The sequence below is a fragment of the Humulus lupulus genome, chromosome 2, assembly GCF_963169125.1.
Source record: "Humulus lupulus chromosome 2, drHumLupu1.1, whole genome shotgun sequence".
Classification (NCBI taxonomy): Eukaryota; Viridiplantae; Streptophyta; class Magnoliopsida; order Rosales; family Cannabaceae; genus Humulus; species Humulus lupulus.
The window spans coordinates 217,820,719-217,892,807 of record NC_084794.1 but is presented as its reverse complement, the minus strand read 5'-3'; positions in this window follow the sequence as shown (position 1 = coordinate 217,892,807).

Genomic DNA, 72,089 nt, shown 5'->3' with positions numbered 1-72,089 from the left:
GTTTGTAACTGTTGTGGGTAACAAGTTTTAAGATAGAAAGTGAGAGAATTGAAATAGAAGTGTAAAGACTTAAGTGCCCTTGAAAGTTTAGTTAGGAAGGATTATTAGGAAGGGGTAAATTGGTCTTTTGGCAAGGGGATTATGAAACTTTCAGCTGAGATATAGGGGGTACGGTTTGGGCATTTGGGGTCACTTGATGCTTTGATAGAAATTGAAGAGAAGAAAGAGAAGGAGAAAGAAGAGCTAAGGCAAGTAAAAAGAAAAGAAGAAGAAGGGTAGAAGGGCTGAAGTGGGAGCTTAGGAGGAGATCAAGGAAGCTTGTTGGGTGGATTCTTCACTTGAGGTATGGATTTTATACACACTTAAGTTTGGTTTCTGTGTTGATTTGAGGAATTTAATGCTTGAGTTAAGCTTTTCATGGGTTTTGGTTTGAGTTGCTGAAATTAGAGATCAAAGGTGTGGATCTTGGGTGTGTTGATGTTTTGATCTTGATTCTAGTGTCTATAGGTTGTTAGATTGTTCATGTGAAGTTTGGAATTGAGTTTTGGGGTTGAGATATGTGTTTGGGCTGGTTTGGAGGTATTTTGGATGAAGGAATTGAAGGAGAGAAACCCAGAAATTTTGGGTTCGTAAGGGCGCGCCGCGGCCCTGTTCTTGGGCGCCGCGGCGCGAGGCTGGTTACAGTCAGGGAGCTTTCTAACTTCTCTGGGCGTCGCGGCCCTTGAGGGTAGCGCCGCGGCTACGCCTTTTTCAGGACTTGAAATTTTACAAATTTGAGCTTTTGCTCCGGGGGTTCGGGGGATGTTTCCAATGATTTGTTTTAGGAATTTGGGAGTCCCGAGAGTGCGGGATTGGTCCCGGGAAGTGGTTTTGGGTTTGGTTAGTATTAAAAGTTTTTTTTGTGTGTTGTGACTAGGATTTCGGAGAGGCTCGTGCTAGGGGACCGTGCTCGTGACCGTGGTGCATCGGAAAGCTCGGGATACAGGTAAGAAAACCGTAACACCCGAGAATAGGGCATGGGCCCACTGTGTGATTGCAGGGCACGGCCCTAGATTGTATTGTGTGCAAATTTGTAATCTTAGATGAACTATTGTATGCTTGAATGGTTATTTCATAATGTATTATATGTGTGAATATAATAGAATGAACGGTTAAGGCCGAGAGCGGCGAAGGCCGGGTACGACAGTAGGGCCGGAAGTAACGCTCAGCACATGGGATGCTATAGCCAGGGTGGGACCCAAGGGATACATGAGTTATCCTACGGTGAGGGCCGAGACCCCAAGCTTTGGTAAGGCCTCTGGGGCGGCATGGCCGTGCTTGTTTAATCTGATGGTTTTCCTATATATCTGTGAATTATGCCAGCTATATTATTTGCATATGTTATGTGCTATTTGGGTTTTCTTGCTGGGCTTTGGCTCACGGGTGCTCTGTGTGGCAGGTAAAAGCAAGGAGTCAGTCAACCGGCCATGAGTATGGAGAGCGTGGGGGCGACGCGTACATGTTCGGCCTGCCCGACTGCTTTGGTTGGGGGCATTTTGTAAATGGTTGTATTAATCCATTCTTTTGATAGTTAACCTGGTGTAAATCTATTTTTGAGTTGTAAATATTTTGTAAACCTTATTTTGGGATCCCAGATGTTTTATACTTAACGCTTTCAATGAAGTTAAACATTTTTAAAAGAGTACAGCCTTAAACTTTGATTTATTCACACTTTTGGTTTTAGAAACCACCTAGAGTCAGTCAAAAGCACGATTTCTATCTTAAACTCACTAAGTAGCGGCCCTAAGGTAGTAGGGCGTTACAACACTCGTCACTGAAGATAGGTTCACTCGGGGAATGGTCACTATTTCTGTAGTTATGTGCTTAACTGCTTAAATAGAATGTAAATGCTTTACATGCACATTGTATTAGGGAGCATGAGATTCTGATAGAGCCTAGCTCTTGACTATATGATTATATGCTCCGTGAATATATATATATATATATATATGAATGTGATCATATGATTACCTGCTCCATGAATATATAATTGTAATATTTGCATGCTGGAATTGGAGGCATTGTGTGATTGTTGGAAGAGCAGGGATCATGATTGCTGTATGAATGCCATGGGCATGTTTTTAGCATTGCAAGTGGTTAATGAATGTGGTGTGGTGAGATTTATCCCGTGGGGAAAGCTCTTGATATGCTCATCATGATTAATGGGTCAAGTTATTGACTGCAGATTCAATTAGCAGGGATATATTCAAGGCAAATAATGAGGCCTGGTGGTGGTTATACATAGGCTGGGAGTTATATAGCCAGGGTATCAGTTTTTCATCTGCTCCTATGAATTTCCAGCAGATGTTTACAGATTTGCAATCGAGATTGCAGAGGCAGGAGGAAGAGATTAGGTGTTTGAAGCAACAACAGAATCTGTTAGGGAGCACCTCTTCCTTTGTTGTGCCAGGAATGGCACCAGCTTTGGCTTAGCCTAGGGTTGAGAGCGGATGGGAATTTCTTAGTGGAAGATTCCGGGAATATTACCCTCCAGTCTTTGAGGGAGGCCTATATCCATTCGGAGCTGAGCAATGGATGGGCATGATCAGTTCCATTCTTGATAGTATGGGGCTGCTAGGTCACGATAGGGTGGCTTGTGCAACATTTGTTTTGCGGGATGATGCCGGATGTGGTGGGAAGTAGTATCCCAGACACGATATACAGCTGTGATGGACAGGAAAGAATTTAGGCAGCTATTTAATGAAAGATATTACTGTGATGCAGCTAAGACTGCTAAGATGAATGAGTTTCTGAATCTCGTTCAAGGAAAGGCAACAGTAACCGAGTATGTTAGCAGATTTGAAGGGTTGGCCAAATTTGCTTTAGACATGGTACCCACAGATGTAGCTTGGAAGGAAAAGTTTGTTCAGGGATTGAATCCTGGAATAGCTCAGGGCATTAGAGTTGCCCCAGTGCATGAAGTCTCTTCCTATGCTTAGGTGGTAGAGAATGATCTTGTTGTTGAGAGCATAAAAGATGGGAAGAAGGGTGCTAGAGAGCACGGAGCTCAGATAGTGGTATCTCCACTTATTAGAGCAAGCAGAAATGAAGGTTGGAAGACTCGTCCAGTATGCACTAGGTTCAAGAGGCGTCATCTGGGAGAATGCCGCACAAGGGCATGTTTTGCATGTGGCATGGTTGGGCATTTCAAGAAGGATTGCTTAAGGTTAAGAGATCATGAGAAAAAGGGGATAGACAGCTCGATTCCAACTCGAGTGTTTATTCCGAGGCAGTCTGAGACTGAGATTAGTTCCTCGAGGGTGGCAGGTCAGCTTTTGGTTCTGATCTTTATTTTGTGCTGACTGATTTGGTACCATGTTGTCCTTTATTTGTTGTATATAGAGAGGCATAAAGTTGATATATAGGTCATATGGTTATGTTATGATGAAAAGTGATACTGTATTGGTAATTTAAGAGATCAGGTGAATTATTGTGGAAGGACTCATTAGTGACTTTGATAAAGCTGGTTATGATTGGCTTTGGTTTGATCCAGGATATGGATTGGTTAAGTAATTATGGAGCAATCTTAAATGGCAAGGAAAGGTGTAGTATCTCTTGGGTTTGAGAGTGAAAAGCCTTGTGGAAGTTGGCACTGTGCATGGATTTGATATGTTTATGACATCTGTAGTGAGAGCTAGAGTTTATGGCAAAGATATGCATGAAACTCTTAGCTAGTGTGGTGGATACCACTTAGATTGGGCCAGCGGGGTCAAGACAGATTGGATTGGTTTGTGCGTTCTGAATGTGTTTCCAGGGGTTGTGTCAGGGTTCCTTTATGTGAAGAGATAGAATGATGATTGAGTTAATGCCAGGAATGGAAACAAGATTTAGGGCATTGTTTTGAATGGCTCAGCAGAGTTGTAAGAATTAAAGGACTCGGTTATTGAGTAAGGTGGAATTCTTTAAGGTGGATCTTAGATCTGGTTACTACCAGTTAGAGATTAGGGAAAAGAATATGCAAAAGTCTGCTGTTATAACAGATAAGGGAACTAGGAGTGCTGCGTTATGTTTGAGGATCTGTTTAATGCCAAGTGTTTATGAACCAAATGAACAAAGCATTCAAAGGTTTATTTGAATGGGAATTGTGATCGTCTTGGATGATGGTATTGTGATGTTTTCTCTGCGAAAATTTGCCAAGGTCAAGGAACGCCTCAAGGGCAAGAGTTTCCTTGGGTGGTAAGGATATTGCAGGTGCCTTGGGAATTAATTATGAGTCCTCTTGCAGATCAGAATTAGGTTGGAGTTGGTTATGGCACCTCAGTAACAGGGAAAAGTGATTGCCTATGCAACGTGTTGGTTAAAGGATTTGACCAGAACTAGGGTAGAGTTTCTGGTGGGCCAGGTGGCCAGATTTATGTTTGAGATTATTATCTTAAGGATGATCAAAAAGGAAAGATGATTAAGTGAACCACAGATAGGGAAATATTGAGGAGAATGTCTTAGCTATATTAGCTAAGAGTTGTGCAGTGGCAGGTATGAATTTATTGAGGTATAAGGATCGGATTTGGGATCCGATGGACACTGAAATTAATTGGGAGATTCTGGATGAATCTCGTGTTATTCTTCTATTCTCTTCATTCAGGCATCATGGAAATGTTACAAGGTATGAAAGCTTTATAGTGATGGCCTGAGATGGAGAGGGATGTAATGGGATGTGTGGTAAAGTTCTTAGCCTGTTAGCAAGTCAGATCAGAGTGTCAGGAATCGGTGAGGCCATGGTAGCCTTTGAGTATTTTGTAATGGAAATAAGAGAGTGTCACGATGGGTTTCGTGGTGGGATTGTCAAGTTAGTGGGCCAGTATGAGTTGGCATTGAGTCATGATGGACCAGTAGTCCAAGTGAGTTCACTTCTACCAGTAAGAATGAGTAAATAACGCAGTTGATCAGTATTCAGATCTCTTTGTGAGAAAGGAATAGAGCGCCTTCATGAAACTCAAGGTTTATCTTATCAGATGAAGACTCTAGTGCGTTTTGGAAGGGTTAAGAAGGCAATGAGTATATAGATGGAATTCAGTACAGTTTATTACTCTCAGACTGATGGTAAATAAGAGAGAGAGAGCTATCCAATTATTATTGGAAGAACATCTTATAAGAAGAATGAGTTAATATATATATGGATCCTGAGCTGGTTCAGGGGGCTATTGAGAGTACTAGAGGTTAGAGCTTGGATGCTCACTTCACAGAATAAATGGAAAAGTTTTACTGAATTGAAAAGTAGGAACGTGGAGTTCCAAGTAGAAGAATGTGTCAATCTGAAAGTATCATTATGGAAAGGGGTGAGGAGTTAAGGGCAAGTTAAGCCCTAGATTATCTTGGCAGTTGAGTCCTGGATAGGACTAGTTAGGATGACTTTGGATCAGCCTTATCTTTGGCACTGTCAGTTGTATACAGTGTGTTATGTATTTCCATGTAGTGGACATGGGTTAAGAGGAACTCATGAGTTGAGTTATAAGGATCTGAAGGTTAAGGTTAAGTATTCCGGTAAGGAATAGCCAGTTCAGATTGTAACAGAAGTAATAAGGTTCTGAGGAACAGGGTGTACCTTGGGTTAAGGTATGTTGCAGGAATAGTGAGGCTGAGGGAGTGACCTGGGGAAATTGGAATCAGTTGTGCGGAATTCTTATTCCGGACTATTCAGATAAATTTCGAGGAAAAAATTTCTGTAAGGAGGGCATAGTTGTAATGCCCCGAATTTCCTAATAAGGGTTAGAACCTTGATTAGGAGGCTGGGAGGGCCATAATTGATTTATTAGGTTATTTAGTGATCATATGCATGTTTATATGAATTATATTATTATATGGTGATAAATGCATGCATATGGGTGTATTTATAATTATATGGGCATTTTGGTAATTTGGCCCATTGAGGGCATAATTGTGTATTTTCGTGCATGTGGATGAGTTATGAATGGTATCACATTATATGTGGATTTGTTCGAGCTTTTCGGCATAAGATTATCATGAAATGCAAGTGTTCGGTCTGGTCATAACAGGTTTAAGTTCGGGGCTCGGGGTGAGTCTCGGGGTGATTTTAATGATTAGAGCATTGTCGGGAATTAAAGGGTAATGGGATATGGATTATTGGTATGTGAGAATATTGAGAATAGCGAGAATTGGAGGGTGTTAATTATAATTAACAAAATAGGTGCGAAAGGATAGTTTTGCCCTTGGCGGCTATTAAGGCTTTATTTTAGACTTGAGGGCATTTAGGTCTTTTCACCCCTTAAGGATGTATATCAGCCATTAAGGCTGTAGAAAGAAGAGGAAAACAAAGTCTCCTTTCCCTTTCTCTCCCGATGGTTTTCTCCTCCATTTCTCCTTGAATTTTCAAGCTCTTTTTGAGGAACCAAGCCAAGGAACTAGGCTGTGACAAGCTAGGGTTATGCTCCACCATTGAAGAGGGTGTGTTGCTGATATTGAGGTGAGTTTTTATCCATTAGAACTCTTGCTTTTGCTCTATTTTCCAAGTTAAGTTTCAGTTGGTTTTTGAGTTGGAAAGTTGGGAATTTATTGGAATTTTGGCTAGGGTTCTTGGGGTTGATGCTTGGGACATGTGAGGATGGTATTTGGGTTCATTTGGGACTTAATTTGATGTTTGGAAGCTTTTGGTTTGGGTTAGAAATGGTGGAATCGAAGGAAGAATTTTATGGGCAGTTGCTGGCTGAAGGTAGCGCTACAGCGCTACCTACAGGGGAGGTTAGGGCGGTTTGGCTCTGTGTTGAGCGCTAGGAGGGTAGCGCTATCTATTTCTTCAAAACCCCATTTTGAATGTTTTTAAAGGTTTTTGGCTCGGGGTTTCAATCCTTAAGGCCCGGGATCAAATCTACTCACCGTGTGGGTACATTTCGGGGTCCCGAGAGTGGGGTTTAGAACAAGACCCTATTATTGTTGATTTTCATTAATGGAGGTTATATTGGTTATGACTAGGTGACCGCTAAAGGATTAAAGGATCGATCGTTCTCAAGGGTCGTTCTTGTTTTAATTCTCGCTCGAACCGGAGGTAAGAAAACTGCACCTTGTGTATATGTGACATGCATGGTTATTCTTGATGCATGTTGGATGTTTAAATGTAATGCACGAGAAACATGTGATTAGGACATGCTATGTATATTGAATATGATATTGTTCAGAGCTTGAGCCTCTGTGTTTATGCATGATCCTAATTGTGCTAGTAATTGTTAAGTAATCATGATGAATGCCCTGTATTCGGATATTGGATATATGATATATGTTTGGTGGCATTGCTTACTTGTATATGGCACTAACTAGTCAAGGTTGGCACTGGTCGCGTACTACGGACCTAATAGCCAAAAATGGCATAAGCGTCCTGAACGCCGGGCTGAATGAAGATTAGATCTAATCGATATCATCATTGAATGACTCTAAGGCATTAATGCTGGAACGACCCTAAGGTCGATGAAACTTATAAGCGCTTGTCTAGTCTAAGACTAGTTACTCATGGCCAGGGCCAAAGGCCTAGGTGACTGTTTGTCACATGGCTAGGGAGCAGTATTCCATGGTTATGACTCTATGGTCATGAGGAAGGTTATGTTGGTGACTAGTCATCATACACCTATCCTATTTAAGCTAGTGAAAGGATCACTTATCTACTCGATAGGTTTATGCTGATGACTATTTCACCAGATACCTGTCTTGTTTATGCTAGTGAAAGGATCACTTATTTATAAAGGAAACGGAACCCACCCTAGTGACTGAACCACTGTCACTTGTCTATTTTGGGCTAAAATCCCTAGATGATTATTATGATCATTGGTTGATGTGTTATACTCAACATTCCGTGAACTCATTTGCTTGCTTCATTAGGGCTTTATCTGCTAGGTGTGTGCCTTATGATTTGATGACATGTTATTACTATTCATGAGCATATTAAGTTTTTTTGCTGGGCTTCGACTCACGGGTGCTATGTGGTGCAGGTAAAGGCAAAAGAAAGCTGGACCATCCTTGAGCTGGAGAGCTTAGGTGACGATGTGTACATATGCAGCTGCTCGACCGTCACGACCGAGGGTTGAAAGAGGAACTAGGGTTAAACCCTGTTTTGCCGCTTAGATCGCCTGTTGTAAATATTTTCTTGTAATAGACTCTGAAATTATATTCTTGGGATCCTAATGTAGACAGTAAACGTTCTAATGAAACGTTACATCTTAACCAAAAATTTTAATCCCTAAACCTCTAATCATACTTAGTTACACGATTTTGGCCAAATGACTCGATTAGCGAGTTTAGCACTGTTTATAAGGCACACTGTAACAGTCCCTGGAGTTTGGGGCGTTACAAATATGCTGACATATGCGACTAGATCTGCCGTAGGACTGAGACCAACATTCAAGGAAGGCTACAAGATAGATATATCTAAGATATTTGACTCTCTTTATATGTAAATATCATTATTTCTTTTTTTATTTAAATATACTTGTAGCACAAGTTTAGGATAGCCCATAAGCCCATATGTACATACTTAAGCCTATAAATAGAGCTCAATGGATTCATTTAAGAGATACACAATAATTTGTATCCAAAGAGATCAAGTGCTTTTATACACGATCTTTGTATTCCACTTTGGCGCTTGTGAAACTTAGTGAACCCTAGTTCGCTAATCATAGGTTTCAGAGTTTACATTAATAATATTACTAAGTGGACGTAGGTTATTACCAATCTCTGAGGCCGAACCACTATAAGATGTGTGTCTTTTTAGTTGTTGCATTCAACTCTATCATTTTGATCGTTTTTTGTGACTTTGTGTTGTGACAAATTCAAGGGTCAACACTACCTATTAAGGTCAAAATTCCAACAATAAGACGCGAGGCATACGACTAGACCTCAAACCAATCCCAGCTCGAAGAAACTCTAGACCCCCTTATAAATCGATCCTGCCTAGCAACATCAGTAGGCACAAGATCCAGTGCAAACTTCGCAAGCCTATCAAACTTTAGGGCATATTCAGTAACAGTCATATTGCCCTGCACAAGACTCATGAACTCATTAACCTTTGCTGCTCTAACAGTAACATTGTAGTACTTTTGACTAAACAAAAATTTCTGAAACCTTCCAACTCAAAGTAGTAACATCCCTGGTCTGCGACGCCACTTCCCACAAGATGCAGGCATCCTCTCTCAACATATAGGTGGCACAGGCCACCCTATCATGCCCCTCAATCCTCATGAAATCCAGAATTATAGTGATCATAGTTAGCCATTGCTCGGCTTTCAGTGGATCCGGTCCACCCTAAAAAATTAGGGGTTGCTGCTTCCTGAACCGCTCATATAACGGTTCCCATCTGTTACCAACCTCCCCTGACTACATAAATAGTACCACTACAGGTGGTACAATAGGGGCAGCACTCCCTGATGGAGCCTGCTGTCGTAGGATGTGAATATGTTCATCTTGACTCTGTAATCGAGCCTGCATATCTGCCATTAACTACTGCTAGTTCTCGGGGATTGGCGGAAGATTCTGGCCCTGATCATCACTCCCGGTCCCAGACCTAGTGTCGACTAGTCGTGTAGATTTTCTTGGACGCATAGCTATCCTAGTCAATCTACAAATAACGACTCGGCAGTCAGACCATGATGACAGGGTAAAAAATTCTCCAAGATTCATCAATAGAGCATAACCAACCACAACCAACCAACATATAAGCATCCATTCTCATGCACTGGCTGCTAATAAGCATGCCTCCAATCTCATTACACAATAACAATAAAACAGGCATTCACCCATGCACAATATACAATTAGTCATCCATATATTCATTTACATGCACGGCGATGCTAATAAACATGCCCCAATATTTTCACACAACAGTCAAGGGCCAGGCCCTATCAGTATCTTATGCTTCCTAATAATCCAATAAATAACAACATTCATAGCTCATTTCAGGCACATAAGCACATAATCACATATACACATTACCGAACCCTGATTTGAGCTTGTCTCAAGTAGTGAATGTACATGTCTAGCATGTCTTCAGGAATCCTTAAACCTAGGACGCTCTGATACCAAGTTGTAACGCCATGGATAGCCAAGACCGCTACACTGTGTACTTGTAAAGGTGTAAGGCTTGCTAATCAAGTCATTAACTTGAAAATGTGTCACTAAACATGTATGAACTAGGGTTAAAAAGGTTTTGGTCTTAAAAGACTCATTTTATATAATTAAACTGTTATATACATGGGATCCCAAAAGAAACAGAGTTGAAAGTTGATTTACAGACTTCCAAAAGTATATAAACAAAAGTAAGCCATACTAAGGCAAAATAGACAATCTCTGGGTTTCGCGTCCCTGCCTAAACCTCAACCGTGGCAGCCGAGCAGTTGGTCATGTACATTCCGCCTGCAGAGCTCTCCAATCAAGGCTGATCCAGCTTTCCCTTGCCTTTACCTGCACCACGTAGCACCCGTGAGCCAAGGCCCAGCAAGAAAAACATGAGATGCAACACAATCGATAATATCAGACAATAAAATTCACTAAGCATAAACTTTCATCAAATAATCCACACTAGTACCACTCAACATATATTCAGAGTCAAAGATGCAATCAAACACTTATAACGTTCATTTTACATAATAATCAGGGCCGACAACTTGGGCCGCACCCTCTGTTTACCCCACTGACTATGGCTCGCTTAAACCGATCTCAATGCATAATAAGCTGTCCTCGGCAACTAGTGGCCGAGCCGCGCCCTGTGCGCTAGTGAAACCCTTGGCACCCTTAGGTCGTTGGCTCACTAAATGTCTTGGATGGCATAATACCATCTTTTCAAGCATTTACAATAGGGAACCCTTAGTCCCGCCACATATATTCAACCAGGTGCAGTTTTCTTACCTTTAATCTTTGTGGTTTTAGATTATGAGCAACGCTCCTCAAGCATGATCCGTTCCCGAGCCTAAGCTTTTATCACCTAGTCACAACCAAAGTATAAGGTTCCATTAATATCCAAATATAGGTTTTCAGGTTTAAAACTAACTTCCGGGAAATCGAATCCCACCAAGCATGGTGGCGAAAACGATCCCGAGCATTCTAGACCACATTCCCTTGCCTAAAATCCCTAAAAGTTTAAGTGCACAACTAAGGGTTGCAGCCCTTGAAGCTTAGACGCGGCCCTAGCCTCAAAAAAGAGCCAAGGACCACCCCTGAAAAAGGACACGCACCGCGACCCTTGCCTTGGGCGCCGCAGCGCTCACCTTTGGCCGAGCCCTCTTGGCTCATCTCCATTCTAGGGCCGCAGCGCTCTAGAACAGAGCCGCGGTCCATCCCTTCGAGCCCAGAAAACCTACCATTTTCAACATCCAAACCTCATCCAAAGCCATCTCAAAGCTTTCCATTTCAACACCCAACAACCCCAACACTTTCAGAGCAAGCTAAGCCACACATTTCAACAGAAAATTCAACTTAAAACTCATAGAAACCACACACTTAATTCATGAAACTTAAGAGCATAAACACCCAAAGCTAACCAGCCAAAAACCCAAACTCAAACCACCAATTGAAATCCTTCCTCTAACCAAAACCCAGCTGATTCCCACTGTTCATCCAACTCAAGTTCCACCCTAATTATCAATTGGACAATAACCTGAACAACTAGCTGAAAATTCAAGGTTAAACTTCAGAAAACACATGGTTTAAATCCTTACCTTAATCTTGATTTGATTCCCCTGATAAGTCTTGAACTAAGCCTCAAAAATCCAGCTCAATCTCCCAGCAATTCCCCAGATTTCCTTTGTTTTCTTTTGAGTTTTCACTTAGTTTCCCTTTTGTTTTCCTTGAGAGAGAGGAAAGAAGAACGGAGAGAGAACGTCTAGGTCGGTTTATTTTTTCTACGGGTTTCCTCAAGCTTGTTTTATTCGTTAAGTTAATCCCAAGGCTCGGGGTGCCGGAACCGTCCTCGAGGGCAAAACGGTAAAATCCCCAAATATTCCCGCCTAGACTTCCTAACCTCAAATATATCTCCATATATTTATTTTCACGACCCGATAGTCTAAATAGTTTCCCGATACCTAAAATACCCCTGACTTATCCAAAGTCAGCTGTTAGGCCCTGTTGTGACTTTTCCCCGCTAACTAGCTCTAGGATCGCCTCGAGTCGTGCTCTGCAGATCTACCCACATAATAATGTGGTTCTCACAATTACCATATACACATATCACATTAAAGCCAATATAATCACACAAGCATCATTAATCATATAATCATGCATTTAAATCAATATATTCATGCAAACCATATTTATTCCAATTATGCCCTCCCGGCACGCTAATCAAGGCCCTTAAGCCTCGTTAGCGAATTTGGGGTCGTTACAAAGCCCAACTTAAGAACGTTGCATACCAGCAAAGGGCTTTAAGATACTTCAACAAGAGGGTTCGAGATAGAAAATTTGAATTGTAAGATTTGGTGCTCAGACGCGTTTTTTGGCCACACATGACCCCTCTGCAGGCATGCTCGGGCCTAATTGGGAAGGACCATACCACATTGAATCAATCATTCGATCTGGTATTTATAAACTAGCGAGATTGAATGGATAATTGGTACTATGAGCTTGGAATGGTGAACATCTATGACCTTATTATCAGTAATGTAGGAATGATGTTTATTCATTTGTAACCCAGCGTGTACTTAATTTTTGCTTTTTATTAATAAAGCACTAATTTTTATTCAAATTTTGTGTATTTTTATTGTTGTACTTTTTGCATGTTCTAAAAATTCAATAACCTAAGATTACAATCATAGGATATTAAGGGGGCATAAGTGATATACAATAATACCACAACTCGAAAGCATAGCATCAATAAAAATGAAATATCATTAGTCAAAGTGTGTGGATTATTAACCAGGCACAAATTAAACAAGTGAGTGTATGGATTACTAACCAGGCACGAATTAAACAAGTGTATGGATTATTAACCAAACTCAAACTAAATGAGTCTGGAATGAGCTAGTAAATTCTAATCGACATAATCGAATGAACTATGTATGAATACATGGAAGTTTGAACTCAAGCACAACAAGTATTTGTATGGATGAACAAATATGGAAGTGAATACTTTATGGGCATGCTCGAAATATTTCGAGGCTAGAAATGTGAAGTATGCGATAAAGAAAAAAAAACGGTAAAGATAGATGGTGTGCATAAAGATTTTGATAAATAAATTTAAGCATAAAATATAAACTACCATTAAAATATAAAAAAACTCAAACCTTGGGTTTTAATTGTCTTTTCCCAAAGGGCATAAAAAAATAAAAATAAAATGGGTCGCAGCCCATAAGATGGTCTTCAAGGATCAACAGCCCCATCAACCGCGATCCCGACTTGTTCAGAGGCCTTCGCCACCTCTTCAGCATCAAGCTTGGCCTCTTCCTCCTCCAGTCAAGCCTGCCACTTGGTGATAAACTCGGGCTCCCTGTCAGATATAAAGCTAGTATTAAGATCAAGATTGTTGGCTCGAATTTGACACATCACCATGTCTACGACACAATATTTTTTGGTTTAAACTCCTCAAGAAGACGAGCCTTCTCACTCTTGATGAACTTGAAAGTCGTCTTCTTTTCCTCTTCCAACTTGGCATTTAGCTCCTAGACTCTTTTGACCTCAGACTGTCTGACGTCCACCTCCTTCTAGGTCACCTCCAGCTTAGGGTCCAGCTCCTAGACCCTCTTAATCTCTGCATCTTTAGCTTCCACCTCCCTTCGAGCCACTTCCAGCTCCAGCCGGGCCTTTTTAAGATCGTCTTCGGCCCTAAGATGTGCATCTCTAGCCTCTTGGGCATGCACCTTGCTTGATGTGACCTTGCGGTTTAGGATAAAATTGTGCTGAACAAAGGATAAGAAGGTCTGCAGTTAAAAATTGATGTTAGAAGCGAGTAAATAAAAAATTGGCACAGAAACAGGAAGCCTACCATTTTTGAGAAAATAACTTACCAAAGAGAGCAACTCTCCACTCTTGTCAAAAAGATTGTTGTCATCCTGGCAGGTGGTTAGGAAGTCCCACTGGGGAGCCCTGAGGTTGCCAAGGCAATGACCCATGCGAGTCAATGCGTCAGAACCCAACTGCACCCCGGAGGTACCAACAACATTTTGAACCACGAACTCAGGCACATAGGTTGAGACCATTAGATGGCGGTCTCAGATAAGAGACTGAGTAAGCTGAGCTATCTTTGGTTGACCCACAGGAGAGAGTTCCACGGTTTCGAGGATGGAAGTGGGGTTAGTGACTTGGCCCAGGTCGGATGGCTTCGAGGCCGATTGAGTCCGGTTGAGCTTCTTGGAGAGCTTAGAAGGGTGACCTCCCTTTTGAGACACACAGTGGCATTTGTTTGTTCTCTAGGCAACTGGCTTGTTGAGGAGGTTTTCCAATTCAGAATTCATCACGTCAGAAAAAGAAAAAAGAATATCAATTATGTTTAGAAAAGAAAAACTACACAAGTATAACATTGAAAGTGACTAAATGTTAGGAACCTAACTGGAGGACTCATTTGACCTCGAGCTAGGGGACCAAAAAATTCTCCTATCTTCTGACGAGGCTATTGGAGTCCCCTCCCTAAAAGTAGGTTACATCCTTGAAAGGTCCCTATAGTCGTTGGTCCCATACTGAACGACTATCCTATCCCAAACTTCGTTTATATTGTACTTCATTTGGTACTTCGCCAACCAACTATCGAACCAACGTACCTTAAGGTCTACCCCTGACCAAACCATAAAATTGTTCTGGGGATTGTTAAATAAAACTATGGTAGTGGGTTCTTGTCTAAGTAAAGTGGGAGACAATTTGGACAGGTTAAGCATAACTTTACCTCCTCAGATGAGCTCATTGAGACCTTGTCTTGTTCTTCGTTACCCGAGCACGAAGGTTCGACGGGCCGAGGCACAAGGTCGTGTGAGCTCGAACCCACATGTTTACCTCTGGTGGGGAGCTTGGGCATTGGCACTGAGACTTCTTCCCACCTCATATATTTTGCGGATCCCGAGTCATCTGTAAACTCGCCTTCACCAAGGAGGCCACAAAGTTGGAGCTTGTCCTCGTGAAAAATGTACTTGAGAGATCGCCGACCATAGGGGAGCTTGAGGATTGCTTCCTTGTGGTCCTTCATGGCCTCTGTAGGTTGTGGGCAATGATAATTGACTATGAGAAAAGATTAGATGAGCATTTCGAGCTCGAAATAATAATAATAATAAAAAAGAAATCAAAGAACCATGACAGGATACTTATGAATTCATTGAAATGAATAAAAATGGGAGGGAGCGATATCGTTTGTCCAGAAGAACATGGTCTTGAAGTTGGGAGGATGGTTGGATACATCCTTGAACAACCGCCTCTCCTTTGGATTGCTTGACAGGTAGTAAAAAATGTCTCCACCATGAGCTTGGGAGGGGTTGCTCTTAAGGCAGAAGAGGAATAGAATCTCCCGTGCCGAAGGCGCATCCCACTTCATCTCGTGGTATAAGGATCTAAGAGCAGTCAAGACCCTATATGAGTTGGTTTGGAACTGGAACTAGAACAGAGCGATGCCAGCATAGTCCATGAAGCTCTAGAATTAGTCCCTTAGGGGCAGTAAGGACCCAGCTCACATGTGCTCGCGACTCCAGGCTGCAAGCTTGCCATTCCTCTCAAGATCGTCTTCGCCTGGAGTGAAGCAGCTCCTCTCATCGGAGTTGGCGGGCCGATACATCAGCTTGCTAGATAGCTTTAACCCATGGCAGGATAAAAACTCTGATATCTACCTGGTCGAGGTAATGGAACTTTGGTAATGCTCATCCTCGAAGAAACTGTCCTCCGAGACTGGAATGGAAAAAGGCTTAGAAGTGGCGCTGGTTCGAAAAATTCTCCATGAAGTTGAATGAGAGTGCACCGGGGGAGTGGGCTACAGTGACTTTAAGCTTAGGATTCAGTGGAATTGGCTGGATCTCGGGGTCTAGATCGGGATACACAGCAACCCGATGCTTTTTTCTTTTTCCCTCTTCGACCTCATCGATCTGGCGTAAAAAATGAGCTCGAATGTCCTCTCTTTCGAGTTGTTCCTTGTGCTCATGGATTAGCCGTTGGTTCTGTGTAAATGGAGATTCAGGACAAGGAGAGGGTGGATATTAAGGGACGACAAGCTCAGGCCCCCACTGATTCTTTGAAGACTGTGACATCTAAGAAAAACAAAAGGTGAGGACCCATTATAAAAAAAAGTGGAAAAGATTAAGATCTTGATAACTCAAGTTTGCAAGCTCGAGATAACGGTATTGCTTTAATCGATTCTGAAGGCTCAAAATAGCGAGATTAACCAAAATTCCAACACCAAAGTATTGAAAAGTTCAGGGCATCGAGAGTGAACCCACGTGAGAGTGGGACAGTTAGTATCGGTTTGGAGTATCCCGAGTTTCTAGGGAAAAAAGGATAGTTACCCAGAAAAGGAGATACTATTGGGATTCATGCGTTAATACCCTGATCGAAAACCCTTTTTTTCTTAAGTTACACGAAACCTATATTCTAAAACCTCATAACATAAAAGGTCCCATTTTTATCAGTTTTTACCAGAATTGTTTTCCTAAAATGTATTTCCAATCTATGCAAGTCTACTCAACAAGAAGATATCTATTGTAAAAGGAATTTCAAGAATCTGGTAGAAACTAGAAAAAAAAAATGTTTGTACATACAGAGGAAACGTAAACAGAAAAAAAAATTATGAGAGGTAAAGACTAGAAAACTTACACAAGGTTGTTTGTGGAAACGTGGAGATCGTCGACTAAAGAAGGGGAAGCAAGAATGATCTCACGGAGCCGAATGTGGTGAGGTTTCTCTGCTTCTTCGGTTTGGAAAACATGCAAAGGGAGGTGCTCTGGGTCGTGTTTTTGTTTCTGAAAGCTAAAATGCAAAAGTGAATTAAATGGTGAAGAAGAAAGGGTATATATAGGCAAAAAGAATGGTAAAATTCGAATGGATTTGGACCGTTGCATGATGAATTGGAAAAATCTGACGTATCCTATTCAATCTTGAAAATGGAGGCAAAAAAGGGAATAGGAGAGGACATGCGTAGTTAGAGGGGTATTCAAGTACTCTTGATAAGCAATCCCCCAGTGATACGTGTCCACACTCGAGTGTGGTAGATGGGCACGTTTTCCAAAAGTGAAGTTCAAAATTTTCCTTCTCAGAGGATTCGAACCAACACTTTTGAGGGGGCAAAATGTTACACCCAAATTTTGAGAATAAAATAAATAGCCTCGAAATGTAGGCTCAAAAAAATCAAGCTCGGATCTAAAAATTCTAGCAATACACTTATACGAATTGTCAAGTGGCTCTGGATCTGTTATTAGCACTCAAACATGAGTTGCAACTTTCGAGCCTGAGTTACAGGCTCGAAGACACCAACCTTCTCCGAGGAACATACTCGACCAAATTACTAGATGAGGAGGAGGTTATAACTGGAGTGATGAGCTCGGAGCTTGGCCAGTCTCGAAAGCACGTCAACACAACGATCGAGCTCAGTGACGCACTTTGCATGCAGAAAGACTATTAGGAAATCCCTATTTCATAGGGATTCATTATTATCATATATTAAATCTCTATTGTCATGGGATATTATGTAATTAATACATTTATATATTTATTTGATTGATTGTAACTTTCCTAAATCAGAGGAAGATATTCTCACAACCAGGTCTATAAATAACCTGGAGTATTTCATTTGTATACATGCACAAATTGTACTAGAGAATACTCGGCCAAATTTCTTTCATCCAAAGCTTTGAGAGAGTAGTGATAATAACAGTGACTCATGAACTATGCAGATTTTAACTATTGAACCACGTAAAAAACTTCCGAATCCTTCTACTTTTTATATATTCTTGTTTAGTGCTCTTCATTTTTAAGTTGACGAAAAACGACGTCAACAGGTGGTGAACCACCTAACACTATCGCACTTTCTAAGGACGTGGTTGTATACCATACACCCAGATGCCTCTGAGAAAAGAGCACACTTGCGTGCTAGGCAAGTTTGATCCAGTCCACTTACACATTTTAGAGCTCTCCTTGCTATAATCATTGTATTTTACTTTGTACTGATCAATTTCTACGTACTAAGTTCAAATTAGTGAGACTTAATTTCCCCAAGCTGCTTATAAATAGGGTTCGGAGCTCATTATAAAAGCAAGCTAACTTGTATATGCAAAAACACCATCAAATTACACCCTTAAAGAGAACTTGAGCTCTTGTAATTTCTTAAGTTAATAACATTGACTTGTAAACTAGGTCTCATTAATGACTAATCCACGTAAAATTTCTTGGTTGTTCCTTAATTAATATTTTTTAATCTCGAATGTTGAATAAAATGTACAACAGTATAATTTGTGTGTTCTAATATTTTTTAGTTTTTTTTAAATAAAAAATACCCGTCATCTATGACTATTTGAAATTATAGTCTATTTATTTTCATTTTTTAATATACTAGTCGGATTGCACATGTATAATGCTTGAGCCATACAAGTAAGTTATTAAGATGTACAAATCCAACAGCAAAACATAATATCAAAGTCATATGTTTTAGCAATTGAGTTGGTAGAATTTATTGATCCCACTCTATAGATCCAACAAAATACACTTTTATATCATATGGTCATTAGTTTTACCAATTGATTTCACTCTAAATAATTGATTTTGCCGAAAAATCACTAAGCATTGAAGCTTATTTTTTTAACGTTAAGAATAAATGCAATTAAAGAAAATATCACTTATAAGCCCCTTACAGCACGCGTTTGTTTTGTCAGAATCGGACTGGGATTGGTATAAATAATCTGAAACTCATGTTTGCTGATGAAATTAAATTGGATTAATAATCAAAGAGACCTAAACAGGCTCCCTTTTTGTAGGATAAGTAATCAAACCCAAATAGGTGGGATAGTCGTGAGAGTAATAGGTATTGCTTCTCCTAAACAAAATAGTCTCGACATAAAATTCGTCTCCTAAACCCTTCTTTGAGCTGCCATCGTTGTCGGTCGTGTGCATTTATCATCACTGTCCATCTACCTCTATCATTGTCGTTCAGCTATTTCCATTGTCTCTAGTAATCTCTCGCCATCTTTGCCAGCCATCTCTCCTTGTCGATCTTCTTCATTTCTTTGGTATTGTTCACTATCTTCTCCCAATATAGGCTTATGTTTTCAGTTTGATATTCTTCATATTTGTATTGCATAGAGTTTTATGGGTTTAAAGATTTTATGAATAAATTTATGAAATAATTAGCTCTAGTTTTTATGATGATTTGTATGGCTCCTCTGTTTTGAAATAATAGAGTTTTAGTTTTACTGTCTAGATAATTTATATGACTACAACCATAGTCGAATAGTAAGATACCATAGTCGAAATACTAGATCTTTTTATTGTTAGATTAAAATAAAATGTATGCATATGAACAATTTTATACATGTAGGCGGAATAGATATATAGATTGAACATATACGAAGAGAGGATCGAATATTGTATACCTCCAGCCATTGCAATTGATAACCTAGATCTAGTTTTAAATCTACAAAAGAAAAAGAAAAGAATTAGAACGAGTACTCGGGCTTCCAAGCTCTCACTAACTCTTTTTAGATGGAGTTACTGAAAGTCAGAGTGAACAGTGAGCTTGAGAACCAGTACTCTATATTTATAGAGTGAGACCTACCATCAGAGTCTCTGCCACAGATTGAGATATTCTCTCAATCAGTTGGGACATGCAAAATCGGGTAACAAACAAAATCAGGTAACAAATAATGTTGACCATTAATTAGAAAATTTTGTCAATAAATAAAATATTGACTTTCATATATTAAATCAATTAGTTGTAACAAATTAATTTATATACCATATAAATAAATATTCTAACATTCTCCCACTTGGTCAGCATTTAAATTAATGTATTACTTTAGCCTGACAATTATCCCTGTTAGATAATAAACACATGAATCATGGCGATAGGTCCTCTTTTAATGGCGAGTATTATCTTTCATGTATTACAATATATTTATTACATAACAATGTAATTTATGTGGCTATGTACTTAAACGAATAAACCCTATGTTTATTCAGGTCCTATAAAATTTTCTTAAATAAAATTAAAATGTGCATAAATATGAGAAAACATCAAAATAAGAGTTTCATTGATAATAACTTCAGTTTGTACAATAAATTTACATAAGGGAACCAAGTCCTATGTTCACTACATGATCCTTGAATTTATGAGGTGGCAAGCCTTTCGTCATAGGATCAACAATCATCAATTCAATGCTAATGTGTTGAATGACCACTTTATTTTCGTTAACACGTTCTCTCATGACTACGTACTTGATGTCAATGTGCTTGCTTCGACTACCACTTTTGATGTTCTTAGCCATGAATATAGCAGCTGAATGTCACAGAACATTCTCAATGACCTAGATATGGAATCTACAACTCTAAGGCCTTAAATGAAACTCTTTAGCCATACACCATGCGATGTAGCCTCAAAACATGAAACAAACTCAGCTTCCATAGTAGAAGTAGCAGTCAAGGTCTGTTTGTTACTCCTCCATGATATAACTCCACCGGCAAACATAAACATGTAACAAGAGGTTGATTTACGTGAATCAGTACAACCAACAAAGTCTGAATCTGAGTAGCCAACTACTTCCAGGTTGTCGGTTCGTCTGAACATGAGTTTGTAATCCTTAGTACCCTGAAGATACCTCATAACTTTCTTTGCAGCTTTCCAGTGGTCTAACCCCGGGTTACTCTGAAATCTTCCTAGCATTCCGACAGCAAAGGCAATGTCGGGTCTTGTGCACACCTGAGCATACATCAAGCTTCCAACAGCAGAAGCATATGGGATGTTCTTCATTTCTTCCTTTTCAAAATCATTCTTTGGACACTGGCTCAAATTTAATTTATCACCCTTAACGATAGGAGCAACACTTGGTGAACAATCTTTCATCTAAAATCTCTCTAAAACTTTGTTAATGTAGGTTTCTTGAGATAGACCTAAGATACCTTTGAATCTATCTCGATGGATCTTAATGCCAATGACATAAGACGCATCACCCATATCCTTCATCTCAAAGTTCTTTGAGAGAAATTGCTTCACCTCATGTAGCATGCCCTTATCACTGGTTGCAAGAAGAATATCGTCCACATATAAAACAAGAAAACAAATCTTACTCCCACTGACCTTCTGGAATATATATTGATCCATGACATTCTCTTCAAATCCAAAAGAAGAGATGACATCATGGAATTTTAAATACCATTGGCGGGACGCTTATTTTAAACCATAGATGGACTTCTTAAGCTTGCACACCAAATGCTCACCATCACTAGAGGAGAATCCTTCTGGTTGTTTCATGTATACCTCCTCCTCTAGGTCACCATTTAGGAAGGCAGTTTTCACATCCATCTGCTGGAGCTCTAAATCGAAATGAGCAACTAATGCAGGATAACGCTGAGGGAATCTTTCTTAGATACCGGAGAAAAGGTCTCCGTGTTGTCAATTCCTTCTTTTTGACTGAATCCCTTAGCAACGAGTCTCACTTTGTGTCTCTCAGTGTTGCCTAATGAGTATATCTTTGTTTTGAAGACCCATTTACACCCAATATCCCTCGCCCCATTAGGCAACTCAATAAGATCCCAGACTCCGTTTCTCTTCATAGAATTCATTTCTTCATTCATGGCATTGTACCACAATTCTGATTCTTTTCTATTCATAGCTTGTGAAAACGTTTCAGGATCATTTTCGACTCCAATATTGTAGTCAGGTTCTTACAAATACACAATGTAGTCACTAGGTATTGCCGATTTTGTTGTCCTAGTAGATCTTCTTAAGGCTACACCAGCAGGCTCTTGGGGAGCAGGTGGTTCAGCTTGTTGTTCAACAATTATAGGCAACTCTTGAACAACTTGATCCATTTGAACTTCATCATTGACTTGTGGATCTTCAACAATTGGTTGTGGTGGTTCAACATCCATTTGGACTGTAAGGGTGTTATCTACCATAATCAATCGTGCTCTTGAGGTGGAGGGTTCTGAATGATCTTTCTAAGAACCTAAGTCCTTGGATTGATCACTCCCACTAAGCAAGGCATTTTCAAGAAATTTTTCATTCCTTGATTCCACAATCCTAGTGCTATGAGATGGACAATAAAACTTGTAACCTTTAGACCTTTCAGCGTATCCAATAAAGTATTCACTTATGGTCCTTGGGTCCAATTTCTTTTCTTGTGGTTTGTATACCCTAACTTCAGATGGGCATCCCCAAATGCGTACATGTTGCAAACTCGGTTCTAACCTTTCCATAATTCAAAAGGAGTTTTGGAGACTACCTTGGTTGGAACTCGATTTAATACGTACAGGGATGTCTTTAGAGCTTCAGTCCACAAGGATTTAGGAATTTTAGGGTTGCTACTAAGCATATTTCGCACCATGTCCATCAATGTTCGGTTTCTCCTTTCTACAACACCATTTTGCTCGGGTGTACCGGGCATGGTATATTGGGCAACAATCCCATTTTCTTAAAGAAACTTTGCAAATGAGCCAGGTGCTTGTCCATCTTCAATGTATCTACCATAATATTCTCCACCTCTTTCTGATCTCACTATCTTAATTTACTTGTTGCATTGTTTCTCTACTTTAGCTTTAAATATCTTAAAGACATCTAACGCTTTGCTTTTGTTATGAAGTAAGTAGATATACATGTAGCGTGAGTAATCATCTATGAAGGAGATGAAGTATTTCTGACCATATGAGTCCATGTCCGGACTACATATATCAGTATGTATGATTTCTAATAGGTCAAAACTCCTATGGACACCACTTTTCTTAGACTTGGAGGTATGCTTTCCCTTAATGCAATCCAGAGAAGTATCAAAATCAGTAAAATCTAAGGTATTGAGTACCCCATCTTTCATTAACCTTCTAATTCTATCAATGGAGATATGTCCCAATCTCCGGTGCCATAATGTAGAGGAATTCTCATTGATAACACATCTTTTATTGCCAGCGTGAACGTGCACAGTATTATAAGCAGTAGTGTTTTGTAAATTAAGGCAGTAAAGACCATCAGACAAAATACCATTTCCAACACATTTAGATTTATTATATAAATTAAAAGATTTGTTTGAAAATGTAAAGGAAAAACCAAAAGGTACAAGTCTTGAAACGGAAATCAAGTTTCTAGAGAAACTTGGTACATAAAATATCTTTTCTAACTTTAAAACAAAATCGCTACTTAACTAAATGGCACGATCCAATAGCCTCCACATGTGAGCCCATCTTGTTTCCGGATAAGATGCTTTGCTCACTTCCCACTGGCTTCCTTAGGTTTTGTAGACCCTGCAAGGAATTTGAAATGTGAATTATTGATCCAGAATCAATCCACCATGTGTTAATATTAACATTAGCCATATTAAATTCATAACATACGAATGAAATTGGATTACCTTTGTCGTCCATTCATTTCTTGAACTTGGCGCATTCCTTTTTCGCATGTCCCTTATTTTTGCAGAAGAAACACTTGATGGAATCCTTCTTTATTTCGCCTTAGGGATGCACTTTATTTTTCCCCTTGTCCTTCTTGGATGGTTTGCGTTTCTTCCCTTGGGTGTCCATGTGAGCACTTTCACCTTGTTCCTGTAGGAGACTTGCTTCTTCTTGAGCACACATGGTTATCATTTCATTGATACTCCATTTGTCCTTATGTGTCTTGTAGGAAATTTTGAAAGGCCCATATTGAGGTGGAAGATTGTTAAGGATGTAGTGGACCAGGAAGGTTTTAGGAATGACTACATCGAGATTCTTCAGTTGAGCAGAAATGTCCCTCATCTTTGAAATATGTTCTCGAACTCCTTTGACACCAGTGAGTTTTGTGGATGAGAACTGGTGGATGAGGTTGTTGTAAAGTGGTTTGTCCGAAGTGTCGAACTGCTCATCGATCAGTTTGATCAAGTCTTTGACTTTCTCAGGTTGCTCCACCGATCCACGCATTCCCATAGGGATCTTGGACATAATGAACATGATGCTGAGGCGATTGGATCGCTCCCATCACTACTACAAAAAGGGTTTTTTATGACTAGCATTGCGAGTCCTAAAAAATTTTTAGGACTCGCGGGGCACGAGTCCTCTATTTGAGAGCCTTAAAAACTAAGGTTTTTTAGGACTCACAACGCGAGTCCTAAAAAATCTGGTTGAGTGCCTTTAATTAAGTTTTTAGGACTCGCAATGCGAGTCCTAAAAAGGCTGGTTGAGTGCCTTTAATTAAGTTTTTAGGACTCGCAATGCGAGTCCTAAAAAATCTGGTTGAGTGCCTTTAAGTAACTTTTTAGGACTCGCGGGTAATTTTTTAGGACTCGCTTTGCATGACCTTAAAAGTAATTTTTGTAAAAAAAAAATACAGCTACAATTTTAATTTTGATTTAAAAATATATATCCATTTGAGTGTCGAATATGTATCAAAAGAAATTTGAAAAGAAAAGACTAAAAAAATGGCAAAAAATTATTACGAAATAAATTTAAAATTTCTAAACATGTATTGTAATTAGCTAGCTATAACATCATTCATTTTGCTCTAACCAATTGTAAAAATGACATTGCCCATTCTTCTCTAACTTCGTCAATTTCTTGAGTAGTATATGGTTTGTCGGAGGTGAACTGAAAAAAAAACAAAAATTTAATTATAATTATATTAGTGGTAATAAATTCAAAGCATATATAAAAATTGTACTAGATTAATACTATGTAGTTGTATATTGTTTATTACCTGTTTCGACAAGAAATGTTTGATATGAGGGGCATTGATAAGTACATTCTTCATCATCCTCATAACGTAATATCCGCAGTCGATATTGTTTGGTTGCTTACGACACTATATAAAGATTGGTAATACATGTACAATTCTTAGTATTAAATATCTTAAACATCTTTGCATATACATAAACTATACAAATAGAAACATACCGTAGGTTGGAAATACATTACTCCCGATGAGCGTTTGTTGATCTTTTGACGTGCTTTCATTCTTTCTGTGAAATACATCTCAAATGCATGATGGATGGTCTCCTTGATGGCTGTCCTGTTATGCATTGAGAGGATCGAGAAAACAACTATAATGCCAATTGGGATATAATAAAAATAACATCCAATGCTCCCTGTTGAAAGAACAAGTATTACACAGTTGTTAACTTTAAATTCTATTTGTTTGTATCAATGAAAAGCATAATAATTAAACTTACCCGTGGTTATAAGGCATAACTATCCAATCATGCTTTTTAGACGTGCAATATAACATCCTATCACATAAAGCTTGAGCACGACTATCTGCACGAGTCATGGAAGTAGAAACCTTATTCGGATTCATAAACAACAATGATCCTATCTTTTCCTCGTCTAATAACAGTGTCTGGTACAAAATCCTACCAACAAATATAATTAATTAAAAAGAAAACTAAATAGTTGATGAAAGAAAATCCTTACATTAAATATTATTAGCATACCTTATGTAGAAGACAATACATGATTGTCCACTCATCTCATTTCTACAAAATTCAAGTATTTCATCCCGAAATAGAGCAAAGTATTCACAAGCATGGCCAAACACATCAAAGTCAATGGGCACTTCAATGGCATAATCATGTTTAGGCCAATCATTGACGATTTCATATACTTGTCTCAACTTAGGCGAAATTGGAGATGGTTGTTGCACCTCTTGTGACAATGACTCCTTAAGCGCTCGTTTTGGAACTAGTTTTTGAGTTTGTGGTGCTAATGGTAGAGAAGTTTTTTTCCCAGCTTGCTTTCCTTTTTTTTTAACGACCTCCTAATAAACCCATAACAAATAATTAATAATGGAATAAGTAAATAAAAATTTAATAGTCTTAAAAGAATTACCTATGTCGCTCCATTGAAGATGACTAGCGGCTTGGGCCAACGTATCAAACTCCCAATAGCTTGTTTGACTGTATAAATCTCACTGTTAGGGATCGGGTTAACAAGTAGAGCATCAGGTTGGTCAGCAAACTCAATTGCACCGCGGTAGTTTTCTCCTATGTTTTCTCCATGTATGTCTGAGCTACTAGTAACTAGAATGCATCCCCTACCAACGATGTTGGTGATAGAGCCTAATGCAAATTTTCATTCAATCATTTTATCCTGCACATATTTAGATATGTATAAATATGTTATACAAGTTCACAAATTTAGATTTTAAAAAGATAAAGCTATACCTGATTTGAGCCAGGAGTGGGGATAAACACAGGTGCCTCTTCTGGTTATGGGGGCGGGGGTGCTAGAGGTTGATGCTGCGATTTCGGTGATGCCTGATGAGATGGTGTCACCTGATCTATAGGTGATCCATAGTTTGGCACTGACGCATGAGAAGATCCTCCAAAGCCACTATGTTCTCCTTTCATCTGTTCCATAAATTGTCGCATCATTTCCTCTTGTCTTTTTATCATTTCCTGTTTTTTCATTATTTCTTCTTGTTGACGATATTTTTCTTCCATCATTGCAAATCGAGCCTCAACTGAGGAAGCCTCAAATTCATTTCCCTTTTTCTTACTGGATAGTGGGGTTTTCCAGAATTGGCTAGGCGTTACACCGAGCCCAATACCCCTCACTCTCCCTTTGCTCTCAGGGGTGCCTAATGCCATAGTAAGCACATACTTAGACCCATTAGGTTCAAATTTTCCTTCATTCATGAGCTTATTATAGTGCTCCTGCAAACAAAATATAGAAATATAGTTATTCTCATTAAAAATAAGTAATCCAATCATATAAAATGTAGTATACTTACTATGTTGCGAGCTACGCTTGTTGCCTCGGTACCAACCGGCTCACCCTTTTTGTTAGAATGTCCCACCAACCACAACTGTGACCTGTTGATTTTAGACACCTCGAGTCCAAAAAAAATTTGTTGCAGCCTTTCCAGTGCCAAGAAATACCCACCTCGTGACATATGATGGTTGTGTTTATTTTTTTTTCGACGATCTTGATGTATTTTTCTTTTTTTCTTCCAATCATCAGTCATGCGTGAAACACAGAACTCATCCCATTCTGTTTTAGTGATCAACTATGAGTAACCTCTTGGCATATTGAACATCTTGATGGTTGGATTTGCATCAAGTACATCATAGATGCATACCTTAGTCAGATGGGATTTGAATGATCTCCATCGTTTTGCCGCCCTTGACATAATTTTTCTTTTTGTTTTATAGTCTATGTCAAATGTAGCCTACATTTGAAAACAATACATATCGTTAGTCTACATTAAAAATACAAACAACATATATTATAGTGATAGAGAAAATACCTTAATGATTTCCCAAAAAATTTCTTTGTCTGATTTAGGGACTTTATCCCAGCTCGCGTGTGTGATTGAAGCACACCTCTTGATAGTTGATCTGATCATTGATCCCAATTTCGATCTCATTGTACCAATCACTTGTCCTTATTCATTGAACTTGATCGGTACCTTAACACCTTCACTTCTCATCTTGGCTATGTCGGGCATGGTACATAGTCCCCTAACAGATCTCACATGCACTATAGCAGTGTCATCATTCTCCTCCTGACCAACATTATTTTCAAGTCCAGGAAGTGGATAATCATCATCAAGTCCAGGAAGTGGACAATCAGCATCAAAACCTCCTGGATCAGCCATGGAAATATCTGAAAAGGAAACGATTATAAACAATGTTAATAGACAATCGTCAACATGATAGGAAAATTAAATATAAAATGAACAAATCCAACCTTCAGAAGAAAAAAAAACAAGTCAACATTTATCACAGTATATGATCAACCCATACACCGTCACCATCAAAACGCAAACAAATATCATCGTCATCTACACCATCATCAATAGGGTATTCGGTAAGCTGTGGTTCGGGAATTGTGACAGGTTGTTGAAGGAGTGGTAAGTTGTGACAGTCAAAATCCTGTGATCCGTAAGGGGAAAGACCGGGTAAGCTGTGCAATCCCACACCGCCTGGGGAAGGTCAAGTGTAATGATTCTAAGACTGTGTAGGTATGGGACTACACAGTCGAAGAGGGCTTAAATGGATTAATGGGTACTACCTATATCAGGAAGGTGCATCTTCTTTTTGGTAGCCCATCACTTAAGAACTCCATGGTTAAGCGTGCTTGGCCTGGAGTAATCTAGGGATGGGTGACCTCCTGGGAAGTTTTCCCAGGAAGTGTGCGAGTGAGGACAAAGCACGCTGGAAAGACTTGTCTTGGTTTGTAGGGCCAGTCGTCATTCCAGAAAGCAGCCATAGTGATGTGGGGCGTCATAGTTGGTATCAGAGCCTTGACCCAGCCGGAAGTGTGGCCGACGGGGACGTCGGGCCCGTAAGGGGGGGTGATTGTGACAGTCAAAATCCCGTGATCCGCAAGGGGAAAGACCGGGTAAGCTGTGCAATCCCACACCGCCTGGGGAAGGTCAAGTGTAATGATTCTAAGACTGTGTAGGTATGGGACTACACAGTCGAAGAGGGCTTAAATGGATTGATGGGTACTACCTATATCAGGAAGGTGCATCTTCTTTTCGGTAGCCCATCAATTAAGAACTCCATGGTTAAGCGTGCTTGGCCTGGAGTAATCTAGGGATGGGTGACCTCCTGGGAAGTTTTCCCAGGAAGTGTGCGAGTGAGGACAAAGCACGCTGGAAAGACTTGTCTTGGTTTGTAGGGCCAGACGTCATTCCAGAAAGCAGCCATAGTGATGTGGGGCGTCACATAAGTCATGTACATCATTCTCTTTGTCTCTCCAATCTATCGGTTGAGTAGGAACCACGACTGACCATTGCTTGTCTGATGGATCATTCACATAAAAAACTAGTTTGGCTCTTGTTGTCATTATGAAACGATCATTTTTGTGCCCAATTCGATTTAAATCAACTGAAGTAAAACCTAAATCATCAACCTTTACTCCCTTGTCACTTTTCACTCAATCACATAAGAAGACCGGCACTCTAGTTGTAGTATAATCTAATTCCCAAATTTCTTGGATTACTCCATAAAATGTCATATCACACTCTACATGATTTTTGTCCTTTGAACTAGAGATTTGCACAGTTTTTGCTACAATACAAACTCCACTATTCTGTGTGCTTCTTACATTATCTCGTTCCAAAGTATTGAATTGAGTACCGTTGAAGATGTGTGATGGGTACTTAAACACATTCAGAGAAGGACCACGAGAAATCCACTTAACTATGTCCGACACATGACACGACGTGTGGGTCACTTCATTTGCAACCTTTGTTAAAAAAAATGAAATAATAATTAATAACATGTCATGCAATCAAAAAAAAAGATTTAAAATTATTTACTCAAATCAATACCTTGTTCTCTAACCAAGTACTAAACATACGATAGCGTTCATCTTAGATCCATTTTTGGTTCTTTGACTTAGATGGATATTTTTTCCGAAGCCAAACAAAATGATTCCTTCATAAATGTATGCAAAATTAGTATGAATCAATACAAATATCACAATAATGTTTTATGATATCATACTGTCTAAGATAACTTACTCGATGTAAGGTTGAATCTCATCAATGTTTTGCAATACAAGACAGTGTGCTTTATGTCTTTCATCTTGAGTTATTGAGCATATAACACCACCTTTTCCACCATAACCACCATTAATTTTATTTAATGTAGATTGATCGCCCACGCTTGTCACACCATGCAAATATTCTGAACAAAATTCAATGGCTTCTTCTGCAATATAGCATTGAACAATACATCCTTCGGGTCTACTTCTATTTCTAACATAACTCTTAAGAATCTTCATGTATCGCTCAAAGGGATACATCCATCTTAAATAAATAGGTCCGCATAGTTTAATCTCTCTAACCAAGTGGACTGTAAGATGCACCATTATGTCAAAAAAAGAAGGTGGGAAGAATCGCTCTAAGTAACACAAGATTATAGCAATCTCCACTTGTAAATGTCTAACATTGAAACATCAATCGTCTTACAACATAAATACTTGAAAAAAAAATACATCCGTGTGATTATTTCTCGAACCTTTCTAGGTAGCACACCACGAATAGCCACAGGTAGAATGTGTTGGAATAGGACATGACAATCATGAGATTTCATGCCGACCAAAATCAAATTCTTCATATCCACCAACGTTCTTATGTTTGAAGAATACCCTTCTGGAACTTTAATATTGTATAGACAATTGCAAAGTTCTTTTTTCTCATCCTTAGTGAGTGTGTAACAAGCTGCCGGTAAAAATGTTCTATTAGGGCCAGCTTTTGGATGTAGGTTTTTTCGTAAGCCCAATGCAGCCAAGTCTTTCCGAGCTTTAATACCGTCCTTACTTTTACTTGGAATATTTAACAAAGTTCCTATTAGACTATCACACACATTTTTCTCAATGTGCATGACATCTAAATTATGTCGCAAAAGTAACTTTTCCCAATATTCAAGCTCAAAGAAAATTGATTTTTTCTTCCAAGGACTTGTAAACTCATCCGCACTAGTCAAACTAACTTCAGTCTTATCCTTGCCAACACTCTTTCCACGACCCTTCTTCTTCTTAATTGGACAAACAATAGGTTTTCCAACCTTAAACTGAATTACAGATACTTTATTAAGTACTTGATTCCCAGTCAAAGGAACTGGAGCCAAACCAAACTCTTGTTCACCATTGAATGCATTTTTCCAAGTTCTAAAATAATGTCTCCGGGGCAAGAATTTTCTATGTCCCATATAGCACACCTTGCGGGAATGTTTCAAATATTGAGAGAAAGTCTTCTCCTCACAAATAGGACAAGCTTTGTATCCTTTTACACTATAACCAAATAAATTTCCATAAGCGGGGAAGTCGTGGCATGATCTTTGGCATGATCCAAACTAAATTTAAGAAACTCATCGACCCCTTTTATATATTCTACTGACATCCTATCAGCTAACATCAATTCTTTTTCCATATTGCGCCTATTTGTTTTAATAAAAAATTAAAATTAAGAAAATAAAATAAACATACAAAACAAAACTAAGTACAAAAAAATCTATAGAAAATCGGGCAGCATATCCCCTAATTTACTAGCCTAGCCATCTGTCACAATCAACACCAATATGTCAAACAAATCAAATAGCACACAGGTTTTCATCCATATATCACCGCAGCACACAAAATTCTCAGAACCTAGTTCACTAAGACATGCAAGTTCTCAATCTTCCGTTATCACCACAGCACACAGAATTCCCAGAACCTACTTCACTACGGATGAATATCTAATATATTCAAACTCCACTAAAGTAGTACAGTTATCATTCAAATTGTAAAATATTGAAATTTTTTAAAACTAAATCAAATGCAACATATCTCTTCCAATTAGCTACCAATCCAATGCTTTAAGACCAATCAAAATATTAACCTATTCATTTTAATCAACATTATAAAAAAAGAAAAATGTCAGATGTTGACATGCTCTTTTAAAAAGGTTAAAATCAACACAACAAATATATGCATACATACTTGTATATTCTTTTACATGTCACACTTGTATCAACTATTATTTGTCTAATGAACACTTTAAGAGCTTTTTTTATTTAGAAATATTTTCTGTGTGTGTGTGTCTAATTATATTATATATTTAAGGCATGCAAAAAGTTGCTCGTTTGTTAATAATAATAGTTTGTGTTTATATGCATTGATTTCAACAATACTAGAAAGATGAATAAATGTAAGATACAAGTTACTTTAGCTTCATCATTATTCCACTTAAACTAAACAAAGCAAACACTTAAAGAAATTTCCTTGATGTGATAAAATATAGATCCTTGATCTCTCTTCTCTTGGTATATATACTAATAATGAATGATCTCATAATATTACCTAATCAAATCCAAATCCAATTTTTTTTATTATGTTTTTACCATGCAATGCATGAAATCATCAAAATTTTGTGATAAATAGGATCCAAATCACAATGAGTGATTTGGATTTTAAGATCCAATCAATCACATATATACCAACTAGAATGTGATTACCAAATTTAATGTAATAGTAAAATCATAAAATAATTCTAAATTTTTAATAGGACAATGATATAAATTTTTGGTATCATATAATTTCACTCACATATATACTTAGTATCTTATTATCAAATTTTGTACACAAATTAAAACAATAATTAATATATAAGTATGCAAACATATGTAATCAATCCATAAAAAATAATATATACTAAACTGTATATTAATATAGGAAACCAAACCGTAGCTTATCTAAAATAATAAACCAAATAGTATCCAAGCACTCACACCACTCACATCACTAACTCTTTTGGGAGAGAAAAGATGAGGATTTTGATTTAAATTCTAGAAAGACCTATCCCACACTTAATCTCGAAAGCACAAATAACATGTCATACATAGTTACTCTAAATCGACTCTTTTGAGGCTCGGATTAAGCAAATTTTGTGATTAGTGGCAAAATTGAAATCCAAATTAATTATTAATTAGACGGTCAAATGTTAAATATTCGGATCACAAATTTATCATTGTGGCAGTTATCATTTTCATATTTCCACACAAAACTAAGTACAAAAAAATCTATAGAAAATCGGGCAGCATATCCCCTAATTTACTAGCCTAGCCATCTGTCACAATCAACACCAACATGTCAAACAAATCAAACAGCACACAGGTTTTCATCCATATATCACTGCAGCACACAAAATTATCATAACCTACTTCACTAAGACATGCAAGTTCTCAATCTTCCGTTATCACCGCAGCACACAGAATTCCCAGAACCTACTTCACTACGGATGAATATCTAAGATATTCAAACTCCACTAAAGTAATACAATTATCATTCAAAATTGTAAAATAACAAATAGTATCAATATTAGCCTATATTATTTATTTGTATATTAAAACTTGAAATTATATTATTACCCTATATTATAAATAAAAAATTATTAACCTATATTATTTTTAGTGTTTTAAACATTCTAGTTCCCTATATTATTTATTTGTATAACCATTGGGTTTATTATTTTTATTGTTATAAACATTCTAGTTACCTATATTATGTTAATTTTTTGTATATTAAAACTTGAAATTATATTATTACCCAATATTATAATATGAAATTATTACCCTATATTATTATCCTATATTAAAATCTGATATTATAATATTACCAATTAAAATATTTATAAATATAATATAAATAAATAATATAATACCAATTATCAATTTTTTATAATATAAATAAATACCAATCCTTTAAATAAATCTGATATCATATATATATCTGAAATTATAATATATATATATATATATTTATATAACCAAACAAATAATAAAAAAAAACAATATATATACCTGAACCATGGCTGGAACCGTGAGCAACCACCACGAACCCACGTCGAGAACCTGCTGGAGCCGAGACCCTACACCACCGGCGAGACTGCTGGAGCCGAGACCTGGGCTGCCGTGAGTGCTGGAGCCGCGGTAGTGCGCCGCCGTGAGTGCTGGAGCCGAGAGAACACAGCCGCCGTCGAGCGCCGCCGAGAATGCTGGAACCGAGAACCCAGCGCCGTTCACCACCGCCACTTCCGTCGAACACCGTTCACCACCTGCTGCCGTTCATCTCCTTCAGTCGTTCAGCAGCCTTGGTCATGTGGTTGATTTAGCAGTCGTGTGGTTGCTGGTTTTGAGTAATAAAATCCCCAAATGTGTATAGTTTTTAAAGTATGTAACCCTATAATTTCGAAATGTATATGACTGTCCTTAAGTGTTTTACATAAAATATCTAAGGGCTTGCTTTGGGAGTCCTTAATACTTTTTTAGGACTCGCAAGCGAGTCCTAAAAAAGTAATAAGGACTCCCAAAGAAAGACCTTAAATTTATTAAGTAAGACACTTTTTTTTAGCCCAGATTTTTTAGGACTTGCAGATTCTTTTAGGACACTCGTTGCAAGTCCTAAAAGAGTATTAAGGACTCCCAAAGCAAGTCTTTAAAAATATTAAGTAAAACACTTATTTTTATAGCCCAGATTTTTTTTAGGACTCGCATTTTCTTTTAGGACACTCATTGCGAGTCCTAAATTGCGTTTTTTTAGGACTCTCAATGAGTGTCCTAAAAACTTCATAAATATTTTTAAGGACTTGCATTTTTGTGCGTGTCCTAAAAAAGTGTCCCGTAAAGGGTATTTTGTAGTAGTGCATTTTTCATATAGTGCGATCTCAGCAGCAGTGCTAGTCGCAGTGATTGCAGCAGGTTCGTCATTCCTTATTGCATAGTACATGTCGGCGCAGCCTAAATGAAGAAGAACTCATTCTTTCCAAATTTTGAAATTGTCACTCCTAAGCCCAGGAATTTCGGTAAGGATTTCAGCGAAACTAGAGGAGGATGAAGAAGCTGCATAAATAGGATTACAAACTTAGAGTTTTAAAGATTGAGGCTTAATGAAGTCATGTGTTTACCAATGTATAACATGCTGAATGATGAAATTTTATTAAACAAAAAATTGCCTGTGAGCTAAATTTTTAATTTAATAAAATTAGATGTATAGGATGATAGATTATTCAAACGAATTATTTGGGATAAATTAAGATTTGATACTTCTATCTTTATTAAACTTTATGACAAAACTATTAAATTAATTTTCATAACTCCTATGGGTAAATTAAGAAAATTAATTTAATACATTATCCTAATTAATTATGTAAATATAATAAAATCCATGTGGGGTAAAATTATTATATCTATATAATCAATCAAAATTTATGTCCATTATGTGATCCTTTCAAATTAATATATAGTTTTATATAATTAAAGATGTTGTGGCTACTCCGTAATTATTTAAAATTATATGGTTCACTAGACATTCTATTTTAGGCTCTAGGAAGACCTAAGAACAATTTCGTTATAACATAATAGACAATCACAGAGAGTAGTGCTCCTAGTGAGGTCGTCCGAAGATCATTAAAAAATCGTTCTAGATTGAGCATTTGTCTCAGTTTCATGCGTTCTTATGTCAACCACAAAATTGTTTATGAATTATTCATAATTTTATTCACCCTAAATGTTTTATGAATATTGTATGAATATTAATGTGAATATTTTATGAATATAAATGTGCTAAATATTATACAACCTATCTTAATGTTTGAATATAATCTAAATAAATCTAGCACAATAATGGAATATATAACGTATTTAAAATCATAAAGTCATACATATAAGATCATTATACGTAGAATAAATTTGCATGAATAATAACAAAATAATCATACAAATTAGCATAATTAAATATATGTATGAAAATAAATACAATAATTTCATATATATACTTAATGGCAGAAAAATTCATGCTAAAGAAGACAATAAAATTATTTATTGATTTGGTGAATTAATAAAATAATTGCACAAACTTTATTGTAAAACAAAAAGCAATTACATTCTTAAAATAGCACAATTATTTAATATTACATGAATAAAAGAAATTTACCATACAATAAATACATCAAAATTTTATAAAATAAAATAAAATAAATACACCAAAATCAAGTATTTGCACATTTTAATTAATTTCCAAATATATAATATACCAAAATTATATAGTTTAATTAAATTGGCAAAAATTAAAAATGAAATTTATTTTCTAAAATAGCATTAAAATCAAGAAAATAATAAAACCCCAAAATAAATAAAAAATGTAATTTTCATAATCTTTTATGAATTTTTCTTCAATTTTTTTTTAATTTCTGTCATGGGGAAAACAACATGTCGTTTTTCCCTTATTAGTGTAGCATGACTCGTCCAAACGACAAGTTGTTTTCTGCAGCTGAGACCAAAAACGACAAGTCGTTTTGGTCGTCTTCTTCAGCCAACCGGGTCTATTTGACCCAGTTTTTCTATAACGGGTCACGCCGACCCGATTTCGTACCCGGTCTGAAATTGCCAATTTTGACGTCAAATTCTGTATTTTTCAGCCCAGATCAAACGAAAATCAATTTATAAAGAGATTCCTCGTGTTTGTTTGCATAGAAAAACAACTAAAATTTGAACATTAATATCAAAATAAAATTTTGTCATTATGGGGTTCGTAAGATTTCAGCGACATTGATGAGTTTGAAAATTCGTTTTTAATGCATAAAATCATTAGAAAATATAAGCTAAAGGGTTTCTAATAGCATTTAGATTAAAAAATACTTTTGAATCAAAAAACCAAAACATATAGGTATTACACAAATGAATATATATATATATATGGGTGCACTATTAATGGTTACTACCCATAGATGGTTACTTTAATATTAACCGTTAGATTAAGATCAATGATCCATATTTATAGTTGTTAATTAATATTTCTAAAAATAAATTTTGATTTTTTCAAATTTTTGGAAGGGTTACCTGATGAAAAACATGTATTTATTATGAAAATATAATATTATAAAATTTTCATTTTTCAAATGCATGTCAATTTATAAATATAGCTAGTGTTTCTCATTGGTTGGAAACACCATTAATTATGGCAAACAAAAAATAACTAAATTCGAAATTAGTGTAGAAAAAAATATTTACTTGTTGGGAACTTGCTATACCAAGTTACTATGTTACCACATCATCATAATTGTTAGTACTCATCTAAGGGTAGTAACCATTGAGAAGTCTTCTATATATATATATATATGTATATGTGACCAAATTATTACGTTTATATTGCCCAAAAACATATTAGATATGAACAAAATAACATATACTTAACCACAAAAGCAATACAAACACAATCAATAACAAATAAAATTTTGACATACATGTAACAAATAATATTGACCATTAATTAAAATATTTTGTCAATAAATAAAATATTGACTTTGATATATTAAATCAATTAGTTGTAATAAATTGATTTATATACCATATAAATAAATATTCTAACATTTATTAGATATTATGGAATAATTGTTTATTTGTTCGTTTGGAAATCAGAAAATAGAGTATGGAAATGTGTATCAGTGGCTTTCGTTAGAGTATATGTTACTTTCAAGTTATATATAAATATATATAAATATAAATATTATATTATAATTATATGTACATTGTTCAATCAGTTGTTTTGTTAATTGAATTGGTTGGTGGTGTGTATTACTGATATTATTTATTCTAATTTTTTCTTAAAGAAAAGGACATGACTATTTAATAATTAATATGTCTATTTTCGTTAAAAATATTTTGTGTGTATATATAAATGGTGATGAGTCACTTTTTTTTATATATATATTTATTAAATTTTGATCGGAGATATTACCTTAATTTTAGGATAGTTATTGCATCATTGGTTTATCCTTCTAATTGTTATTTGTATAATTTTGGTAGTTTACACATTTTATCCATGATAGTTTATATATTTCTTTTTATTTCATCAATAGTTATGGACGAGCTCGACATTGTGATGTATGTGATTGAAAGAAATATGTATTTTAGAAGAACAATAATGGGTATTTTGATGTTAATAAATGTTATATCAAGGTTAAAAAAAAAATGAAAAATGTATGCTTAAAAATCGAACATTTGTGAATAATGAGACTCGTCTAAGTATATTAGATAGTCATATACGAAACGGTGATATAGAGTGTGTGAACGAACTTTAAATGGATATGAGGAATTTTGGAGTATTGTGCGAGTTACTTCAACATAATTAATAGAAGATTGAAAGTAGATGAATTAGTGACAATTGAAGAGCAAGTATGTATTTTCTTAAATATACTTGCACATCATGTTAAAAATAGAACAATTCACCATAAGCTTAAGTAGTCAGATGAAACTATTAGTAGATACTTTAATTCAGTGTTGAATGGATTCCTTGGATTACAAGCTAGCTTATTAGTTGGGCTAGAAGCTGTTTCAAGAAGTTGCAATGATGATAGATGGAAATGGTACAAGGTAGATTCACAAATTTCAACTTAATAATTATTAGATTTTGGACCTCTAAAACTAAGGTTATATATTCAAATTGATATTTTATTGGTTTGATTTTGTGAAGAATTATTGTTTGGGAGCTTTAGATGGGACACATATTGAGGTTCATGTAGTGAAATCGACAAACCAAGATATTGAAATAGAAAGGGCAAGGTTACTACAAATGTGTTAGGAGTTTGTAATCGAAATATGAATTTTCTATTTGTGTTACTGGGTTGGGAAGGTTGAGCATAAGATTTAAGAGTTCTTCGAGATGCAATAACTAGAGCACATGGATTAAGAGTTCCCATAGGTAGAATTTGATTTTATAAGGTGCAATACACTATTTATGATAGTATATCCCTTGAGTCACCAATAATTTATGTATGTTATTTTTGTTAGGCTCCTATTATCTTGTGGATGCTAGTTATACCAATTGTGAAGGGTTTCTTGCACCATACATAGGAACAAGATATCATTTGTCAGAATGGTAAGATGGATGTGTACCTACAAATAAGAAAGAATTCTATAATATGAAACATTCTTCTACTACAAATATTATAGAACATTGTTTTGGTTTGCTTAAGATTCGATGGGAAATATTGAGAAGCCCTTCTTTTTATCCCATCAAAACTCAATGTATAATAATGACTACTTGTTGTCTTCTCCATAACCATATCTAGAGAGAAATGTCATACGATCCTATGGAAGGAATACTAGATGCACAGGACAGCTCACAAAATTAAACTCATGATGATCTAAATGTTATTGCCACTATTGAATCATCAAATGCATGGACTACTGGGAGAGACGTTTCGACAACAAATAAGTTTGATGAATGGAGAGCAAATAAAGGTCATAGATATTAGCATTCTGTTGTATTAAATGTTATTTTCAATGCTCCTAATTAGTTTTGTTGAATTTATAAGAAATTCATATGTATGAGACCTTTGTATCAATTATGCAATATAATATAAGTATGTATTATGGATTTTAGTGTTTATATTTAAGTTTATTTTGTGTTTTCTAATTAGTAAATGTTGTATATCATTAGTTTCCAATATTTGTATTGTATAGGAATGGAAAGTGGAGGCAACATACAAAACACTGACAATCAAAAGAAATGGGGTTACCGAACTTGGAAAAATATGGAGGAGGAATTATTATTGAGCATTTTAGAGTTATTTGTGCTACGTGGCTATCGTCGTGTGAATGACACCTTAAAATCTGGTACATACCCATGAGTTGAAAAAGAACTACAAGTCAAGTGTCCTAATTTTGGATTGAAAGCAAACCTCCACATTGAGTCAGACGAAAACATTAAAGAAACAATATTGTATAGTATTTGACTGCTAAACACGAGTGGGTTTGGTTTGAATGATACATCAAAATGCGTTGAGGTTTATAGTAATAAAGTATTTCAAGCTCAACATACACAACCATGCACACAAACAGATAGATTAAACCAGAAATGAAATCAAGCAGATTAAGAACATAATCAATTATAAAAAACAGAGGAAAAATAAAGAGACAAGACAAAGAATTTATCCTGGTTCGGATCTCAATGTGAGTCCTACTCCAGCTCTCCCCCAAGGAGTTTCTCCACTATGTAAGGTTGTTAACAAACACCAATTGAGAGTGTTACAAACTGAGAATCACACAGAGAGATATTGACTCTCAAACCACCAAGGTTGAGCTGCTCGAGACACCATGAATGCCATGGTTCTTCATCTTCATAAGTCTTCTTCTTTGACTCTCTTTCTCACAAATCTCTCTCAGTTTTTCTCTCTTACTCTCTTTTTCTACTTCCATAAAATGAGATTACAAGGCAATATATATACTGGTTAGTGAAGCTCACAACCCGAGCCAACTAACACTTGAAACATACTCAACTAACTAACAACCTTAACTAACTTCTTAACTAACTCTTCCAAGAAAGGAAAGAGTATTCCAAAACTAATTTTCTGTGGATTATAAACCACATATGGAATGCATATGTGCAGGTACTTATTTTTTAAAATTTGTTTAATTGATTTCAAATTGACGAATACCAGTAAACATATATTCTAACTTATTGCTTTTTATTTCAAAGCCACAAAAACTCTAATGGATGGAGGGATAAACAAATTCCTATGTATGAAAGGTTGGCTAACATCATTGGAGTTGATCGTACAGCTGGAAAAGTTGCTGAAACTCCAGCTGATATGGCTAAAGCAATTGATGTTGAAGATGATGATGGCCACAATGGAATGCAAGAAGAATCATCATACTCTCTCATGTCTATCAACCAATCAAGTGCTAGTAATCAATCCCAAGCTGGTAGAAAGAAGCGAGCAATACCAAGTTCAGATATTTCTGTTGGGTTAGAAAAACTAGCAAAATCTTTTGATAAAATGATGGAGAAATCCAATGAGGAAATGAACTTGCTCATTCACGTACTAAAAAATAGAGATAATGATAAGGTGTATGACTCTGTTTGGGAAGAGATAGGCAAGTTGAACATCCCCGTTGCTCATCGAATCAAGGCGCTAAAGATATTTGCTGAACAACCGTGGAATGTGAGTGCTTTGAAAAACATGGATGATGCTACCAAGTTGGAGTTTGTTATGACCCTTGTCAGATAGTGAAAACAATTAGATCAATACTTATCATTTATATAGAAATTACGTTTAAGCTATCTGATATTTTGTATCAACATTCATGAATGTGTAGTAATTTATATGAACTACCAAAATAAAGTTTGATATGACATTTTAGATGTGATAATTAGATCAATAGATCTTCAATATTTATATAGAACTATGTTTAAGTTATTTTATATTTTGAATCAACATTCATGTATGTGTAGTAGGTATATATGTACTTTGACATATCTCACTAAATGAAGGGTTTATACCTTTTTGAACCTTGTGTTTTGTCTCATTACCTGTTTGGATCCTGTGTTTTGACAAATTATTTTTTGGACCCTATGTTTTGTAAAATGGTTAAAATAGAACCCTAAACTCAATTTTGATGAAGAAAAAATTGAATATAACAACACAGTTTTTAAGTAGAATGATTTTATTTTTGTTCTGAATTGTTAGTTTGGTAAATTATTTGTGATTTTAGTTGAGAAAACATTGATCAAAATCAGATTTAGGGTTCTATTTTAACAATTTTACAAAACAGAGGGTCCAAAAAGTTGTTGACGCGGTTCTTCGCCAACAGGTAATTAAGAGAATGAGAGAAAATGATTAGTGATGAAAGTAGAACCGTCACAGATATGAAATCTTAGAGGATGAACTTAGTGACGCAAGACACATTTTTAAGTGGTTCAAATGTTAAAATCCTTCTACTCCACTAGTCAATATTATTGGTATGTTCTGGGTATTTGGTTACAAAGTGTATATCTCTTCAGAGATTTTTTTTTTCAACCCTTATCAACTCCCAGGGTCTCCATATTTATAGGAGAAGGCACCTGGAAGTTGGTAAAGAGGTCATCCCGTGACCTTCTTATTTGTCATATCAACTCTGTGACATTCATGATTAATTCCTAAACCTGACACATAAGTATGGTCAAATCGATAGATAAGGAGATAATGGGCCGCACGGCCCAACCCAACCGTGGGTGTCTGAATACGCACGTTCCGGCTGCGTGTCCGAGAAGTCAGGGAGATATCGGACACGTGATGTCAGATATAGGCACGTTTATCTTGCGTGTGTTGACTTTACAAAGGGTCAGAGATCCACGAGAAGCTCGTACCATGAGCTGCTTCCCTGACCTGACATTCGGCCTTCAGACTCCTTCCCCCAGTCTCGGGCAGCCTTGGCAAGTCCTTGAGGATCCCTCGAGCTAAGGGGGTACGACCTCGAAAACAGGAGCTCCGCCCTGGGGAAATTTACGGACTAACCGTGATTAGTCCGAGGCTCGACCTGCTAATCTGCCCGTGGGAAAACCATGGTGTACAAAAGTAATTTGTCAAAACACAAGGTCCAAACAGGTAATGAGAAAAAACACAGGGTCCAAAAAAGTATAAACCTCTAAATGAATGATATATGTTTACTATTTTATTTATATATGTGTGTGAATATTGTTCATTATTTAAAATTGTTTAAATATTTTTTTTCTACTTGAACAATTTTTTTATTATTCACTTTTCCATAATAGATAATATTTTTAAAAAAGTATAATTTAATTAAAATCTAATTTTTTATAGAAAGAATCTATTTAGTCTAGTCTAGACTGTCCAGCCATGTACCAACAGTATTCGAAACATCATTATCCTATCTAATCTAATTTAGTCTAATTCAGCCACATAATTTAGTCCGATCCTACTCACCAAACAGGCCCATAAGGTACAAACTAGGACACTAGGACTGCAGATAGGTAGGGACTTGGATTTTCAAGGTTTTGGGTTTGGGTATTTTGGGTTCAAGTTATGGGAATAGGGTACCAAAACCCACCCAAATTTGTTCAGATATATTCAGGTACCGGGTTTTAGGTTGGGGTAGGGCTTTGATTTTGATATCATTCTTGTTGGGCTTGGGGTTCGGGTTTTGGACTTGATTTGAGCCTTAGAATCATTTGTTTCCAAAAATACCATTTTTTAAAATCAAACTAACTAAAAGCAACCAAAACACAACAGAAGACCAAAATCTTCATCCAAACAACACAATCGATAGTCTCTACCTTCATCAACTTAGATTACACAACCAAAATGTTCAAGACTCTTTCACTTTACAATACGGTCAATCTACAAAGTACAAAACCCATAATACACAACCAAGATTATTCAGACTACACAACCTAATCCCTTGCAGATTTCACAGATTACATAAATGACTGATCACTCAATTGTAACTGTCTCTGAAAATAATCCAAGTGCAAAAATCTGTTCATTCCGAGTTTTAGAGCTCCTAAGCAACATGGCACCAAAAAGTCAGTGCTGAGCACAACTCAGTTGTGGAACAACTATAACTGAAGTGCAATGAGTTGGCATGGTCACCTGCCAGCTTCACATCTCTTCTACTCATGAGCTCACCTGCTCGTAATATTCAACTCTCACCTTGAATGAAGTGACATGGGCCTTTAACTTCTAAAACAACCGATGTTACTATTATGCTCTTGGTCGTTTTAATGCCAAAAACAGGCACGACAAGTTGTACCTAGTATTCATACATATCTTCTTTTGTTTTTGGTTTAGTTAATGGGAACTAATATTGTTAGTTTAGTTTTATTTTGGTTAAGTATGAGTTACTATTTTTAGTTTTACTACACACTTTATGGTTTGTTTAACAAATTTAGTATTTGATTACGTATGATTTTAGTTTTTGAGTAGTTCTAAGTTACTAATACCATTAGTTTTTGCATTACTATATGTGATAGATTATTTTTTGCTATATTAGCAAGTGGTTACTGAACCTACTAGCTTTTGCTATACTTTACATTGTTCTTCTTAGCAATAATAGTAGTTATATTTTCGAGTTACTAGGTGTTTATTGGATATTGAATTTATTAGTTTTTTTTTTTTGTTAGTTTTTAATGGATTAATGGCTGGGGTCATGGAGCATAGTAGCCCAAAAATACTCATCAATTAAATAAATGTCCCTATTTTTAAAAAATTAGAAAAATGATCCAACACACTTTTTTATAATTATCCATTACCAAGTATATTATTTTTATATAGCAAGTTACATTTATACTCTTTTATTTTAAATATTTTAATAACTTAGTGTATTTATATTAATTATATTTTAAAGCTATATTAATTTTTTTATTTTATTTTTTTTAAGTGTCGCTGGTATATTATTTTCCAACTCAGTATATATGTTTTTTGTGGTAGAGTATATCAAATTTGTACAATCAATATATTATTGAAATAATTTTTTATTATTATTATTAACATGGTACATGTAGTATTTATGTTATAATATATCAAATATCGTTATTGTTACTTCATAAATAGCACATATGCCAAGCATATAAAATGATATACCATCAATTTTATTTTATTTTTTTGAAAAAAATCAACATAATTTTAAAATAAATCTGATATACCATAAAAAAACAAACATGCTAAGTTGATAAAATGATATAATTAATATATGTGTATATATATATATAAATCAAAATAATTTTGAAATAAGATTGACCAAATAAATTTGATATAGCATAATATAGAAAATAAATATACCATCAAAATTAATATATGTGTATATAAATACATATCAACATAATTTTGAAATAAGATTGACGAAATAAATTTGATATACCATACTAAAGAAAACAAATATAACAAGCTAATGAAATAATATACCATCAAAACCAATATATGTATATATACATATATCAACATAATTTTGAAATGAGCTCTTTTAGCTGGAGTCCACATTCTTTATACTTTGTAACACTTAGGTCCCAAAGTTTGATTTTGTATCAGTTAGGTCCCCAACCTTATCAAACCGCATCATTTAGGTCCTTAAATGCTATTTTTATTTATTTTTTCTTTCAAAATACATAAAAAAAAATAGTAAATCAATCTTCAAAAAATTAGACCACTTAATTTATGATAATACCAATTATGACATAGAAAAATATATTTTCATGACATTAAAAAAAATATTTAATAGTTTTATAAATTAAATTAATTTTTCATTTAAAAAATTCTTACTTATATTTTTTCTAATATTAATAAGTGAACTATCACGACATTATTAATATTTATCATGTACATATTTATTTTTATTTTATGTATTTTTTTTCTACAATGCAACTTATAACTAATGTATGAATAACTTTATATACACTATTAAGTTGCATTATTTATTAAAAATGTATAAAATAAAAAAACATAAACATAATAAAAATTAATAATATCAAGATAATAGAAATAATATAGTTATTAATATTAAATATAAAACAGGTAAGAATATTTTTTTAATGAAAAATTGATATAATTTATAAAAATATTAAATATTTTTAAAAATGTCATGAAAATAATTTTTTTCTCATGTCATGTTTGTTGTTTTCATAAATTAAGTGTCCAAATATTTTAATAATGATTCACTATTTAAGTTTGTATTATTTTATGTTTTTAAAAGAAAAAAGAAATAAAAATAATATTTAGGGACCTAAATGATACGATTTGAAAAGGTTGTGGACCTAACTAATACAAAATTAACTTTTGAGACCTAAGTGTTAGAAAGTGTAAAGAATGGGGATTGCAGCTAAAAAATCCATTTTGAAATAAAATTGACCAAATAAACATGATATACCATAACACAGAAAATAATTATACCAATGCAATAAAATGATATACCCAAAAACTATTGTCAAAATTTAGTTATTATTATTATTTTATATTATTTTCTTATTTGAATATGTGAAAAAACACACATTTTGGGTGTAGGGTGCTCAAGCTAATACTAATATACTACTGTATCTATTATCCTTGTTTTCCCCCCAGATACATGGCATGACACAATGGGTCTGTGGGCTCTTCCAAAGAGATTAAAGGCTCATCCTAAGCCCAATGAACGAGGAAGAGGAAAGTCCTAGTGACCCAATCGTCAATAAGCCCATCATTGTTCGATGGACGCCACCATAGCGAGGGAACCGAGACCAAGATGCAGGCCCAACTCATCTTCCCAGTCCCAACCCATCAGTATCCTCTGGAATGCGAGCATAGGTGGCAGGCTCGACAGCCTGGGAGTACAACCTTATCAAGAATGAACCCGAGCCCTGGTAAACGAACCAGGGTCCTGGTGAATGGACTGGGACGTTAGTAAAGGAACCCGGATAGGGAAAGATTGACTTTCCCTGACACTAACACGTTCCCAAGAAACACGAAAATTTGTCTCCTCAACTAATCTGTAGAAGAGGTTACATATGGAATGTACGCTGCTTCTAGGAAACAGTGCTACCACTACTCTGACAGATCCTGTCCCCAGGATCCCTTTAGAAGCCAACGCGGACCAGTCTGAGGTTATATACTATTGATAGTAGTACGGCTTGGCCACCCTCAAGCCGGCCCAATGGGCTCTGATTAATATGTATTATTTAGCAATATCCTTTGTATTAAGCCTCCATTAGCGAGTAAACCATGATTACATCCTTATTGGGCCCGGATTAGTCCGGCCCAAGCCCATCGCACCTAAACTGCCTATAAATAGAACCAGTTGTGCACTATAGTGGTGATCCCCATATTTTTTCTCGTAAGCTATTACTCTGCTCAAACTTGCAGAAAACTCCATGGTCAAAAGCTGCCTAAGCTCTAATACAATTGACTCGTGGCCTAAGGCTCATTAACGCCCCAACCACGTAAAAACCTTGCTTGCATATTTTAAATCCTTTCCTTTTACCTCTCTTATCTTTCATAATTCTAGTTTCCGAAAAACTCGGTAAACATTTTGGTGCTTTCATTGAGAGCCAAAGAAAGCTTGAATCAATCTTGATTGTCTACAACAATGGTGAACACCAGACATACCATGTTTGATCCTGCTCACCAGCAACAACAAGGAAATGAAGGACCATTGCCCGAACAATCATTTCCTTAGGACCAACCTGAGGATACTTTTTATCAAGTGCCTCCGCCTGACGACTCCCAAAACTTTGAGGACGGGGCTGACTACGACGAAGGTTACTACGAAGAAGATGAAAGGGAATATTAGGATCACGAGATCGAAAACCCAGTTGACCTTGAAGAAAATATGAACCCCTAACATGAGGATTCAGAAGCGGTCTACCTGAGATAGCAAGTCTTGAATCAAGAAGCCAGGATAGCCGAACAGAAAGAGGCTATCCGCCAGATGCAAGAGTCCCTATTGGCTCTCCAGGCCTTCATCACTGCCCAAGGATTGGCAGCCAATCCTTCAACTGTGCCGCCTCTAGGAACACATCCGCCAGTCTCGCCAATCAGGACCGGTGTACCTTAGAACACGAGTCCGATCTCTCATCTGGGACCACATCCCGGAGACAGCCCATTGAATCTCGCTCAAGAAAAAGGAAAATCCACGATGGCTGACCCCATGGGAAAAGAAAACCCCCAAAAGAAGGCATATCCCGTTCCAAAAACTGGGGCTAACCCAGGGCAATTCCCTAGGAAAGAGCGGATGCATCCTGTCCCAGGACAATATCATCCGATCTATCTGCAGGGGAAGCGCTTGCAGGGTGTTAGGCCCCAGAATGTCCCTAGATAGACCGAACAGGAACGACGTTTCCATCCCAGCGCCTCTGTGAATAAAGATCATAGAGGACACAAGCGCGAGGAAGATCCAGAAGCCATCAGTTCAGGAGACGATACTTCCCAGGTAGACTTGCGCGACGACCTTAATGTTCGAAAGGAACGGGTCCGCAAAGGAAAAGATTTGCCCCTGAGGGGGCGACTTGAGGAATAACCTCAATGATAGGAGGAATGAGAGAGTTCCCTTGGATGATGGAATGGCCAAACAGGTCATGGAACAGTTGGCCACGTTAAAGAAGGACACAGACCGCTTGGTCCGGAAACAAGAAGGGGGAGGCTCCGATTCCGAAGAGGAGGAAAATGAGTCATGCGCTAAACACATCCTGTATGTGGTACTTCCAAAAGGGTTCAAAATGTTAAATCTACCAGCCTACACCGGGAACGCAGACCCCAGGGACCATTTGTCCTGCTACAACCGCCTGATGACTATAGCTCAAGTCAGCGACAACTGCAAATGTCTGTCTTTCTCGATCACTTTGTTCGGACCCGTGGAAGAATGGTGGAAGAGAATCAACCCAGGATCATTCCAATCCTATTTTGAATTGCAATCGGCATTCCGTAAAAAATTTGTGGCCACCATGAAGATGGACATACATATCAGTGCACTAGCCAATGTCAAGTAGCATCCCACAGAAACCCTTAGGGCTTATATCCAGCGCTTTACGGAGGAAGCCTAAAAAAACAAGGTGGATATCGAACAACGCTTGGTGGCTCTCCAGTCCGAGATTAGAGCTGGATCCCCTCTCTGGGACGATATGCAGCCCAGCAAGGCAGCCACCCTGGAATAATTCATCAGGAGGGCACAAGGTTTTATCAACTGGGAGGAGGCCCGAATCCAGGCTTTTGGGTGGCAGCCAAAAACCCATTCGAGTGCCCAGACCTTTCCCAGATACCGGGTGCAATATCCAACAAATCATTATCTGGCACCCCAAGCAGCACCCGGATCCACTAGTACTCATGGGATGACATTCGTGACCCCGACAGTCTATGGTCCTACTTCAACGGGGTACGCACCGGCTTAATCTGCCCCATTCTCCGGGTACATCATGGCGCCAATCAGGTACAACACCGCTCCCAGTGGAACCCAACCATCTCAAGTCGGGGGAACGGAGGCGAGCGTAAATCCTTCCCGGGGAAATAGATCGGGCAAAGGGCAGAATCGGTCCGAACCCTCCAAAAAGAGCAAAAGGGGTTACCAACCCCAATACACAGAATATACCAAACTGGTGGACACCAGGGAGAATATATACCTGAAGACGGGCAGTACGGTCCATTACCAGAAGCCAACTTCCATGTTCAAAGGGGGAAAGAACTTGAGAGACACCAGCAAGATGTGTGTCTATCACAAGGACGTGGGCCATACGATCGAAGAGTGTCGTCAACTGAAGGAAGAGATGAAAATCTGCTAAAGTTGGGACATCTCCACTAATGGGTCAGAATGTCAGTGGGTGTTCTGGGACTGCCAACAACTCCTGGACAACCTACAGCCCCAGGTGCACCTGGATCGTATCGACCTCCCTAGGGAGGGTGCGCTATAGGTCCGGGAGCACATGCCCCTTAGGGGGCCCTAATTATGCAGGCACCTGGACTCGGAATGCCATATCCTCCCAGAACCGTGCCTTCACGGATAGATGGTCACGTGGTCACCATATCAGGAGGGTCGCATCTAGGAGGACCATCCCGAAATGATCAGAAACACTACCTCAGCGAACTCGACCACGGCCACGAGGTATGCGCCTTGGTCCAAACTCCGGCCCAACGCCCGAAGTTGATGAACTTTCCCATCACTTTCACAGAAGAGGACACTCGGAACGTCCACTTCCTGCATCATGGTCCCTTGGCCATCGATGTCCAAATCGCCAACAAAATGGTATCCAAAGTGTTGGTGGATGACAGGAGCTCCGTCAATGTGCTGTTCAAGCTGGCCTTCACCGCAATTGGCTTGGCCGAGGCAGATCTGTCCTCATGCCAAATGTAGCTCTATGGATTCAATGGGGACTCATTACTCCCGATGGAGAAGATTCAACTGCCCGTAACATTGGGGAATGAGATTCAAGGCTCGATCAAGTTTTGCACGTTCATAGTGGTGGATTGCCCCATCGCTTACAACGTTATCTTTGGTCGTCTTGCACTGGTCGACTTTGGCACTATCACCTCAATCCACCACCTCTGCATGAAAGTCCCATGCGATAATGGAGGGGTGAGAACTATCCGGGGAGATCAGAAGAGTGCCCGGGAGTGATATCACATCTTTGTTCGACCAATGTACATGGTCCGTAAAGAGCCTCTCGAAGAGGAAAATGCTGATCCTATTCCACCCCTTCCACTAGCACGGAGGGTGATTCGGGAAGAAGATGAATTGGATCCACGAATAGGAGTAGACAGGGCACTAGAATCCATGGAAGAGGTAGAAGAGGTGTGCATTAGCGACATCGACCCGATCAGAGTTATCCAGGTCGGAAGAAACCTGTATTCAGAGGTCAAGGTTGCCATTATTGCCCGGGCCAGAGAGAACCAGGATATCTTGCCCTGGTCTCACTTGGATATGACTGGAATAGGTCGCAATGCCATATGTCACGCCCTAAACATTGGTATGAATGCAACTCGAGTCTGACAGAAGTGAAGACCTCTAGGGGCGGAGAGGGCAGAAGCCCTCAGATTAGAAGTTGAGAATTAACCTCAATCAACTTCATTCAGGAGGCTTTGTATCCCATTTGGCTAGCCAATCCGGTGTTGGTACGAAAGCTGAACGGGACGTGGAGAACTTGCATCGACTTCACCGACCTTAACAAGGCATGTCCGAAAGATTGTTTCCCGCTGCCCCAGATCGACCAGATGGTAGATGCAATGTTCGGGTATGAAATATTGAGTTTCATGGATGCCTACTCCAGTTACAACCAGATCTCAATGCACGTAGCGAACCAGGAACACACCAGCTTCCAAACAGATAAAGGTGTGTACTGCTACATTGTCATGCCCTTCAGGCTGAAGAATGTCGAAGCCACTTATCAGAGGCTGGTCAATAGGATGTTTCGAACCCAATTGGGAAGCAACATGGAGGTTTACATAGACGACATGCTGGTCAAGTCCAGGGCCTCGGAGGGACACGCGGATGATCTGGCAGAGGCGTTTGCCATCATTCGGAAGTATGGGATGAAGCTGAACACCAAAAAATGCACCTTTGGCGTGGCATCTGGGAAATTTTTGGGCTTCATAGTAAGTTTGAGGGGAATAGAAGCCAACCCAGACAAGATCAAAGTGCAGATCGGAATGCCCTTATAACGCCCTACTTCCTTAGAGCCGTTACTAAGTGAGTTTAAAACGTTCATTTAACTCGCTAATCGAGGTTTTAAGGCAAAGGTGTGAATAAACCATAAGCTTGAGTCATAAACTTTGAAAATAATTCTATTTACTAAAATTCATATAACGTTTAATGTTTGGCATCCCAAAAATACTATTTAGAAATATTTACAACTCAAAAATATAATCAGAGTCGGCTAAACGACAAAACCTAGTTTCAGTACAAACATTTCCAAAAATACCCCTAGCTGTGGCAGCCAGGCAAGCCAAACATGTACGCGCCGCTTCATGCTCTCTTTACTCATGGTTGGATGACTTTCCCCTTGCCCTTACCTGCACCACAGAGCACCCGTGAGCCGAAGCCCAGCAAGAAAACCCTCACAAGCAGATAACACATGCATATCAAACACTTAGCATATAAACATGCCATCAATAGGCTATACACATACGGCCATGCCGTCCCAAGCGCTTTACCAAGCCCTGGGTTCGCGGTCTGCACCGTAAGGATATCCCAGGTATCCTTTAGGGTCTCGCCCTGGCAACTCGCACTCCGCGTGCTAAACGCTGCTCCCAGCCTCTTGCCGCACTCGGCCTTGCACTCCATGTTCTTTACGCCGTTCTCGGCCCCTTGCCGTTCCTGGCCTTGTCGACCTCGGCTTGCGTCGTTCCTGGTTCTTGCCGAACATTTACACATATGCATACATAGCATAATAAAGCAAATACTAAACATGAACAAATTTAATCAAAGGGCTATGCCCTGCAACACAATCACATAGGGCCCTGCTCTGCATACAAGCTCTATGGGAACAGTGATTTTCTTACCTGTGTCCCGAGCTTCCCAAGCACTGCGATCACGAGCACAGCCCTCTAACCCGAGCCTGGAAGAAATCCTAGTCACAACACACGAACCATAATCAACCATCATGTTCTAGTCCACTAAATAGTTTTGAGTCATAATTCTAACCTCCGGGACCTTGGTTTCTACCAAACCGGGTACTAGGAACCTTCCCGAGCCTTAACGTTCAAGTTCCCAAGCTAAAAACCCTCATTTTGCCAAAAATCCACATTTGGGTCGCGGCTCAGCCTCCCTTATGCATCGCGCGCATGCCCCTAGATAGAGGCAAAATTGCCTCATATCTGCTAGCCTAGGGCCGTGGCGCCCAAACCTTGCCCCGCGACGCCTGGGAAATTCCCTCGAAGATCACTAGCCTCAAAACACAAGCAGGCCGCGGCGCGAGCCTGAAACCCAAAATTCCCATGCAAACTTTTTGAGCTATTACCCCTAGAATCATTCTAAACACATCCCAACAGCAGAATTGAGTCCCACACTCATACTAATACACTTTAAGCAGCACATAACCTTAGAGAAACCAATCAAAATCCTGCCAAAACTCAAACTCAATTGCCTAAGTTCTAACTCCTCAAACTTCAATAAAACAGAGAAAAACTTAGATAAAACTCAAGCTTAAATCCTTACCTCAAGAACAATTCGACCCTTAGCTATCTTTAACCTTGCTCCTTGCTTTGATTCCCCAAATTGCAACCTCAAATCCAAAGCTTTCCCTCAAAATCCCTTGGCAAGTTGAGAGAAAACAAGAAAGGAAGAAGAGAGAGAGAGTTTGAGTCAGTTTCTACAATTATGAAAGTTCCTTATGTTTTGTTTTATTTAACTTAAGCTTTAAGGTTACCTCAAGACTTGAGGTACCAAAAACGTCCCCGAGGGCAAAATGGTAAATTTCCCCAATATTCCCTCCTAGACATTCTAATCTCAAATATATCTCCAAATATTTATTTCCATAACCCGATAACCCCATAAAGTATCTAATACCCGAAGTACCCCTCGACTCGCCCCGAGTCAGATTCTCAACCCCGTTGTGACTTTCTGGCTAACGGCTCCTTAGGACGGTCTCAGATCGTGCTACACAGATATATCACACATATATTGCATTTATGCCTCAACGGCTAAAGTTACAAACATGCCCCTAATAACCAAACGGGGCCCACATGCATATTTAATTCACCTAAACATGCATTTCTATCACATATTCACATAAGTTCACATATTATATCCATAGTTCACTTATTGCCCTCCAGGCACACTAATCAAGGCCCTAAGCCTTATTAGCAAATTTGGGTCGTTATAACTATCCCCATGGAAGCACAAAGATGTTCAGAGCTTGACGGGAAGAATAGTAGCCCTAAGCCACTTCGTCTCGAAGTCCACGGAAAAGTGCATCTCATTCTTCAATATTCTTCGCGGAAGCCAGAGGTTTGAATGGACGACTGAGTGTGAATAGGCCTTTTAGAAGTTGAAGGGACATCTGGGCGTAGAGTCCACATACCCGTTAATCGAAAATCTGACATTTTTCTTACTAATTGCATCCAGGAAGCTGATACCTTACTTTCAGGCCCACGCCATTAAGGTATTAATGAACCATCCCATATGGCAAGTATTATAGAAGCCCAAATCATCGGGAAGACTCTTGAAGTGGGCCATAGAGCTTATTCAGTTTGATATATCATATGTCCCTAGGATTTCCATCAAGGGACAGGCCCTGGCCGACTTCATGGTGCAATGCACCAAGATCACCGAAGATGAAGAACCTGTCGAACCCGTCACGCCTCTATGGAAGGTCTTCGTAGATGGAGCCTCGAATGAAAATGGGGTCGAGGCCGGGATCATCTTAATATCCTCCCAACGCCATCAATTATAGAGCACCCTACACTTCCAGTTCGACGCATCGAATAATGAAATCGAGCACGAGGCCATGTTAGCCGAATTATGTTTGGCCCGAGAGGTAGGGGTAGCGAATGTAGAAGTCTACAACGACTCCCAATTGGTGGTTAGACATATTTATTGGGAATACCAAACAAATGGGGAAATGATGGCCGCCTATGTGACACGAACCTAAGAGTTACTCCAATCCTTCAAGAAATACATCATTCGCCAAATCCCCAGGGAACAGAATGTGTTTCCAGACACATTAGCAAAATTGTCCATGGATGTTGAAGCAGAACTCTCTGGGCTTGTCCCGATCGACCATATTCCCGTACCAAGTATTCAGGCCTCCGCAATCAACACCATAGATTACTCAACATCCTGGATGGGCCCTCTCATCCACTACCTAATGACAGGTAGGTTGCTCGTGGACAAGGTTACCACCAGGAAACTTCAGTACCAGGCTCCTAGATACATCATGATGGATGGAAAAATCTATCGCAGGGGGTTGTCCATGCCATATCTCCGATGTGTATCTGTGACAGAAATGAGCACGATCATGCATGAGGTGCACGAAGGTTTTTGTGGAGATCACACAGCCGGACTTAGCTTGTCCAAGAAAATCCTAAGGCAAGGATGCTTTTGGCCAACGATGAAGAAAGATTGTGTTGATTACATTCGCAAATGTGAACAGTGCTAACGGTATGTGAAGATCCCGCGAGCCCCTCCAACGGAAATAACCCTAATGAGCAGTCCCTGGCCTTTAGGAGTGTAGGGAATCAATTTGGTAGGATCGCTCCCGACCGGGAAAGATGGTGTAAAATACGCCATCGTGGTCATCGAATATTACACCAAGTTGGTCGAGGCAGAACCAATGAGCACCACCATCACCTCCAAAAAGGCCTTGGACTTCATCTTTAATAACATTGTGTGCCAATACGGCCTCCCTCACAAAATCGTGTCTGACAGCGGGAAGCAATTTGACAGCGTCCACTTCAATGACTTTTGTGAAAGACATGGCTTCATCAAAAGCTTCTCCGTAGTCGCAAGGCCTCAAGCAAACAGGCAAACAGAGGTCGTGAACAAGATTTTAAAGGGAACATTAAAGAAAAAGCTACAAGATTGCAAGAGCAAGTGGCCGGAAGAATTGTCTTGTGTCCTATGGGCATACTGGACCACAGAAAGAACGTCAACTGGACATACTCCCTATTCAATGGTGTACGGATGTGAAGCGGTCATCCTAGTAGAAATGACAGTCCCGTCTCACAGACAGGACACATAGGATCCCGTCCAGAACCACGCCTTACTCCAAGAATCCTTAGAGTATCAGGGAAAGATCGACAAGCACTTTAACTCTAAATTCAAAAGCCGGAAGTTCGAAACCGATGATCTAGTCCTTAGAAGAGTCTTCCCTACTACCCAGGATCCAGGAGTGGGGGTTCTAAGACCAAACTGGGAAGGACCCAATAAAATCCAAAATGAAGTATTTCCGGGAATGTATTGCTTAAGGCGACTAGAAGGAATAGAGGTCCCAAGGGCGTGGAAGCCAGAACACCTCCGCCGGTACTATCAATAGTCAGGAGGGTCTGGTTCTGTTGTTCTTTCCTAATTTTTCTTGTTTTTTAACAATGTATGCCCCATGGTGATTTCTTAATAAAAATGGTGTGTACAAAACATCATAAAATAATATTGTAAAGAAATAAAATTTCACACCCATCTTCATTTTTTACACTAGCAAGTGACCTAAGATTACAGTCTTCGATCACTTGGGGGTTATGACCATCTATACGAGTAAGTCCAGGAGTAAAAACAAAACTGAATGCAAAGTGCAGAGCTTTATCCTGATCTGGACTGTATAGATTGGGTAGCAAAACCCAACTCCTAAGCTCAAACCTAGTCCTAACTCGAACATATGTGGTCCGGGGGGTACAAAACCCAATAGTACGTAAGGCTCAGGCCCAGTCCTAACTCGGACATACATGGTCTGGGGGGTTCAAAAACTAATAGGGTGCAAGGCTCAAAGCCCAGCCCTAACTCGGACATGCACGGTCCGAAAGGTGAAAAATAACTAAAGATCGGTTGACCTAACGTGGTCTCAAATAACCAAATCCCTGATCATGTTTCCTCTATAATGGCCCAGAGCCATTGAAATGTGAGTCTTAGGTCTAACTTGTTTAAAATTAGTCTTATAAATGGCCCAGGCCGTTGGAACCTGACCCCTAGGTTCAGAATAAGCTAATCAACTAACCTTTGATGGTCTAGACCGTTAGAACCTGAACACTAGAGTCAGGACGAATAAATTAGACGATAGTTATTAACTCCCTAGCGGTCTAGGTCATTGGAACCTGAACGCTAGGATTAAAGTGAGTTAACTAATTAAGTCATACCTAAAAGAAATCTCTAACGGTTCAGGGCGTTGGATCCCGAACTATAAAATCGAGGTAAAAAAGTTAAGTTATATTGATAAGCCCAAAACGGTCCAGACCGTCAAGACCCAAACACGGGTCCCAAGACAGGCTAAAAGCCTTCTACAACATTTCCCTAGTGGTCCCGACCATTGGAACCAGGACCCAACATTCGACCCAGGTTCATGTAGAGTGGTAAAACACTTAGCGAATTTTAAGGAAAAATAGACGAATGAAAAATGGAAATTAGGGTCATAAGGTAAAATCAATACATAAATACAAACGATGAAAATTGTCTTGGACGCATCCGCGTCCATAAAATTAATACTTGTTCAAAAAAAAAGGAAAGAAGCTAGGATTACAACACGAAGGCCCAAGCCTAGGCTTCACCCTGATCCAGAACATCTGGAATAGTCTCATCTTGCTCGCCCTCGGCCAAAAGCTTTGCATCGACTTTCTCCTTGGCCTCAGATTCAGCCTTCTTCGCAGCCAGATCTGGGTAGACGAGGAGGTTCATGTTTCTGTCTTAGAGCCAAGCAAGGTAAATGGCCTCGTCAAAAGTGGCCTCCAGCAAGGCATTAGCCTGCTCCTTCATTTGGCTAGCCTCCTCACTCCACTTTATCTCTAGCTAAAGCATGCCATCTAGAGCCTAGTTCCGAGACTCAAGGTTTGCCACCTTCTCCCGGTCCTGCACGAAGTTGGGCCTTAGCTGCCTCCAGAAAGGCCTTGGTCAATGTCTCTGAGCCTCGAACACAAAGAAGCTACGCCTCTAGGTTTTCCACCAACTTCTTATGGTTAGCGTCCTTCATGGACGATGCTTCCTCATGTCGGGCTTGAATCCGGGTAGCCTCCTCGCGGTCAGCCTGGATCCGAGTAGCTTCCCTGGCCAGGGCCTCCTTAGCGGTTTCTCGTTGGTTCATGGCCCCCTCCAGCTCCATCTGGGCCGTCTCTAGCTTCATCACCATTTCAAGCACCAGATTCGCATTCCTATGAGCCAACAGGGCATCTTGGAACAAACTAAAGTTAGAAAATATACAAGTAATAAGTATGGTAAAGTAAAAGCTCACGCGGGCCTGTGACTTACCGCGGTGGTCTGGTGACGAATGGCCTGGGAGATGAACAGGACATCCTGGCTGGCCAAGGAAGCGTACCGCTTCACCTGGAGGTTAGACATGCTATTTCCCACCTGGGCCAGCAAATCTGTAACCAACGGAGTCGTGTCTTGGCCCAGCTTAGGCCAAAACCTAGTCTCGGCTACTAGTCGGTTCATGATGGGTTGGGGAGCATTGAAAGCCTCTGGACGGTTGGAAAATTCCACCTTTCGCCGGATGGTTAGGGCCTGGTACACCTCATCTCGTTTGTCCCAGCCATCGTCCCAAGCCCGGGACACCATCTTCGTCCTCTCCTCCTGGAGGACCAAATCCCCTTCCTCGGGAAGAGCTGGGTTGACAGGGAGCCTAGGCGCATCTGAGAGTTGTTGCATGATGATTAAGCGCTCACCTGAAGAATGCTCCTTGGCGAAGGCAAGATCCTTGGTCCTGGCCCTCTTGGTCCGCTTCAAGGACTCTATGGCGATCGAACTCGCTGCCCTCTTCTCTGCCCTTCCATCTTCAGATGGCTCCTGATCCAAGTTAATAACTTGGAGAGAAGCAGCTTAGGGTGGGATCATCTCGGCAGGCGCTACCGGGGAGGAACTCGAAGCTTGAGCCTTTTCAGAAACATCCGAGACTGGCTTGGAACCCCCGGGCACCAGCTCTATGACCTTTTTCTTGCCCGGGCCCTTGGAGATTTTCTTCACCGATGTCTTGGCTGCGGCTGCCCTGGCCTCGATCATTTTCTTCATCTTGGCCACGGGGTTAGACATTTCCGGCTCACCTGAAATAGACAGATAGAAACTCATCAGCAAAATATACGAATGGGGACGAAAGTCAAAAAACAATAAGGGAAATATTAGTCTAAAGTCCTCCGGGACGAACCCTTATCTAAAGAACGGCCATGACTCAACTCCCCTAGGGCAAAAGAATGAATGCGGTCCCCCATGTCGTTCAGGTTCAAAAAGTTACCATATTGTAAGAACCCGGACGAGTACATGAGGGTTAACGTATCTAAGACAATGGGGCAAGGAAGCCCCACTTCTCTGACGACCCCGATCAGGTAATCTCAATACAGTTGCCTATCCCTAGCTAAGTCATCAAAATGAGGAGCATAAGTTAAAAGCAGAGGCGAGTTACCTTGCCCCAAAATGCTAGCTCTGGGAGCCCCAGTATTCGGCTGAGCCCCCTCGATAAGGCGTCCAGCTCTTCAGATGTGGTCCTCTCCGTCTGGTGGGCTTGCTCCTTCTTCTTCTTTTCTGCTTCCACCTGGGCTGCGGCCTCTACAGCCTCGATGTGAATGAGGGCCAACTCCTCCCTCAAGATGGGATCCCTCTTACACTGCAACCCCCAAAAGCTAGGGGCATCTATCGTCTAGTTGGCGGCAAGCATCCCAACCAGTCAAAGATTGTCTGTGTTCATAAAGCCCCCTACGTCCAGCTCCTCCATGCTCAGGGTAGCGTAATACTTCTTGCGATCCAGAATTAATTTGGCGAGGAGAGTCTGGGCGTACGCTCTTGTTTTCTAGGACAGTGAGTGGGGAGCAAACAAAAAAAAAAAACTGAGTCAAGAAGAAAAGTAACTTACCCACATGCTGAAAGTCCAGCACCAATGTGGGGTTCTTTTCCGAAAGGAACCCGGATGTCATAAATCAGTAATGTCTGACATCCCGGGGGTGCTTCCAGGTGCTAAATGGAGAATGGTAATTATCGCGGGGCTTCAATCTATAGAATTTGTCTCGGGTCTTATCCTTAGCATTAAGCTGTGGCTCTAGCTTGTAGAAGTATAACACCTCCATGGGGGTGGGCACTGGGATCTCCTTCGATGCGCAGAAGATGTGCCATCTCACAAGCAGCTTGTACGACTAGGGCAAGAGTTGGAATGGCCCGATCCCCACAAACTTTAGGAATTGCGCAAAATAGTTGTGAAGTGGTAGAGTAGCTCCCGCAGTGATATGGCCTACGCTTCAGGCCTGAATTCGCCCACGCTGGTATGGGCCTTCTATTCCTTCCAGGCCAGCCAGTTGTAGAAGAGTTTGAGAGTCAATTCTACTCACAAATGTGTCTCTAGGGCGTCCAGTATCTAGTAGTTTCAGAACTTGTTCCTTTCCCCGTCCATCTCCCATGTGTTGCCCATGGGAAGCTTATGCCATTCCAGGACGATGGGGTCCGATTGCACGAAGTCTGCCGGGTGAAGGGTGACACCGCGACTCATGATCAGGGACCTGGGAGCAACATAGGAAACAAAATCCAAGCAGTTAGCACCAAAACCCAAAAAATTTGGTTAAGGTACGGGGTTCTCCTAAAAATGCTTGGAAAAGTCCCCTCTGGACCCAGATCTGGGATCAATGAAGATCCTAAGAACCCTAGTCAGGAACTAGGAATAAGAGGTTTTTCTCTAACTTTTTCGAATCAACTTTGGAGCGTCCGAAGCGACCCGGAACAACCATACCAGAGGTATTACCTAGACAATCTATATTTCCAACCTACACCATTCTACCCAGAACAACCCAACATGGTGACCATGACCCTAACAGTCCTACGGTCACGGAGGTAACATTACAGAACAAAAAAAAAAAGATAAGGAATAAGCAGAGGAAAAAGACAAGAAAACTTACTGTGAGGTACTGGATCTAAAAGCTGAGTCTCCGGTGATAGGGTCGACAAGATCTCAACCTTGAATTTGACAAGACGGTGCAGCAGGTCGTCTACTGGTTGGAATGGGACCAGACCATCTGATGGCTGAGTGAAATGAGATCGATTTGGAAATAAACAGGTGCAGAGATAAACTAATCGCCGAAAAAGTTCATTGGCAAGTTGGGACATAAAAGCTCTCATTTTGGCTCTGATAGTTTAGAATGTGTAAAGTTAGAAATGAAACTGTGGGGGTATTTATAAGGCAAAAGCCCACTGTTTGATCCAACGGTTCAGAATGGGGATCTCATGACTATCCCCATCCAACAGTTCTGGATGACGCAAAGGCCTTAATTAGCCCAATCAAGCACCAGATCGTGGATTTTCCAAACCACGATCCACACCTATCTGATCAAACAGTCCGCATTAAAAGATTTTCAAGGATATCCCCATCCAACAGTCCCAGATGGTGCAGAGGCATTAACAGCCCACTCGAGTACCCTATCAACATCTCTCGTGCAGATGGGACGCCTCGAAAATCACGCTGACACCCATTGATCACTGTGACAATCAAAAGATTCTTTCCAGATCTGTAAGGTGCGAGTGGTATAGACGCACCAATTACTAGGGGACACGTGTGTAAAACGTCGTGAATTCAAAAGGATGGGGATCACCCAAGTGGCCCTTAAGTAAATGAACCTATCTCCTACGAAAAAAATCGAGCTATTTGGATTTGATCAGGGATAATGAGGCAAATCTCGTCCATGCAAGATTAGCCAAGTGGCCCCCATGAAAATGAACCCGTCTCCTAGGAAATAAACTGGGATATTTGGATTTGAATCGGGAGAATGAGGCAAGTCTCCACCATGCAAACACGGATGAAGACTTCGGGGGTAAATGTTATCCATGTTTTCCCCCGGGACACGTGGCATGACACAATGGGTCCATGGGCTCTCCCAAAGAGATCAAAGGCCCATCCTAAGCCCAATGAACGGGGAAGAGGAAAGTCTTAGTGGCCCAATCGTTAATAAGCCCATCATTGTTCGATGGATGCCACCATAGCAAGGGAACCGGGACCAAGATGCAAGCCCAACTCCTCTTCCCGGTCCCAACCCATCCGTATCCTTCGGGATGCGAGCATAGGTGCCAGGCTCGACAGTCTAGGAGTACAACCTTATCAAGAATGAACTCGAGCCCTGGTAAACAAACCAGGGTCCCGGTGAATGAACCGGGATGTTAGTAAAGGAACCTGGACCAGACGTCCGGGTAGGGCAAGATTGATTCCCTAACGCTAACACATTCCCAAGAAACACACAAGTTGGTCTCCTCAACTAACCTACAGAATAGGTTACATACAGAATGTACGCTGCTACTAGGAAACAGTACTACAACCATCTGACAGATCCTGTCCCCAGGATCCCCTTACAAGTCCACGCGGACCAGTCTCATCAACGCTCGTGGATATTTTAAATCCTTTCTTTTTAGCTCTCTTATCTTTCATAATTATAGTTTCCGAAAAACTTAGTAAACTACATCAAAAACTAATATAACATGCTAGTATATACCATAAACTTTTTTTTTTAAACAAAATCAATTGATATGAAATAATGGTAGCAAATTTTGATATACTATAGCAAACAATGCATTTATACTGCGTTAATAATTAAAATAATAAAAATCAAGTAATTTTAAAATATTATTAAACATACGAGTTTGATGTACCATACAACAAAAAATATATATGCTAAGTTGAAAAATAATATACAAACAACATTAAAGAACGAAAAAAATCAATATAACATTAAAAACAACTTAATTGAACAAAATCAATGTAGATATACCAAGGTATTAAAATCATATGCTTTTAAATCCAAGAGAGAGAGAGAGAGAGAGAGAGTGTAACGCCCTACTTCCTTAGAGTCGTTACTAAGTGATTTTTAAGACAAAACAGTGTGCAATGAACTCGCTAACCGAGGTTTTGAGACAAAAGTGTGAATAATTGAAATTTAAGGCTGTAATCTTAGAAAATGCGTCGTTTCATTTAAAACTGCTAGTATTAAACATTTGGGATCCCAAAATAAGGTTTGAAAACTATTTACATCTTGAAATAAGTTTACAGTTGATAAATCATAAAATCATAGATTATTACAGCCATTTTCAAATAAACCCCCAACCAAAGCAGTCGGGCAGGCCAAACATGTACGCGTCGCTTCACGCTCTCCGTACTCATGGTTGGTTGACTCAATCCTTGTTTCTACCTGCCACACGGAGCACCCGTGAGCCGAAGCCCAGCAAGAAAACCCAAATAATACATAACATATGCAATTCATATAGCTGGCATAATTCACTGATAAATAGGAAAACCATCATGATAAACAAGCACGGCCATGCCGCCCCAGAGGCCTTACCAAAGCCTGGGGTTTCGGTTCTCACCGCGAGGATAACTCATGTATCCCTTGGGTCCCACCCTGAATATAAGCATCCCATGTGCTGTGTGTTACTTTCGGCCCCATGGCCGTACCCGGCCTACGCCGCACTCGGCCCTTGCCGTTCATTTCATTATAATCACAGATATAGTACATTCGAATAATCATTCACACACATCATGATTCATTTAAGGTTAAACATATGCACATAATACAATCTGGGGCCATGCCCTGCAATCACACAGTGGGGCCATGCCCTATTCTCGGGTGTTACGGTTTTCTTACCTGTCAATTCGATAGCTTAAATCACCTGACTCCTTGAGCACGATCCCACTCGAGCCTTAGCGCACACCTAGGCACAAACATAGGTCAAAGTCAACACCGAACCCCAAGTCCGAATGCCTAGCCTCGGGACCAATCCCGAGCCCCCGGGAAGTCCTAAATCCCCAAAACAAAGTGGCGGAATCGAGCCCCGAATCCTAGGTCAAAATCCCTCATCAAAAACCCAAAAATTCACCTCTGTGAACAGTGCAGCGCTACAGCGCTCTAAAGAGGGCGCTGTAGCGCTACAAGCAGAACACCCCTCCAGAAACAGGGACTAGCGCTACAGCGCCCACTGACTAGCGCTGTAGCGCTAGTTGCAGCCCAGCAGAACCCAAAAATCGCATCTTGCGATTTCCTTCAACCAATTCCACCCCAAACTTGCCCAAACCTTTTCCAAACCCAAAATCAAGCTTATAAACACCTCACACTCATCCCAAGCTTCCCAAGAACTCAAAACCCAAGCACAATCAACCCAAATCTCAAAATTCACCATGAACAACCATAACCCAGAAATTCAATCAACAACAAAGTTAAAGGCTTAGAATTCTTACCATTGATGCAAATTTCGACCTTGATTCAACCCTAGACCTCCTTAGCTTGTTCATCATCAAAGCTTGCCCAGAAATTCCCTAAAATTCCCATCAACTCAGCTCAAAACACAGCTCAAACCACCAAAACCCTTAAAACTGAAATCTATAAAACTTACCTCAAACATTGATGTGTTCTTGCTAATCCTTGCCAAATCTTCAAGTGTAACCTTAAGATCCTTGATGCTCAGCCTATCCTAGCTCTCCACTGAGCTTTGCCCCAAGAAATTTGAAGAGAAGAGGTGCTAGAACCCCAAACCGATCCTTTGGAAAACCCATATGTTTTTCTCTCTTTTCTTTCTTTCCTTTTCCTTTCTTTTTCAGCCTTCACTCTTTTCTACAAAATCCACTAAGTGTAAAGCCTCATAAATAAATCTCTAAAAGCCAAATGACCAAAATGCCCTTCCTATTAACTCTAAATCCTTTTGTCCAAATAGGGCCATTTTAGTCATTTTACCCAATTCCCGATAATCCTCAAGTGTCTCTAATATTTTCCCGTTGCTTCCCAATACTTGATAAATCACCAAATAATTATCCCCCATCATCAAAATAAATCTCAATCTATTTCTCTGAATTCCTGTTCATACCCCCAGGCTCACCCCGAGCTGGGTATAAATTCCCGCTAAGACTTTCCGCTAGCCTGCTCACTGGGATCGCCTCGAGTCACAAAGCACAGATACACCCACATACCACTGTGGTCTCAACAATCATCACATATCAATGCAGTTATGCCTAACATGGCCAAAATTACAGTTATGCCCTTCTAACACGATCCGGGCCTACATGCATACTAATATACATAGTCATGCATTTCAGATAAACAAATAGTCATATAACATGCTTTAAATCATAACCATGCATTTAACTCATCAAATCACACATAAATCCCATCATGCCCTCCTGGCACGCTAATCAAGGCCCTTAAGCCTTATTAGCGAAATTGGGTCGTTACAACTATCCCCTCCTCATAAGAATTTCGTCCTCGAAATTTATCCAACACATCAGTCAGTAAACCCGCAACTCTGACCATAATTTCCAAGGCCCACCGCCTTTACTTTACTTTTCAATGACACTCTTACAAGAGTAACAATCTTGCCCCACAAGATCTTGTCTAATAGCCATACTCTCGATAGCCTCTCGTTACACCGCAACCCTGCCGAAGCCCAGGTCTGCCTAGGTTACAATGACTAATTCGTTGTCTTAATCCTGATTCCAGAGATACTCAAACGTCGTCACCTTTACTAGGTGGGACTAACTTGTAGGCCCCGCTGGCCTAACCCTTAGTACAACTTCGGAATGCTAAGGTGAATCAAGAGTCAGAACTCTCCCTTCCCTCTCCAAACACCTTACAGATCCTCGTCTGTTATTACGCAGAGACGCAACTCTTTCCTTTCGGAACTTTATTTCCTCATAAATTAGCAATTTACCAGCTCTTAATCTTTCAAATAGGCAGACACTCCTGCCTTAAGAAGTTTCAACGACCTCTTTGGCTTTCTCTGTGAACTAAAGCCAAACCGCAGTATTCACTATCCTTCACCTCTTACCAAGCCCTATGTCACGTTACATTAACAAGACACCAGCAACTGCCACCACGACTAACTTACCAGGGATTACCCTTCCCTTAATACCTCAAGTATTCGTCTTACTCAGCGCTCAATTCTTTAGATATCCGATAACTTTCAGGCTGCCATTCCACTTGCAATCAACTGATAATTCCAGGTTCCCACTCTGTTCTTTTTCGTTCTCTAGACCCATTCCAAAATTTAAAATACTCTTGGGTCTCAATTCCCTATCATCGACGTTTTACCCTGCTACCAGTTCATCTGAACCAACTACATTAAATCAAACCACCGAGTTAAAACTTTTCATGTCCAATCACTTTACTCAAGGTCCAAAGTGGTCTATTCCTGTGATACACTACCACATCACCTAACCCCTCAGGGTCCAAAGGAAAACACTAGATTCCATCACGCGCTCGACCCTCCCGGTACGACGTACCCTAGGAGGTGGAATGATATCCATTCAGAATTCTCGTTCATAAACCAAATCTAATTGGATCCTTCATCCATTCCTGGTATCCCAACTTGTACCACCTTAGCAGGGTCCTTCCCTGCTTCAACCAAAGCCGTCACTTCGGATTCCATAGCTCAGTGACACTCACCAGCTAATCATACCTGCTAACGTTACGCAGATCTCAGTCGTTGCCTTGTATCCTCCATTACAATCTAAGGCGCTATTCCTTGACTGACACACACCTCTCAGCTAGGAGTTCCGCCTCCAACTATAACTCCCCTCGCTCAATCGAGGATTTCAAACACTGGTCGTCCGTCTGTTACTTTTCACCGCATCTGGGTCTCAACGTTAACCTTCTTACTAATACCCAACACTCAAGTACCTCATCATAGACCAAGTCCTTTATGCCACCACTCTTAACTTAACCATAACACACACACATTCCAGCATTACCAGATATTAATCAATTCTTACCTTGTCTTCTGAATTTCTTTCTGATTTGACGCCACTCAGTCCGTCTAACCTCAAGTTTTACTGTTCTCCTCATCTCTGATGTAGTTGTCCCCGGAGATGCTTGTGCAATAGATGACACGCTTACCAGCCTCGTTATGCCTTCAATTCTTCAGACGTTCTTCATTAGCTTCTTTGCGGCTTCAGATCAATTCTTCTCTTACCTGTCCTTTCTTCTCGTAGCTCTAATCTGAGAACTCCTGACGACACCCAACTAACACTCCGTAGAACCTTACCTGAGACTCTGCCTTCTGGGTACTAACGTCTTCAGCATAATTATCAGTTGCTCACCATTTCCTTCTGGGAGTAATCCACATGCACTGCTCGTGAGCTTGAAGGGGACTTGCCCATACCGTTCACACATTCTCCGCCTAAAGAACTTACCTATGCTGCTGCAGCTTGAACCGTTCCAGAATCCTTGTTACCAACTCCTCACACCCTACCCGGTGCAACCTAATCAATTCACGAAAAGTCTTTATCCTTGGTTTCCAACTGGTAATAACCAGGTCGTAGATCAACTCTTGGGGACATCGTCCCATCTTGTATCCAACATTAAACTTTTGTTCTAACCTGACGATGCCAACAATCCCCGCAGTATAGCACACTGGCTACACCAGGCTCAGATTCCTTCGATCGCTTCAATAGACTTTCTGTCGGCCAAAACTGTCTTTTACAACATTCCTTCTACCAATCCTATCTGTAGTCTGACCTTGAAGTATCCCCTAAATCTTTCTTTACATACCCACATAATTTTCCCACTGATCAGCTCTGTCTCCTTTACGTACTCCAGATGATATCCTCAACAATCCATCTGCCAGAGTTTCTAATTCCTTCTCAATAAGTATTACTGTCCTCGGCCTCTCAAATGGCACCTTTGAGGCAACCTCTCTATGTCCATCTCCCTCTCGGAACATTCTCAACACCGAGCCCTTCCAGTTCGTTACATGTCCAAAGCATAAGCTCGTCAGTTAACTACTCATTCTTGAGGACTCAGCCTTGGACCTCGAATGTATCGATGCATTCCAGTTCTCTGTTTCCCGCACCATGGGAAATCCATCCTAACATCTCGAGTCATTCTACGTAGAAGTCATGCCCTCACCTGACCTCCTCTCAGGTGGCATCCTTTCCCTCGTGCATACCAAATAACCTCCCTGGTTCCTGTCGCCATCTCGATAACTACCTTTTCGATCAGGCTTCTTTCCAATCTCAATCTAGGTGCCCAAGCACTGTCTGGAGTCCTTTTACCTCAAAATTGAGAATCCGACCTCGCTGCGTTCTATCAACAAAAGTACCGTCTTATCAGTCAGACTTTTCCCCTTTCTTGGCAATCCAGAAGCCACAACACTATCCGGGGTTCTTTCAACTTGATTATCATGAATCTATCTTTACTAATTCCATCAATGGAAGCACTACCAATACAGCTCTAGCACTCATGCTCTATACATCGACCATCCGTTCCTCGAACAACATGGCCCCCTCCGCCATCCACATGCAGACGATAAATTCTTACATTAGAACGGCCCACATACCTTAGACCATTCCAGATCTCATATCCTTAAATGGGTCGCCATCCATTTCAGGTACATCCATCAGTATATCTTCCTGAAATGAATTACCCAATTCACCAAACCCATTGATTTACACTGTTGTTACCCCCAACAGTCCAAGCCAAACTTATAAGTCCACCCGTCTCCACGGTTCAAATCATGTCTTATAATCCCTTCTAACAATCATCATCTAGGTTCTTCCCAACCCATTGAGTCAGTACCTCATCCCGAGTACCAAATCCAGGCATCTCTCTGCTTCAACATTTAACGCAGCCCTCTAATCGGGATCTCTCATCCTCTTAACCAAGGGTGGAATTAACTCTGCCCGTCTATTGATAATTTCCTTGTCAGCCTGTACTCTCCTCAACACCCGAGGATAATACCCTTTAAGCCTTTCATACAGTACCCTTATCTGTCCATACCTCACAGTAAACCAACACTGGTAACCTCACTGTCGAAACATCTAAATCAGCTATTCCCCCGAGAAAATCCGCTGTTCTTCTATCCCATCTCAACTAACAAACTCTGCAGCTTACTCACACACTAGTGACTCTCTGCTGCTACTTTCAGGGATAACTGGAGATCTCAACTCCAACTTACATCTAGAAACCCCCTTTTTAACACAATATCAGGTCCCCAAACCCTTCTAGGAACCAACAACTCGAGTTCATCCGTCAAAACCGACCAACTCCTGAACTCTGTGGTTCCTACTCTGAACCAAACCACCACTAGGTCCAAATATCCACAGGTATAATGCACACACAAGCATATACTAGTTCAAATCCACAATGATATACATTTAGCTACCAGATTAATCACCACTAAGTATATCCATGCTCATCATGCTTCATACAAGACAATATACAGATATAACATATGAATTTAATCTAGAAAATTAACCACATACACTCAATATGCGAACCATTATGCTAATATTCATCCATATGCATAATAGTATTATTCAGCATGCATCAATCTCAACATGCAATAATCAAGGGCCCAGCCCAACAGCATCTCATGCATATGTCATCTCATTCCTCATGCTCCATATAAAATAAGCAGGCAAACAGGGCATTCAAACATATATTCAGACATGTCAATTAATCATACCAACCAACCCTGAGTCGAGCTTGTCACTGACAGCGAGCGTACATGTTCGGTCGATCTCCAGAACCAATAAACCTTGGCTCGCTCTGATACCAAGTTGTAACGCCCTACTTCCTTAGAGCCGTTACTAAGTGATTTTTAAGACAAAACAGTGTGCAATGAACTCGCTAACCGAGGTTTTGAGACAAAAGTGTGACTAATTGAAATTTAAGGCTGTAATCTTAGAAAATGCGTCGTTTCATTTAAAACTGCTAGTATTAAACATTTGGGATCCCAAAATAAGGTTTGAAAACTATTTACATCTTGAAATAAGTTTACAGTTGATAAATCATAAAATCATAGATTATTACAGCCATTTTCAAATAAACCCCCAACCAAAGCAGTCGGGCAGGCCAAACATGTACGCGTCGCTTCACGCTCTCCGTACTCATGGTTGGTTGACTCAATCCTTGTTTCTACCTGCCACACGGAGCACCCGTGAGCCGAAGCCCAGCAAGAAAACCCAAATAATACATAACATATGCAATTCATATAGCTGGCATAATTCACTGATAAATAGGAAAACCATCATGATAAACAAGCACGGCCATGCCGCCCCAGAGGCCTTACCAAAGCCTGGGGTTTCGGTTCTCACCGCGAGGATAACTCATGTATCCCTTGGGTCCCACCCTAAATATAAGCATCCCATGTGCTGTGTGTTACTTTCGGCCCCATGGCCGTACCCGGCCTACGCCGCACTCGGCCCTTGCCGTTCATTTCATTATAATCACAGATATAGTACATTCGAATAATCATTCACACACATCATGATTCATTTAAGGTTAAACATATGCACATAATACAATCTGGGGCCATGCCCTGCAATCACACAGTGGGGCCATGCCCTATTCTCGGGTGTTACGGTTTTCTTACCTGTCAATTCGATAGCTTAAATCACCTGACTCCTTGAGCACGATCCCACTCGAGCCTTAGCGCACACCTAGGCACAAACATAGGTCAAAGTCAACACCGAACCCCAAGTCCGAATGCCTAGCCTCGGGACCAATCCCGAGCCCCCGGGAAGTCCTAAATCCCCAAAACAAAGTGGCGGAATCGAGCCCCGAATCCTAGGTCAAAATCCCTCATCAAAAACCCAAAAATTCACCTCTGTGAACAGTGCAGCGCTACAGCGCTCTAAAGAGGGCGCTGTAGCGCTACAAGCAGAACACCCCTCCAGAAACAGGGACTAGCGCTACAGCGCCCACTGACTAGCGCTGTAGCGCTAGTTGCAGCCCAACAGAACCCGAAAATCGCATCTTGCGATTTCCTTCAACCAATTCAACCCCAAACTTGCCCAAACCTTTTCCAAACCCAAAATCAAGCTTATAAACACCTCACACTCATCCCAAGCTTCCCAAGAACTCAAAACCCAAGCACAATCAACCCAAATCTCAAAATTCACCATGAACAACCATAACCCAGAAATTCAATCAACAACAAAGTTAAAGGCTTAGAATTCTTACCATTGATGCAAATTTCGACCTTGATTCAACCCTAGACCTCCTTAGCTTGTTCATCATCAAGGCTTGCCCAGAAATTCCCTAAAATTCCCATCAACTCAGCTCAAAACACAGCTCCAACCACCAAAACCCTTAAAACTGAAATCTATAAAACTTACCTCAAACATTGATGTGTTCTTGCTAATCCTTGCCAAATCTTCAAGTGTAACCTTAAGATCCTTGATGCTCAGCCTATCCTAGCTCTCCACTGAGCTTTGCCCCAAGAAATTTGAAGAGAAGAGGTGCTAGAACCCCAAACCGATCCTTTGGAAAACCCATCTGTTTTTCTCTCTTTTCTTTCTTTCCTTTTCCTTTCTTTTTCAGCCTTCACTCTTTTCTACAAAATCCACTAAGTGTAAAGCTTCATAAATAAATCTCTAAAAGCAAAATGACCAAAATGCCCTTCCTATTAACTCTAAATCCTTTTGTCCAAATAGGGCCATTTTAGTCATTTTACCCAATTCCCGATAATCCTCAAGTGTCTCTAATATTTTCCCGTTGCTTCCCAATACCTGATAAATCACCAAATAATTATCCCCCATCATCAAAATAAATCTCAATCTATTTCTCTGAATTCCTGTTCATACCCCCAGGCTCGCCCCGAGCCGGGTATAAATTCTCGCTAAGACTTTCCGCTAGCCTGCTCACTGGGATCGCCTCGAGTCACAAAGCACAGATACGCCCACATACCACTGTGGTCTCAACAATCATCACATATCAATGCAGTTATGCCTAACATGGCCAAAATTACAGTTATGCCCTTCTAACACGATCCGGGCCTACATGCATACTAATATACATAGTCATGCATTTCAGATAAACAAATAGTCATATAACATGCTTTAAATCATAACCATGCATTTAACTCATCAAATCACACATAAATCCCATCATGCTCTCCTGGCACGCTAATCAAGGCCCTTAAGCCTTATTAGCGAAATTGGGTCGTTACAGAGAGAATAATTGAAAAAAGAACTATTTTTCTCTAACTTAAAAATAAGGCATATTTATTACCAACCTAAACAAGGTAATTTGTTATAATTTCTCTAATAACTGCTACTAGAATTTAGTTCCTGAGTGGTTCCAGGTTACCATTTGTAATTTTGTTGTTGGTTTAGAGTTTAGTAGCCACCTACTTCATATTACTAAAAATATTAGTTATTAGTTATTATATTACTCATTTATTTTTAAGTAAAATATTTTTGGTTTTGCTAGTTTTTTCTGTTTTTGTATCTGGTCACTAATTTTTTTCAATATTTTTTAGTGGTTATGGTTAAAAATTGAACTATCGTATTGCAAAAATATTAGTAATAATGTACTACTACATTAATGGTTTCACTGTTTAGTTACTTTCAAGTTGCGACTGAATTTGTCTATGCTATAACACACGCTCTTAGGTTGCTTTGGCACCACAACATGAACTTATTTGGCAACCAAACGTACTTGAGATGAATACATGGTGTCGTGACTTGAAAATGCTACATTGTAGCCTAAGCACCAATACTTTTTTTTTTTCTTACAAACTACTAATCGAATACCACTCCAAAACTAAAAATACTGGTAATTAGTTGATTTTTTCTAATACACTAAAATCAATAAGATCATAGAAAATTTTCCATTGGAATTGCAAAGAATTGTTGCAAATCGTTCTTGATCAAATTTGTGATCAAAGCTCACCAGAGTTGGAGAAGTTAATGTCATGAAATGGGATGATGCAAATATTGGGTATCATTGTACCCTTTTGTAATTTTTAAATTGATTCTGTAATGACCCAACTAATTCTAGACTTTAGACCATTAAAACTGTTTATACATAGACACTATTCTTAAGAAAACATACATGTGAAACATTCATAACTTTATTAAAAACTATAAAGTAAAAGTTGAAATACACAAACGCGGGGTATGGGATCCCATTGTTTTAAAAAAATAAAACATAACTTAAATCTTAAATAAATTTGTTACAAAAACCAAGTGCGGAAAATACATAGAAACATAATAAAGAGACTGAAACAACGTCGTCCTCGAATCGTTCACGCAGTCCACCGAATCCATTCTTCCTCAATACACAACCCCAAGCTGCCAAGAATCTTTCCGCTGCCATAACTATTTTCCTGCACATATAAAAATAAAGAAATGAGCCTAATGCCCAGCAAGGAAAATCTACTAAAAGCATAAAACATAAACATAAACATACATTATAAACATATGAATATAAAAACGTATACCATATAGGACTACAATATTAATGGCCATTATGACATGTGATAAACCATCTACGTCCCCTGTCTAATATTTGAGGTAGGTTAGATCACATGATAGTATATGATAACCCATCTAAGTTCTCTGTCTAATATCTGAGGTAGGGTAAATCATAACTTTAAACATGAAAATGATAAACACTAGGGCTTCCTAACTAAGCAACTATGAGCCCTAGATAAAAACATAACGTATTATAAACATATCATAGCATATTATACATAACACATAACACATAAACATATAGAAACTATCCTATTTTCCTTACCAATATAAGGATGTGAGAACAAGGACGGGATTTTGGAACACTCCTAAAACCAACAAGAAAAAGGTGAGTATTTCTAAAAGAAGGAGGTGATGACAAGAGGACTAAACCACCGAGAAGAAACTTACCGACAAGAAATATTAAGTTCAAAGATCTTAAAATACTACTACTA